The 72,089-nt window shown below is 40.4% G+C and overlaps 1 protein-coding gene across 3 annotated transcripts; it reads left to right on the plus strand.

Annotated features, from left to right (window-relative positions):
• Window positions 1-2,761: 2,761 nt before the first annotated feature.
• Window positions 2,762-52,422, plus strand: CXADR (CXADR Ig-like cell adhesion molecule). Of its 3 annotated transcripts, XM_065876352.1 has the most exons (7): window positions 2,762-2,906; window positions 34,403-34,569; window positions 39,931-40,135; window positions 46,899-47,054; window positions 48,010-48,132; window positions 48,697-48,835; window positions 51,291-52,422. In XM_065876352.1, the coding sequence occupies exons 1-7, from the start codon at window positions 2,864-2,866 to the stop codon at window positions 51,553-51,555; spliced, it is 1,098 nt and encodes a 365-aa protein (XP_065732424.1). In that variant the 5' UTR covers window positions 2,762-2,863; the 3' UTR covers window positions 51,556-52,422. The 3 variants fall into 3 exon arrangements, with proteins under 3 accessions (XP_065732424.1, XP_065732425.1, XP_065732427.1); XM_065876353.1 differs by lacking the exons at window positions 2,762-2,906; window positions 48,010-48,132; window positions 48,697-48,835 and adding an exon at window positions 32,630-32,633 and having other exon boundaries at window positions 51,291-51,457; XM_065876355.1 differs by lacking the exons at window positions 2,762-2,906; window positions 46,899-47,054; window positions 48,010-48,132; window positions 48,697-48,835 and adding an exon at window positions 32,630-32,633 and having other exon boundaries at window positions 51,291-51,457.
• The last annotated feature ends 19,667 nt before the right edge of the window (window positions 52,423-72,089 follow it).

Consider the following 72,089-nt stretch of genomic DNA (forward strand, 5'->3'; position numbering starts at 1 on the left):
AACAACAGCACAGCCATAAAGCAGGGTCCTGGTTCCTCCTCAAGGAATATACATAACAATATCTTTGAGTTCTTCTGCAGGAACTAAGGCCCCCCACCCAGGCGGAGGAAGGTAACTCCAGGCTGAGCACAAGAGTCCTGGAGTACCAAACTGTCACCTCATCACTAACCAATCAGAAGAAAGTCTGCACACAGTGGAAGATAACAAAGACTCTGACACCTTCCCCAAATGATTAACTGCAATTAACTCCCCCTTTTTCCCTTTAAAACTTTCATGGTCGAGCAGAGTCTTTGGAGTTGGTTCTTGAATAACTCCACCTGGGGGTCCACCTTCTCCCCAGGTTGCTGGCCTCCTGAATAAAGCAACCTTTCCTTTCCAACCAACACTTGTCTTGGAGTGCTTGGTCCCTAAGAAAGGGCAATTTATTTAATGGTTGCGTGCTATTTGTTACCTTGGTTTGAGGATACTAAACAATCCATAATTTGTACATTCCAGAATTAATGAGATTATCTCATTACAGATTCCAGGAGACATAATTTCCAAGCTGACAACAACAACAAAGACTATTTAAGGTGTCATTAAGAAGCTTCAGCTACTGTTTATATGAAATAAGGTACTCATAACCCAAAGTCTAAAGATGACTTCAATTCAAATAACTTTTTTCCCCAGTTTTAATGTAATTTGTAAAAGAAAAATAGTTCACTAAATAAGATAAACTGCTCCTTTCAAAGTTACTTAAATCTTAGAGATGATACATTTGAAAAATCTGTGTTCAGTAATCTAAAGAAGTAGAAAACATTAATTTTGTGAAATTTACCTTTACTTGCTAAAAAACTATATTAAGATGTAATGATTTGTGAGTTATATACAGATATTTACATACACTTTATTAATATATGAATTAAATATATTCAGTTCAACAAATACTAGAGAACCTACTATGGGCTGTGCTCCCAAGAGTAAAAAAGATGAATAATGTGCCTTTTGGCCTTCTAGGAATATTCAGGGTAAGAGAAGTGATTGATAGGTATGAAAATGCCTACCACAGAAGGAGGCAAAATGTAAGGAGTGTAAAACAAAGTACCAGAACGAAAAGGATTAAGATGAAAATCCTTTTGGGTAATTGCTAAAGATTTCCTCTAGATGACCCCTGAGATGACCCCTGAGGGTGGTGGCCTTCTACTGAAGGAGACACTCAAGGTAGCAACCTGATAACAAAATGTGTGCTGCTTGGAAGTGATTAATACTAGAAGAGTCCTCATAAACAGTCTGAAAGAGATATGAACTTTAATACTTAATCTCTTCTAATCTCATAAAATATAATGTGGTATGTAAAATCTCAATTCCAAATATTTTATACCTTCAATTATATCCAGTAGAATTCCTGTTTCCTCAACTAATAGGAAGTCCCTAACAGTTACTCTGGACTCTCCTTAGATCAGCCAGGATCCCGCTGGAGACAAGTTAAATCAGGATCACTGGAGTAGGGGTTCAGGTATTTGTATTTTACAAAAGTTCTCCAGATAATTTTAATGTGCAATCCGGGTTGCAAATCACCTGCCTAAATTGCAGTTGGGCAATTTTGGTCTTCCCGATAACTGGTTTACTTTCTTTGCTAGTTTAATAAATAACAAGAATTTTCCAATATTATTTTTTTTAACTTCCACTTTACTGACCACTTACTATGTGCCAGGCACGGTGCCAAGCATACTTTTGTGCATTGTCTCTAATTTTCATAGCTACCCTTGGAGTAGGTGCTGTTTCTAAGTTACTTGCCCAGTTACTACCCCATTCCGGAGCCCAAGAATTTACCCACTGCACAATACTGCTTCTCTCCTCACTAAGACACCAAAGTCTCTCAGCAGATATAAATAAACGTTATCTGGAAAGACCAACGAAGAACAAGTAATGGAGGGCACCAGGAGGCAGAAGCGACATTGCAGGGCTGACCGGGAGATTCTGCGAGATTCAAGATCTCTAATCCCCTGGTCTCCCAGCTACCGCCCGCGCCCCAAGCCTTTAACCGTCCCTACTGAGACCCGCTTTTCAACCTCACTGGTCCTTGTTGGCCAATTTCAGAGCTGGAATAACGTTTAAACACAAGGGAGGAAGCCCAATCCGGGTATATCCCAAATTAGCTTAGTCACTACTGGAGATGGGGAAAAGCCTTCTCTAGCCTTCTTCTACATCAGCCTGAAAGGACTCTACGAGAGGGGAGCAAATGCCAGGGCTGCCCACTTGTCTTCCTCTAGGGCCTTAGGTGGAAGAGCCCGCCGCAGCAGCAAACATCCAGAGATAGTAGGCGTGGCTGGAGGCTCCCACCCCTACTACCCTGAGGGGAGGGTGGGGTAAGTGCAGGCGGGGCTGACTGCTTTAGTTGCATTTCAGGGTCCGGGCGCAGGTGGGCGAGTTTTGTCCCGTGCCTTGCCTTTAAGCCAGGGTGCGATAGCCGTTTCAGTCGTCTGGGGAGAGGGGCTGGCCCGACCCACGTGCACAAACCCAATTTAACTGAAGGCATTGAGGGGGGGATCCGAGTTAAGGCTTGGGGCGAGTGGCTGCCGGCGCACGTCAACGCCCGAGCTCCGCTGGCAGGAGTTCCTTACTCGCGTGGGTCCCAGGGCAGACCGCCGGGGGGCTCCCGGTTGCCATAGCAACCCCACGCGCCTGGCAGGGACGGCGCGCGCCGCGGGGCTTCGCTACTACCGGAAGTGACGTGTTTCACCTGCCGAGCGAGGGCGGGGTGGGACCGGGCTGCGAGGTGCCGCCGCAGCCAGCGGGTCGGGAACGCGCGGGGAGCCGGGTGACTGAGACCCCGGGTGAGAGCCGCCTACCTGCAGTCGTCGCCCACAGCTGGGCCGCCACCATGGCGCTTCTGCTGCGCTTCGTGCTTCTGTGCGGAGTCGCGGGTGAGTGGGGGACAGATCGGTCCCTCGGGTCTTTATTGCCTGGCCAACCCTGGGGCGCTCGCTGCCTGCTGCCACCCGGGAACAATGAGGCTTGGGGGAGGGGGCGGGCGCGATTTGGGGGCGCTGCGGCAGTCGTGGCGGTGCGCGCGGAATTGCACCGGGGTGATTTTGCCGGACCGGGCGCGCGAGCTCCGAAGGTGGGTGGGGCCGCTGGGAGGGGAGCCCTGCGGGGCCGTGGGGTACCGGGGGGGCGTTGGAGTGGGGGACCGAGCCCCGGGATGTGGGGCGGCGGTGGAGAGGGCTCCCCGGGCGCGGGTGGGTGGGCGCGGCGTGCCGGCTGCGCCTGGCGTCTCTCCCAGAGTATTCTTTGCCGCGGGTGCGGGCTTTGCTTTATTTGCTCTTGCCCTTTCCCTTGTTAGCCGCGGTGTCGTTTCCATCGGGGTTACCCGGTTTCAAAAGCCTTGGGCGGCGAGTTTTCAGGTGTCGAGCAGTCCAAGCCAGGAGACCGAATTACAAACGCCATGATTAAATGGACACTGAGCTTTTCAGTGCCTCAGATCGTCCAAGCTACCTCTAGGAAAGAGGCACTGAACGAACTGTAGGCTGGGCATTCTTGGTCGAATGGAAGAGGCGAGCCCAGGCACGAGCTGTTAACTAGACGGTAACTCGACGAAGTGGACTGTGGAAAATCAGAAGTAGATTCCTGCAAAAATGCAGTATTGATTTCTGCAGTCGTGGGGCAAAGTGCAGAGGAGAAATTAGTAACCTTGGTTTTGAGTTTATAATGTTTTGATTCATTTTGATGATGACTTGTACAGGGAATTTCGAAAGGATTCGCCAAGTAATACATGTTCGACTGCGCCTTTCTCGGGAGGGTAAAAGGGCATTTAAAACTGCGTGGACATAAGGCATAATCGTTCGATATCTTTAAAAAACTGATTTGTTGCCATGTCTGTGCTTTAACCAACTGATACTGTCTTGTCAAAGTAAGCATTTTAGAACCAAAGGATTCATTAAACCAACCACAACAACAAAAAAATCCATCGGTGGGACCCTAGGAAGCACACTTTGTGTAGCCTCCGGAAGGATAATATTTTAAGCGCTCTAGAGCTGGATCGAGTGGTCCTTTCTGTTGGGATGGCTCTCTGCTTCCTGTTGAAATGTTAATTCCATTGTTGGATGCCCCAGCTGTGAGCATTACTCATGGGATCAACATTCTGTTAACAAATCTAATCTTCGATATGAGTCTATAGCATTACCTCCACCTTTTTAATACATATCATTTAGACATGGCTGAAATTTCCAAAGTAAAGCTTCCAGAAAAGCTAAGAGTCAGTAACCATTTTACATGATAACGTTACACCTTGTTTTGGTCAAGGACTAAACTGAAGTAGAAGTTGAGAACATTGTGATCTCTGTGGAAAAAAATGTTTTAGCCTATATCTAGAGCAGAGAAGTGGAAGAACATAAACCATATAGAGGATTCCCCCCCACCCCCACCCACAGGGATATCAGGATAATTGTCTGGATTTCATTTTTTTCTGGATGCCTCACTTTGGTAGGCACAATCTCATCCTAGGATATTTTGATACATATAGAGTCATTCTGCTCATAAACTGTACACTATGGTACAGTGAACATCTCTTTAAAGGACTGTTGGCTTCAACTAAACTATTTTACTTCAATTTTCCAGCTTAGGAAACAACTCAAAAACTGTAATTGATGTATGGCTTTGGGTATTTCTTCAGATACTTCTTGACATCTTAGAAATTTATTGCCATGAACTCAGTTTGGGTGGTAACATTATTGGATTCTACAATTGGCAAAACAAGGTGGAGGCTTACATATTAAAAATTGCAGTGCTATTAGTAGATCTTCCTCTAGAGCTGTCTCTATGTGGGTTGTAGAGTTTTCTGTTGTACTCTGGTTGCTGATGGAACACTTTTTGATGCGTTTTTATCTCCTACCTAGTAGCAAGTCGTACCACTAGTAATAGTAGTGTCAGTAGTGGTAGAGCAGTAGCAGTAGTAGTAAAAATAAAGCCTTGATTATGCAGTTATTTTCTTAAAAATAAATTTATTTATTTTTGGCTGCGTTGGGTCCTCGTTGCTGCGCGCGCGCTTTCTCTAGTTGTGGCGAGCAGGGGCTACTCTTCGTTGCGGTGGCTTCTCTTGTTGCGGGGCACGGGCTCTAGGCACGCGGGCTCAGTTGTTGTGGCACACGGGCCCTAGAATGCAGGCTCAGTAGTTGTGGCGCACGGGCTTAGTTGCTCCACGGCATATGGGATCTTCCTGGACCAAGGCTCGAACCTGTGTCCCCTGCATTGGCAGGCGGATTCTTAACCACTGTGCCAACAGGGATGTCCCTGATTACTCAGTTATTAAATGCCAGGCACTGTTCTAAGGGCTTTACATACACTCGTTTAATGTACCTTGCAGCCCTGGAGGATATATATATGTATTATAATGATCCCTACTGTACAAGTGGAGAAACTGAGGCATGAAGTGGTTGTATAACTTTACTCGCCAAGGTCACAACTTTCCTTCTGAACCCCTGCTCTTATCACTATGCTGCCACTTTCCTCTTTGATTACCTCTAATCGACATCTTAAATTTGTATCACTGGTTACTGTCATTTATTAAGAACCTGCTGTTGGTTTGACCCTGTGCCAAGTACTGAAGGCTTTTATTATTAGCCTTTTAATTTCTTGATCTTAGTTGAATATTTTCAGTCTCTCTGCGAGCACGAGGATCCAGGGCTTAGACTGGTGTTGTAAGCTTAAATGGCCCATGACCCAGCAGCAGCATCATTGTCACCTGGGGATGACAGTGTTAAAGTTTGGGGTGCTGTTGTGCTTTTCACAGTGTCAGTATGAGTGAAAGCAAAGTACTGGCCAGTGATTCTGGTCTCCAGACCACTTGTTAGCCATGCAGTGGCAGCAGGACCCTGTTCTCTGTGCTTCAGTTGCTGCTTGTGTCAAGAACGGGAATCCCACTGTATCAGTTGATATAGTGGGAAATGTTTATTGTTTTGCTTTACCTGGTGTTTTTTCCTTTACTTGAAAAAATGAAGATTATTAGATGTGAACTTTATCCCCTCATATGCCTCTCTCTTAATACATTCCTGTCATTATACCACCACCAGGGCAAAAGTTGCCCTTCTCCAAGGCAAGCCACCCAACATTGACTCATTACCCTATCTGTTGTGGGGCTTTCCATAAAATTCCCCAATATATCTCATTGCACTAGGTCAGAGGGCAGGGGCATTACCTGTGCTGCTGTTCATTGTTACAGTCCCGGTGTTAGCTTGTGGCACCTGGCAGACAGCAAGTGTTCGGCAAATGTTGCACGGTTGAACGTTTTCAGCCTCTTTGCCAATAGGCCTATGTATATGATATGGCTCTCATCAGTTATATCTCTTTCCCTTCTCATCCAATAAAGATGGTCCTCCACTAGTGATCATTCCACTAGCCTTACTTCATTCCATTGTTAGAAGTTAAGCCTCTGCTTTATCTCTGACCTCATTATTCTGTCTCAACTCACCTGCTTCAGTTGCCAAAGGTATCAATAACCACGTGCCAAATCCACTTATTTCTTTAGAGCTCCTTGACACCTACTAACCTGCCCTTCACTACCTTCTTCAATAGGTCCCTTAAATGCCAGCCTCCCCCATGATTTAACCCATAGCCCTCTTCTCAGTCTCCATCTTAAACCTGGGTGACTTCATCTGTCCATCACTGTACACTCAGAATTGTTGCTAGTGACTTAAAAATGTTGCCAACTCACCTCTCCTTTGAATTCTGGGCCACTATTTCCAGCTGCCTAACATTCAGCATCCAATCTGAATGCACTTGAGTACCTCAGACTCTGTAGGTCCTCAACTGAACTTACCATTAATTAACTGATTAAATGATCCAGTCATTCAGATATCTATGGCCTACTGTATACTGTGGCTGTGCTAGATGCCCCTACAATAGTGCAGGTGTTTGCAAGGTGCAAAAGGTTTGGTGGAACGTTCCCAGCAGATGGAGATCTGAAAGGGATAATGTGCCTTGGGTTCAGTGCGCATAAGGCATCTAACTAACACTTCTCTTTTTGATGTGCACCTGAGTCATTATGAGGGCATGTGGGGTGGAGCTTGAGAGTTTACATTTTAACACATGATGTCACTGCTGAGTACACTTTGGGTGGACAGAGACCCAGAGACTGTGCCGAGAGCTTAGGAGAGGATCCCCCAAGACTGGCGCTGAGAAGCTTGTGGAGGTGTTAAAGAAGTGAGGTTCTACACTGAGATTTATTCTCTTGAATGGTGTAGAACTCTGCAGCAGTTCTGGAGGCAGGTAGGACCAATAGATCTAACGCATTAATCCATCTGGGATGACCTGGACACAAGCAGTCCCTGTTGAAATACAGCAGAGTGGTGCTGGGCTTCTTGTTTCATCTGAAAATTGTTCTCAGGGAGATGCAGAGGAACCTGGTATCTGGTTGATTGAATGAGTGGCAAGAAAAAGTTGGAGGGAGCCAGTAAGATTTCTGGCTTGAGTGAATGATCATGTCACTAATCTATAGGGAGTAAAGAAAAGAGAAGCAAATTTTAGGGAGATGACAGTGAGCTTTGGACAAGTTGTATTTGTGGTGCCTGAGGGGAATGGAAGTGAAAGATACCCAGTAAGAAGACTTAAGCAAAGGACTGGATCTCAGGAGAGAGGCAAAGATGGGTGATACAGAATTGAGCATCACTGCTGATAGGTGGCATCTGTGTCTGGTTAACCAGGAAAAGGAGGTAGGACTAGAAAAGTAGGTGAAATGTGATGTTGGGGAACATCAACATCTAACAAGTAGTCAGGAGGTGAGGAACCGGGGACAGTAAGGAGTGATGGAGAGTGCAGGGGAACTAGAGGATGAGGGTGTCCCAGAAACTGATGAAGAAATGAGGCCAGTGGGTCTTACATTAGGAGATTATTGAGAACATTTTGGAAGTGATAGAATCCAGAGGGAGGACAGTACCTGTACTGAGAGTAAAGCTAGATTTTAAGAGATTGAGGAGAGGGCATCAGGTAAGTAGAGAATAAGAGATTACTTTGCACTTGCAGTTGGTTTAGTGCATGTTGCACGTATGGCCTTCATTCCTGGGGACAGGAGCAGACTCCATGGGAGAAGGTAGAAGCCAGAAGATAAGAACTCTAACCTCTGTGTGTGTGTGTGTTTATTGAAGTTTAGTTGATTAACAATGTTTCAGGTGTACAGCAAAGTGATTCAGTGTGTGTGTGTGTATATATATACACACACACACACACACTTTCTCAGATTCTTTTACATTATAGGTTATTACAAGGTACTAAATACAGTTCCCCGTGCCATACAGTAGGTCTTCATTGTTTATCTAGAACTCTTAACTTCCCAACCTCCCAGACATAGAACCTTGCTCACATGATCATTCTTTAAAACAGTGTATTCCTCTTTACACTCATTCCGGGACTCTGAACCCTTTGGCTTCCCAGGGGATGTCACTGTCTCATCCCATCTCTTATGTAGGGATCCCATCAACTTTAAAAAAGCTTAAATATCCCTCCGGACATGGCTTCAACCCTTATATCCCTCTTTCAGCACTGCCTGTCTCTCCTTTTCTCCACCGGATTTCTTGAAGGAGTGGATTTGTTGACTCCATTATTTTCCTTCATATGCATCAATTCTTCCACCCTTTGCAATCTGATTTTCACCCCACTCTACTCCTGTGAAACCGCAGTGGCCGCTGTGGCTGCATCCAGTGGACATGTCACACCTTCAACCTCTTAAACCTCTTAGCGAGAATGGCTCTATTGACTAATCTCTTTCCTCCTTGAGCTGTTCCTCATTCTCCTTTGTGGGCCCACTTTCCTCCCTCTACTTAAATGTCAGTTTCTGGCTTCAGTTACCATTTATGTCCTTACAGCCTCCAGTCTGTTTCCTGTCTCACTCTCCCAAAGCTTTGCCCATAATGTCAAACCACTCACTTGACAGCTCTGCTTAGACTTCCCACAGGTACCACCAGTTGAACCAGTCTCCAAACCACTGTTCTCTCTCACATTAAATGGCATTTTCAGCCACCAAAATGCCCAGGCAAAAATCTGGATACCTTACTTGACTTTTCGTATTCTCTCCCCAGCTTATACCCAGTTTCTAAGTCACTTGTATCCCTCCAGCCACTCCTGGAGGGATACAGCGTACCTCAGTGTATACCACCATCTCTTAAGATGGTTGAAGTAGCCTCATAATTGGTTTTTCATTGAGTGAGGAAATAAATGGGGAAAGATGTAATAGGCAGGAATTTCTGTTTGTTGGCTTGAGAAAAGACCTGGAAGGGAAAGAGTATCTGAAGATCAAGAAAAGGTATATCATTGAAGAGGTGAGCAGGGCTGGGCTCGGTGTCCTGCACAGGCCAGCTTTGTGTGTGTCAGCCCTGCCATGCGTTCAGTATTGGAGTGAATTTATGTTACCACTCCAGTCTCATTTTAATCCCCTGCTTGCAGCCTGTTCTCCCCTCTCCCTTCGTTTCCGCCTTTCCTCTGTCGTACTCAAATCATTATCACGTGTAACTAAGTAAAGGCAAGAATTGAGACTGGGAGCTTTTGATTTGCTTCATTTGGTGGGCAGCAAGTAATGGATGCGAACGTTAAAATAATTTTAAAATTATTTAATTATTAAGGTAACCTGGAAAATAATTAAAAATTATCTAACTGAAACGAGCTTATGGCTTTATCTTACTGTCATCTATGTAGCATTTTTATTTTATTTATGTATGTATTTCGGCTGCGCCAGTCTAAGTTGTGGCACGTGGGATCTTTAGTTGCGGCGCACATGCGGGATCTAGTTCCCCGGCCAGAGATGGAACCCAGGCCTGCTGCATTGGGAGCTCAGAGCCATAGCCACTGGACCATCAGGGAAGTGCCTTCCTTGCATTTTTTAAAGAAAACAAATCTAATGTTCTAGAATAATTGTTAGATTGGTTTTGGAATTAGGTTGGTTTCTATTAAGAATATGATGCTAAGTGGAAGTAAAGAGCAGTAACCTTTTTTGGCCCTGGCTCCTTTATTTTCTACTTAATTTCTTCAGTGGGGCTGAAATTACAAATGGTGGAGTGTGAGGGGGATGGGAGAACTTCACTTTGGCACAGTGAAGTGGTCTGTACAGGAGGCTGGTAGTTTATGGTTTGGTGATCTCTTGGGGCTCATTTATTGATATTCTTTGTAATTTGTTCACTTTGTTGAATCCATTACTGTCTCCAGGTAAAAGAAAATGGGAAGGAAGTTGAAAATGTTTCTGTATTCAGTGGCAAAATGGTGACTTAAAGGAACATTTACCTCTTTTGTGCTTTCCCACTGGTCTTTTCTGTAGGCTTTCCCTCCCCTCATTGACTCACCCTTTCTGGTTTCTAATAATGAGCTGGCCAATTAAAGTTTAAGCCTTAAAGGCCTTAGCTTGACTCAGCAGTATTTGCGGTTTATTTTAATTGGCAGGGTGCTGGTAGAAAAGGTTATTGCCTGCTCTGTTGACAAAGGGAAGGTAGGATAAGGGAAGGAGATAGTAACAGTCTATTTTTAGGGTAGGTGTGAGATCAATGGCAGGGTTCAGTTTGTCCTTTGATAGTTGGTGAGAAAAGGATTAATAGTCACATTAACCAATGTTTATACATACTGAGACAATGCAAATTTCTTTACAGACTATTAAATCACTTTCATTCTTTCAGAGATATTTTACAGGTTGGAATGGGAATGCTGTTTCATTTACTTCTAAGAAATGAAACTTTAGATTTCAGGAAGAAGCAACATAACTAATCATGATTACTTTTTCACTTCCCTATCATGTAACTGTATGTTCTGTGTGAGTATTTATTTATTTATTTATTTATTTATTTATTTATGGCTGCCTTGGGTCTTTGTTGCTGCACGCGGGCTTTCTCTAGTTGCTGCGAGCGGGGGCTACTCTTTTTTTTTTTTTTTTTTTTGCGGTACGCGGGCCTCTCACTGTTGTGGCCTCTCCCGTTGCGGAGCACAGGCTCCGGACGCGCAGGCTCAGCGGTCATGGCTCACGGGCGCAGCCGCTCCGCAGCATGTGTGATCTTACCGGACCGGGGCACGAACCCGTGTCCCCTGCATCGGCAGGCGGACTCTCAACCACTGCGCCACCAGGGTAGCCCCAGGGCTGCTCTAGGCACACGGGCTTCAGTAGTTGTGGCACACGGGCTTAGTTGCTCCGAGGCATGTGGGATCTTCCCAGACCAGGGCTTGAACCAATGTCCCCTGCATTCGCAGGTGGATTCTTAATCACTGCGCCACCAGGGGAGTCCCTGTGTGAGTTTTACAGGTTTCTCCAAAGGAAGTATGGTTTGGTTGCACAGATAAAAATGCTCTCAAGGAATCTCAAGGAATATGCAGATACGGTGAAATCAAACGTGTTGAGCCACATCTTTGTTGAATTGTTAGAGTGACTCTAGTTGACCCTCCTCAGTCTCTCAGATTCCCCAGTGAAGAGTGCTTTGAACTCTTGAATACCAGACTATTCCCATGGGGGTTTTCTTTAATGGACCAGACAGAAACTTCAAGTGTTTTGTGCCCTGGATAGTTCTACAGTAAGAATTGAGAAGACTCTTTAACCTACTTGGTTGTACACTGTGAAATCTGATACTTTTAGAATGAGCTGGTAACTCTGGGCTAGAAAAGTGATCTTACTGTGTTTTTAAAGACAGTTTCACATGCATCTCATTTGAATCCACTCTCCTGACAGCCTATGGGTAGGAAGGACACCTTTTTTTTTTTTTTTTAATAAGGAATCAAGTTGTAAAGCCAAGGCCTTAAGTTCAATAAATTATGGCATTGGTCCAAGACAATGCTGTCCTAGTAGAAACATATGTCATTTAAAATGTTCTGGTAGTCACATTTAAAAGTGAAAAGGAAAAGGTGAAATCAATTTGTATATATTTTGTTTAACCCAATATATACAAAATATTAATTCCATATGTAGTCAAGTTGAACATCAGTAAGATTTTTTTTTTTTATACTAAGCCTTCAAAATCTGGTATTTTACCTACAGCACATCTCAGTTTGCACTGGCCACATTTCACGTGCTCAGTAGCTGTGTGTGGCTAGCAGATACCCTTTTTGGTCAGCACAGGTCTAGAACTTGGAGCTTTAGTTCCCAGTCACCTTCCATCATACTTAGTTTCAGAACATTCCACTAACTAAAATAGCATGGGTGTGGTGTGCCATCAAAACAGCTTTGTCAAATGGAAAGTGTCTTTGGAACTGCTCTCATGAGATTTTATCTAAGATAATTATTTGTATCACAGTATTCCCGTTGACAGCAAGTTAAATAATGTCTCTTGTTAGTTTCTTGTAATCTTCAGAGCATTTGTTGCACACAAAATTATATCAGCTGTCCTTTTTTGGTAGTTATATGCATTTATATTTTAGGTATAAGGTAGAAAAAACAAATATATGGACAAAATAATATTTTTAGCTTGCCTATGGGGGGAATAAATGCATTTATGGAAAGATTGAAAGTAAGGATAGAGTGGTCCCTGGTGATGGTTGCTAGGAAATTTGAATTTATTTTGGGATATTAGAAAGGAAATCATGCCAAGATTGAGGCAATCTTACAACAGTTAGACACGCTTACAACAGGGTTTTTTTTTTTTTATTGTAACTAACCTTTTCTTTATTAACTTCAGTATTTTCCGTAAGTAGGTAACATTTGCTTGTTTTGCTGTTATGTCTGCTTTTTTTTCCTGTGATCTCATCTTTATAAGACACATCACCTGAGTTTCCTTGCTTTTTTTGTTGTTTTGGCCAGGTACTCACTTTTCCTGTTTCATGTTAATTAAAGGAAGAAAAGAGAGCCTGAGGTCGTTTTTGAACAAGGAGGCAAAGGCAGATTTCTTAAAATGAAGCAATACATGTTATTTTACGAAGGTGATGAAAATATTCACTATGGCAACGGATCTGCTTTACCCATAATGCAAAATACCCTATTTGCATTTGTTTTGCCAGAGACTTCTGAAATTAGCATCTCTGTATTAGAGAACATGGGGGAAATAATACACTACATAGACTGAAAACAGGCTGAGACTTAATTTTTTTTTTAAGGCTTAAAAAAACAAAACTTTTATTTAGAAAGGCTGAAATGATTGCATGCTAATTTGAACAGATAGGTTGTATAAGAAAATTCCATTTTTGATACCCTCGAACAGTTGGATTCCATTATGTGTGCTTTGCTCTTTCTTTAGACCTCTTAACTTCAGACTGGAGTTGAACAGAAATGTGGCGTACTCCTTTCCCCTCAATTCACTGAGAATTAATTTTATTTATTTATGGAAGGGTTTTCATTTTTTTAAATTAGTTATCTAGTTTATACATATTAGTGTATGTATGTCAATCCCAACCTCCCAATTAATTTCCCCCCAAACCCCCGCCCCGCTTTCCCCCCTTGGTGTCCATACGTTTGTTCTCTACATCTGTGTCTATTTCTGCCTTGCAAACTGGTTCATCTGTACCATTTTTCTAGATTCCATGTTAATGGAATATAGAAATTCCATTCTGACTTACTTCACTCTGTATGACAGACTCTAGGACCATCCACATCTCTACAGATGACCCAATTTCGTTTCTTTTTATGGCTGAGTAATATTCCATTGTATATATTTACCACATCTTTATCCATTCCATCTGTCGATGGGCATTTAGGTTGCTTCCATGACCTGGCTATTGTAAATAGTGCTGCAATGAACATTGGGGTGCATGTGTCTTTTTGAATTATGGTTTTCTCTGGGTATATGCCCAGTAGTGGGATTGCTGGGTCATATGGTAATTCTATTTTTAGTTTTTTAAAGCACCTCCATACTTTCTCCATAGTGGCTGTATCAATTTACATTCACACCTACAGTGTGAGAGGGTTCCCTTTTCTCTACACCCTCTCCAGCATTTGTTGTTTGTAGATTTTTTGATGATGGCCATTCTAACGAGTGTGAGGTGCTACCTCATTGTAGTTTTGATTTGCATTTCTCTAATAATGAGTGATGTTGAACAGCTTTTCATGTGCCCCTTGGCCATCTGTATGTATTCTTTGGCCCATTTTTTGACTGGGTGGTTTATTTTTTAAAAAATAAATTTATTTATTTTATTTATTTATCTTTGGCTGTGGTGGGTCTTCATTCTGCATGCAGGCTTTCTCTAGTTGCGGTGAGTGGGGGCTACTCTTCGTTGTGGTGCGTGGGCTTCTCATTGTGGTGGCTTCTCATTGCAGAGCACGGGCTCTAAGTGCATGGGCTTCAGTAGTTGTGGCACATGGGCTCAGTAGATGGGGCTCATGGTCTCTAGAGCACAGGCTCAGTAGTTGTGGCACACGGGCTAAGTTGCTCCGTGGCATGTGGGATCTTTCCGGACCAGGGCTCGAATCCATGCCCCCTGCATCGGCAGGCGGATTCTTAACCACTGCACCATCAGGGAAGCCCTATGCAAAGGTCCAATTTGTTTGTTTTTATTTCCATTACTGTAGGAGGTGAGTCAAAAAAGATCTTGCTGTGATTTATGTCAAAGTGTGTTCTTCCTATGTTTTCTATATGAGTTTTATAGTGTCTGGCTTTACATTTAGGTCTTTAATCCATTTTGAGTTTATTTTTGTGTCTGGTGTTAGGGGAATGTTCTAATTTCATTCTTTTACATGTAGCTGTCCAGTTTTCCCAGCACCACTTTTTGAACAGACTGTCTTTTCTCCATTGTATATCCTTGCCTCCTTTGTCATAGATTACTTGACCATAGGTGCGTGGGTTTATCTCTGGGCTTTCTATCTTGTTCCATTGATCTATGTTTCTGTTTATGTGCCAGTACCATATTGTCGATTACTGTAGCTTTGTAGTGTAGTCTGAAGTCAGGGAGTCTGATTCCTCCAGCTCTGTTTTTTTCCCTCAAGACTGCTTAGGCTATTTGGGGTCTTTTGTGTCTCCATATAAATTTTAAGATTTTTTGTTCTAGTTCTGTAAAAAATGCCATTGGAAATTTGATAGGGATTGCATTGAATCTGTTGATTGCTTTGGGTAGTATAGTCATCTTCCAATCCAAGAACATGGTATATCTCCATCTGTTTCTGTCATCTTTGATTTCTTTCACCAGTGTCTTACAGTTTTCTGAGTCCAGGTCTTTTACCTCCTTAGGTAGGTTTATTCCTAGGTATTTTATTCTTTTTGTTGCAATGGTGAATGGGATTGTTTCCTTAATTTCTCTTTCTGATGTTTCATTGTTAGTGTATAGGAATGCAAGAGATTTCTGTGCATTAATTTTGTATCCTGAAACTTTATGAAATGCATTGATTAGCTCTAGTAGTTTTCTGGTGGCATCTTTAGGATTCTCTACGTATAGTATTGTGTCATCTGCAAACAGTGACAGTTTTAATTCTTCTTTTCCAATTTGTATTCCTTTTATTTCTTTTTCTTCTCTGATTGCCATGGCTAGGACTTCCAAAACTATGTTGACTAATAGTGGTGAGAGTGGACATCCTTGTCTTGTTCCTAATGTTAGAGGAAATGCTTTCAGTTTTTCACCATTGAGAATGATGTTTGCTGTGGGTTTGTCATACATATGGCCTTTATTAGGTTCCCTCTATGCCCACTTTCTGGAGAGTTTTTATCATAAATGGGTGTTGAATTTTGTCAGAAGCTTTTTCTGCATCTATTGAGATATCATACGGTTTTTCTTCTTCAATTTGTTAATATGGTGTATCACATTGATTGATTTGTGTATTTTGAAGAGTCCTTGCACCCCTGGGATAAATCCCACTTGATCATGGTGTATGAACTTTTTAATGTGCTGTTGGATTCTGTTTGCTAGTATTTTGTTGAGGATTTTTGCATCTATATTCATCAATGATATTGGTCTGTACGTTTCTTTTTTTTGTAGCATCTCTGTCTGGTTTTGGTATCAGGGTGATGGTGGCCTCATAGAATGAGTTCGGGAGTGTTCCTTCCTCTGCAATTTTTGGAAGAGTTTGAGAAGGATGGGTGTTAGCTCCTCTCTAAATGTTTGCTAGAATTTGCCTGTGAAGCCATGTAGTCCTGGACTTTTGTTTGTTGGAAGATTTTAAATCGCAGTTTCAATTTCATTACTTGTGATCGGTCTGTTCATATTTTCTATTTCTTCCAGTTTCAGTCTTGGAAGGTTATACCTTTCTAAGAATCTGTCTGTTTCTTACAGGTGTCCATTTTATTGGCATAGAGTTGCTTGTAGTAGTAGTAAGATGCTTGTAGTAGTAAGATGCTTTGTATTTCTGCAGTGCCCATTGTAACTTATCCTTTTTCATTTCTAATTTTATTTTATTTTATTTTTTTATTTTATTTTATTTTTTTTTGCGGTATGTGGGCCTCTCACTGTTGTGGCCTCTCCCGTTGCGGAGCACAGGCTCCGGACGCGCAGGCTCAGCGGCCATGACTCACAGGCCCAGCCGCTCCGCGGCATGTGGGATCTTCCCGGACCGGGGCACGATCCCGTGTCCCCTGCATCGGCAGGCGGACTCTCAACCACTGCGCCACCAGGGAAGCCCTCATTTCTAATTTTATTGATTTGAGTCCTTTCTCTCTTTTTCTTGATTAGTCTGGCTAAAGATTTATCAATTTTGTTTATATTCTCAAAGAACCAACTTTTAGTTTTATTGATCTTTGCTATTGTTTTCTTTGTTTCTCTTTCATTTATTTATGCTCTGATCTTTATGATTTCTTTCCTTCTGCTAACTTTGAGTTTTGCTTATTCTTCTTTCTCTAGTTCCTTTAGGTGTAAGTTTAGATTGTTTATTTGAGATTTTTCTTGTTTCTTGAGGTAGGCTTGTATTGCTATAAACTTCCCTCTTAGAACTGCTTTTCCTGCATCCCATAGGTTTTGGATCATCGTGTTTTCATTTTCATTTGTCTCTCCATATTTTTTGATTTCCTCTTTGATTTCTTCAGTGATCTCTTGGTTATTTAGTGATGTATTGTTTAGCCTTCATGTATTTGTGGTTTTTACGGTTCTTTCCCAGTAAATGATTTTTTTTTTTTTGCGGTACGTGGGCCTCTCACTGTTGTGGCCTCTCCCCTTGTGGAGCACAGGCTCCAGAAGCGCAGGCTCAGCAGCCGTGACTCACGGGCCCAGCTGCTCCACAGCATGTGGGATCTTCCTGGACCGGGTCACGAACCCGTGTCCCGTGTATCGGCAGGCGGACTCTCAACAACTGCGCCACCAGGGAAGCCCCTTTTTTTTTTTTTTTTTAGGTACGTGAGCCTCTCACTGCCGTGGCCTCTCCCGTCGCAGAGACAGTCCCTGGACGTGCAGGCTCAGCGGCCATGGCTCACGGGCCCAGCCACTCTGCGACATGTGCAACCCTCCCAGACTGGGGCACGAACCCGTGTCCCCTGCATTGGCAGGCGGACTCCCAACCACTTCACCACCAGGGAAGCCCCCTGTAAATGATTTATAATCTCATAGTGTTGTAGTCGGAAAAGATGCTTGATATTTGTTTTCTTAAATTTACCAAGGCTTGATTTGTGACCCAAGATGTGATCTATCCTCGAGAATGTTCTGTGTGCACTTGAGAAGAAAGTGTAGTCTGCTCTTTTCGGATGGAATGTCCTATAAATGTCAATTAAATCTATCTGGTCTATTGTGTCATTTAAAGCATGTGTTTCCTTATTAATTTTCTGTCGATGATCTGTCCATTGGTGTTAGTGAGGTGTTAAAGTCCCCCACTGTTATTGTGTTACTGTCAATTTCCTCTTTTATAGCTGTTAGCAGTTGCCTTATGTATTGAGGTCCTCCTATGCTGGGTGCATATGTATGTATAATTGTTATATCTTCTTGGATTGATCCCTTGATCATTATGTAGTGTCCTTCTTTGTCTCTTGTAATAGTCTTTGTTTTAAAGTCTATATTGTCTGATATGAGAATTGCTACTCCAGCTTTCTTTTGATTTCCATTTGCATGGAATATCTTTTTCCATACCCCCACTTTCAGTCTGTATGTGTCCCTAGGTCTGAAATGGGTCTCTTGTATACGGCATATATATGGGTCTTGTTTTTGTATCCATTCAGAGAGCCTGTGTCTTTTGGTTGGAGCATTTAATCTATTCACATTTAAGGTAATTACCGACATATATGTTCCTATTACCATTTTCTTAATTGTTTTGGGTTTGTTATTGTAGGTCTTTTCCTTCTCTTGTGTTTCCTGCCTAGAAAAGTTCCTTTAGCATTTGTTGTAGAGCTGGTTTTGTGGTCCTCAGTTCTCCTCGTTTTTGCTTGTCTGTAAAGCTTTTGATTTTCCCCTTGAATCTGAATGAGATCCTTGCCTGGGAGAGTAGCCTTGGTTGTACGTTCTTCCCTTAACATAAGCTGTTAACCTTATGGGAGTCCCCTTTTATGTTATTTGTCATTTTTCCCTTGTTGCTTTTAATAATTTTTCTTTGTCTGTAATTTTTGGCAGTTTGATTACTGTGTGTCCTGGCGTGTTTCTCCTTGTGTTTACGCTGCCTGGGACTCTGTGCTTCCTGGACTTGGGTGGCTATTTCCTTTCACATGTTAGGGAAGTTTTCCACTATAATTTCTTCAGCTATTTTCTCGGGTCCTTTCTCTGTCTCTTCTCCTTCTGGGACCCCTATAATGCGAATGTTGTTGCGTTTAATTTTGTCCCAGAGGTCTCTTATGCTGTCTTCATTTCATTCTTTTTTCTTTATTCTGTTCCACGGCAGTGATTTCCACCGTTCTGTCTTCCAAGTCTCTTATCCGTTCTTCTGTCTCAGTTATTCTGCTATTGATTCCTTCTAGTGTATTTTTCATTTCAGTTATTGTATTGTTCATCTCTGTTTGTTCTTTAATTCTTCTAGGTCTTTGTTAAACATTTCTTGCATCTTCTCGATCTTTGCCTCCATTCTTTTTCCGAGGTCCTGGATCATCTTCACTATCATTATTCTGAAGTCTTTTTCTGGAAGGTTGCCTATCTCCATTTCCTTTAGTTGTTTTTCTGGGGTTTTATCTTGTTCCTTCATCTGGTACATAGCCCTCTGCCTTTTCATCTTGTCTATCTTTCTGTGATTGTGGTTTCGTTCCACAGCCTGCAGGATTGTAGTTCTTTTTGCTTCTGCTGTCTGCCCTGTGGTTGAGAATTAATTTTAATCAGAAATGAAAGCTGAATGCTTTCCTGAGCCGAGTGTGTCTGTGTGTTTGTGAGGGGCAAGGGGGAATGGGTGGGTCACAATCCAATTCAACAGATACTTACAGAAAATCTATCTGTGTGTTCACATTCTTAACTCCCCCGTTTGGTTTTACATTATAATTTACACTTTCCCTGGTCCTGATTAAGTTATATGTTAAATTTCTCGTACAGAATCTCAATCCCTGTGGAAGAAGTTTGGGGGGTAAATACATAATCCGTACACGTGGGTGAGACATTGTAATAGGTGCTTCAGGAGGTATGAGGAAGATGCCATTCCAGTACTGTTGGCACATTTCAATCTGGACGAGGGAGACTGACACTTATTCTCGAGTAAATTAAAACATAAATAAGGCAGAGCAGATGTGTTATGTGATGTAAAACCATGTTTTTCTCATTATTCTCTTGGGGACCCACTGACTTCTGCAGATCATTTTCCCCCTTCACCTTGTGTACCAACCCTTCAGCCCACTGTTTATGCCAAACTTCTGGTTTCTTCCTCACACTGACCATGAAATGCCCTGCCTTATACTCACCCCCCCCCCCCACCCCCATCATAGCCATATCTTGGTATTTTAGGATTTTGGTCCTACAGTTTGCTTTTCAAACATCTCTACATCACAGTTCCTTGATCCCTCAATCACAGTGATTTTCTGTGCATTTCACTTAGGCAGTCAGTCCTCTCCTTACACTTAGTTCTTCCTTTGAAATCTTGAACTCTATTGTCACTATTTCCCAGCTTTGTCAAATTTTCATCACACCTTGCTGTCATTGAGATCTCCAGGCCCTTACCCCCTCCCACCCTGCTTCTAGTCTTCCGGTTACTTTAAAACCAGAATTTCTATCCTAATCCTGCATCCCATAGTCAGATTTCAGCTCGCATTCCTGGTGTGGATCAATGCTACAGGCCAGTTTCTTTGCTCCTGCTCATGGACTGGGGTGCACATCTGGAGAAAAAGTGCACATGCATAGCTGCATACATTAGGGAGACTGTTGGCTAGACGTTTTGGCTAGCCATTTGGCTAGACTTTTTCAATTACATTTATAAAACATCAGAACGTTTTTTATATATATATATATATTATACTCACACACATATATTTATACACACACACATATATTTATTTATTTACTTTTTGGCTGCACAGCGCAGCTTCCAGGGTCTTAGTTCCCTGACCAGGGATTGAACCCAGATCCCGGAGTGGGAGTGCCGAGTCCTAACCACTGGACCACCAGGGAATTCCCAGCACATCATATTTTTAACAAAGACAAAATAAAAATAACTTTTCTGCCTTTAACTCCTTCAGTTCTTTTTAAATTGATTTTAAAATAGATCTTCTGGGCTTCCCTGGTGGTGCAGTGGTTGAGAGTCCACCTGCTGATGCAGGGGACGTGGGTTCGTGCCCCGGTCCGGGAGGATCCCTCGTGCCGCGGAGCGGCTGGGCCCGTGAGCCATGGCCGCTTGGCCTGCGCTTCCGGAGCCTGTGCTCCACAGCGAGAGAGGCCACAACAGTGAGAGGCCCGCGTACCGCCAAAAAAATAATAATAATAAAATAAAATAGACCTTCTATTTGAAGTATGACATTCATACATAGAATAGCATGCAGTTTAAAACATTATTTACCAGTTTACAGGTTAGAACATTATTACAAAGCAGACCCATCTATACAGTTATCACCCAGATCAAGGTATATTACATAACCTGCAACTCAGAAGTCCCCTCATGCCCCCTGCAGTCACTTCCTTCACTGTCTTCTGATTTCTAACAGCATAGATTAGTGTTGGCACTTTATATAAATGTTATATAAGTTTTTCTTATAAGTTTTTCTCCCTAAGCTTCCTATCATGCTTGTACAATTATTCCCATTGTGTAGCTCTAGTTTATTCATTTGCTTTGCTGTATGTTATCGCATTGTGTGACTGTACCACAGTTGACTTACCCATTCTACTGTTGAATGAAATTTTTTCCCTCCAGTTTTCTGCTGTTGTGAAAAATGCGGCTGTGACATCCTCAGGCATTTGTTTTAGTGCACACGTACATACAGTTTTCTAACTATGACTGGCTTTCTGGGGTCTTATAGATCATACATCTGTGTAGCTTTAGTTGATGCTGCCAAACATTTTCAAAAGTTAATTGTAGGACTTCGCTGGTGGCGCAGTGGTTAAGAATACGCCCGCCAGTGCAGGGAACACGGGTTTGAGCCCTGGTCTGGGAAGATCCCACATGCCACGGAGCAACTAAGCCTGTGCGCCGCAACTACTGCGCCCACGCGCCTAGAGTGCGCATGCCGCAACGAAGAGTAGCCCCCACTTGCCATAACTAGAGAAAGCCTGGGCGCAGCAACGACGACCCAACACAGCCAAAAAAATAAACAAAAAATAAACAAACAAAAAAGCAAAACAGAAAAAAACAAAACAAACAAAAAAGGAAATAGACACACACACACACACACACACACACACACACACACACACACACGAGAGTTAATTGTACCAGTTGACACTCCCATCAATAGAGATGAGAGTTGGTCCACATGCTCAACATAGCCTTTTCTCGTTTTGTCTGCTCTGGTGGGTGTGTAGTGCCACATCATTGTAGTTTTCTTTTTCAAACATTTTTATTATGGAAAATCTCAAGTAAATATAAAACTAGAAAAAAAAAGGGATGATAAACCATATATCTTTGCTCAGCTTCATCAGCTGTTAGCTCATCTCTGTTGGACTCGTCGTGCCATTCGTGGTCCTTCGATTTTTCTCCCATTCCTCTTCACATAGTTCAGACTCGAACCAGTCTCCAAAAACCCCCCATCCACATTTTTTTCTGCCTCTTTTATTCTAAGTAAATACTCTGTGCCTCCTTTGTTACAGAGGAAATGTCCTTCCCTCGAATCTTATTTAAAGTTGTCTTATCCCGTTTTCTAGGTCTCGTTGTCTCCTGGGGTCTTGATCCTTCACTCTCTGAGTGTTCTGTTCTATGTATTTTAACCTCCCATTCTATTTGCTCTTTCCTCTTGAGTTATAAACATGCTCTACATTTCTCATTTCGAAACAGCCTTTCCTTGACCACACAGCACACTGCTATCTCCTACCCTTGGGAGCCATGTTCCTCAAAAGAGCAGTCATTTTCTGTCTCTGCTCACATATTTCCACCTCTGTAGTTAGAAATATCCCATTGCACCCTCCCCAGACCCCGAGCCGTCAATAAATCAGATTTGGCCTAGGTCACCAATGAGGTTCTGATTGCCAAAGCTAGTAGATACATGTCAGTGTCCTTTATTTACATAACAGATTTTGAGTTCTTCCTATATGAAAGGCTCTGCTTAGTGTGAGGGATAAAAGATTAAATGACACCTTCCCAACGCTCCACGAATTTATTTCCTAGTAGGAATGATAGGCTTGGAAGATGACAGTTAGTTGTCATACTGGATACTGTCTATTTTACTTATTTATTTTTGGTTGAAGTAGAAAAGAATAGCTTTATTGCTTTGCCGGGCAAAAGGGGCCACAGCGGACTAATGCCCTCAAAACTATGTATCACCACCTGGAGGAGGTAATGAGTTTTATAGTAACGGTTCAAAGAGGAGGGCATGGTCAGCTCATGGACATTCTTCTGATTGGTTGGTAGTGAGGTAATTGGGAGTCAGCATCATCGACCCGGTTCTAACTGGTCTGCTTGTATGCAGCACACAGTTAACTTCTTCTACCTGGTAGGGGTTTCAGTATCTGGTCTCAGGACTTAATGAACCTCAGGTTCTTGATGTCTCATCGCAGAAAGAATTCAGTGAGAGACAAAGTGACAGGTAAGAAGTGGATTTATTTAGAGAGAAGCACACTCCATAGACAGAGTGTGGGCCATCTCAGAAGGCCAGAGGGTCCTGGATACTGCGTATTGAAAGGATGATACCAAGTTGTGCTGGAACTGTTCTAAGAGCTTTACATGCATTATTTTATTTAAACCCTATAAAGAAGTAAGCATTGTTACTACTAATTCCCATTTTACAGAAAAAAAGTTAAGACTTTATTTATTTTTGGCTGTGTTGGGTCTTCGTTGCTTCGTGTGGGCTTTCTCTAGTTGTGAGCAGTGGCTACCCTTCGTTGCAGTGCGCGGGCTTCTCATTGCCGTGGCTTCTCATTGTGGAGCATGGGCTCTAGGAGCACGGGCTTCAGTAGTTGTGGCTCGCAGGCTCTAAGAGCGCAGGCTCGGTAGTTGTGGCACACGGGTTTAGTTGCTCCGTGGCATGTGGGATCTTCCCAGACCAGGGCTTCAAACCCGTGTCTCCCGCATTGGCAGGCGGATTCTCAACCGCTGCGCCACCAGGGAAGCCCCGATGTTAATACTTTAAAAGGCTAGAAACTTGCCCTGGCTAAGCATTTGGTAAGCTCAGTTTGAATTTGAATGCAGATCCGACTTCAGAGCCGATACTATTTGTGGGCAGAACTGCTTGCATAATTCAGTCTGCTCATATGTCAGAAATGTCTGCACTTGCTGTGAGGTGAACTCAGAGAACTGTCGCTACTGCCTTTGAGTTGTGCAAGGAGGGGAGGGGATGGATGTTGAGGGAAGGCTTCTTGTTGGTTGCTTGATTGATGGGCATATTTAGATCTGAAACATAATTTACTAACACTGTTTATTTATGTTTGAGCCCTAGAGAGACAACATGTCCAAAGTGATAGAGCTTTTTTGTGACAAACTTGACAACAGATCCTGGTCTGGTATTTATTTCTCTGTTTAAAAAAAAGGGTCCACCCAAACTCCTGAACCATGTGCTACCTAAACTGCTGTCTTCTTGGAAGTCTAGTATAGGAGAGGAATAGTGTAAATCCTGAACCCTCCTTCCACCAAGGTGATTGCAATGGGGTCTAATAACTTACTCACTGTGTTACTTTGTAGTGACTTTTAAAAGGAAATGTCTTATGTCCGGGGGTGTTGACTGGTGGACTTCTTGCAGGACGAGTGTGGCTTGGGAGCCAATCTGCCTAGCTTTGTATCTTGCTCCCATAGTAGCTTAGATACCTCTCAGTGTCTCTGTTTCTTCACTGTAAAATCGGGATGATATTAGTACCTCTCTCAGAGTGGTTATGAGGCTTGAAAGAGTTAATATGTGTAAAATATTTTGAAACGTGCCTGACACATAATAGGTACTCAGTCACTGTTAGTTACTATTTATGGTTAAGATGATGGTTTCCTCATTTCCGTCTCAGTTTATTTCCTGGGCACTTGCTTTTTGATTTCTCATTCGGGGTGGCGAGCTGAAAATTGATATTTAAAAAAACAGCATAGGGCTTCCCTGGTGGCGCAGTGGTTGAGAGTCCGCCTGCCGATGCAGGGGACACGGGTTCGTGCCCCGGTCCAGGAAGATCCCACATGCCGTGGAGCGGCTGGGCCCGTGAGCCATGGCCGCTGAGCCTGCGCGTCCGGAGCCTGTGCTCCGCAACGGGAGAGGCCACAACAATGAGAGGCCCGCGTACCGCAAAAAAAAAAAAAAAAAAAAACAGCATAGAAAAAACCAGCATTAAATAAGTATACTTAATGTCATTTCTCATTGTTATTATCTGACTGTATTATTTTCTTAGCTCTAAGTACATATTAACATCCTGTATTGAGTAACACATGGGAATTAAACAAAAACTCCTAGACAGCAAAGAGCGTAATTTCTGTCTACCTTCTGGTATCTTCTTTTCTTCCCCAGCAATATTTAAAGGCCTAGTTGGGGTAGTTAACTAGTGTTAACATACTTAAAGTGTTTTTCTTTTTCCTTTCTAGAAAGAAACACTATTTAGGTGAATTTTTTTTTTTTTTTTTTTTTTTTTGCGGTACGCGGGCCTCTCACTGTTGTGGCCTCTCCCGTTGCGGAGCACAGGCTCCAGACGCACAGGCTCAGCAGCCATGGCTCACGGGCCCAGCTGCTTCGTAGCATGTGGGATATTCCCGGACCTGGGCACAAACCCGAGGCGGACTCTCAACCACTGCGCCACCAGGGAAGCCCTATTTAGGTGAATTTTAAACATTGCTAATCCCAAAACAACTCCCTGGTGAGAAGGAAATTGGCAGATTGGCATTAGGATCAAGGAAATGGTCTAAATAGCTTGGCAGTTGCATTTTTGCAACATTTAAAACAGGGTTTAAAGTATCCCAGTTACTTACTTGCTAACCCAGACATCTGATGTGTAGTATTTGTTACCAAACACACACAAAATTATACTTGTCATGATCAGTCCCTTAAACATACCACTTCCTGATTTTCCCAGTTTATTTTTTAACATTGTTCTCATGAATTATTATTGAATGTTACTGTATTTTTATGTAAGTTTCCTGAATTCTGAATTAAGCAGCACAATTGAACATCTTCTCTATTTAAAACAGTAACCTCTGACATACTTTGACATTTCTCACAAAAGTCAATATCAAATACGTTCTTTGTAATAATTGACATGAAGGCCATCATAACATACCCCTTTTCAAGAAACCAAAGAAATATGCAAGACTTCTGGAATGTGAAGTTAAATTATTCTTATTTTTATTCCTAGCTTTTCTTTTTTGTTAATATCTTTGGGATGACTCCAGATTTTCTTTCTTTCTTTCTTTCTTTTTTTTAATTTTTGGCTGTGTTGGGGCTACTTTTCATTGCGGTTCATGAGCTTCTCATTGTGGTGGCTTCTCTTGTTGCGGAGCACGGGCTCTAGACACGCGGGCTTCAGTAGTTGTGGTGTGTGGGCTCAGTACATGTGGTGCACAGGCTTAGCTGCTCTGCGGCGTGTGGAATCTTCCCGGATCAGGGATCGAACCCATGTCCCCTGAATTGGCAGACGGATTCTTAACCACTGCACCACCAGGGAAGTCCAACTCCACATATTCTGAGAAACCACACATTGTTGTGTAACATTTTTCTCATTTTATTTCATGCTGTTCTAGAGACAGATAGACAAGCAACTTTTCTTCATTCCTAGTTGTGATTTTAGAATATTCATGAATAAAAGTTTTTCTTAATGTCGTATTTCTTTCATGTTAATATAACTATACTTAGGGATTTCCCTGATGGTCCAGTGGCTAAGACTCCATGCTCCCAATGCATGGGGCCTGGGTTCGGATCCGTGGTCGGGGAACTAGATCCCATGTGCTGCAACTAAGAGTTTGCATGCTGCAACTAAGACCTGGTGCAGCCAAATAAATAAATAGGTAAATATTTTAAAAAATGAGTGACTGATCAGGTAGGCTGCTTTAATATATATATATATAACTAAACATAAAGTTGTGTACACATTAATTTCTTACCACATTTGCTAACATTTCTTGTAATGTGAATATTAAAGTAATAAGCATCTGTCTTTGCTCCTGTTAGCATACGACCAGGCTTGTTCAGCTCCCTCTGAGCTCCATGTATCTCCAGTGACTTCACTGTTCCTTTCCTTTACTCCCCTGGATGCACAGTCTTCCCGTGGCTCTCCTTCCCATACTTTTCCCCGAAAGGTTTCATGGTCCTCTCTCCCATCACCACTCCTCTTTCAAATAGCTCCTTCACCTTCCCTCTGCTCTGAGCTCCCGCCCTCCACTGGAACTGAGCAGTTTCATCCAAGGCAGGTCTGGGGTCTTGTTGAATTAAGGCTTGGAACATGCCCTCCAGAGATGAAACCCTGGCCCTCTGTTAAGCAAGTGAAAGTATGTGCTTAAGGATAGGGACATGTGAACAACTACCTTCAGTAGAGGTGCGGGTTGTGTAATTGAGACTAGGAAGCAATTAACACTGCCTGTGGGGATCTGGGAAAACGTCAGAGGAGGTCACAGGTGAGAGGTACTTTGAATGGCTACAGGTGCTTTCAGTGGGAGAAACTGGGCCTTTCAGACGAGGGAAACGTGCACAAACACAGGTGCTCCGCAAGTGTGCGCTTAACTCATCTTTTTCCCCTTGGTGCTTCCTCTGATTTCTTTGCTTTCCTTCTGTGATTGGCTACAGACCAGGATACTTTCATTGTTGTGGTTCCATCTTTAATAGAGAAAAGTCTTAACGTATTTTCACCTACTTTTAGCCACATTACATCTTGTTAATTTTTCCCCACTATTTTGAAATGAAACATCTTTCATTTCTGGTAGATCCTCAGTTTCCCTTCTCTTACACAAAGGTACTACTTGTGCCTGTGAGTTTTCCTTTTTTTTTTTTTTTTAAGCTGAGCACCAGAAATTTTGCTAGGCAATCAATGATAATCAAGAAGATTTGGCTTCTAAATCAAATGCGAAATATTCACTGTGGGTACAGGGTAGGAAGGACACACAGTGAAGAAGCAACCTCAGTAAAACAGGGTAAGTACTTGTGATGGAGGCCTTATCAGCTGGCTGAGGAGTCCATTGGATTCAGTCCGTATTTGGGCACAAAGAAAGAATGCTTTCTGGGGAAGTGCCTGAGCCGAGACCAAAGTAATAGAAGTGAGTCCAAAAGGTGGGATGGAGCAAGGGAGGCAGTGTTATAAAGCGTGTGGGTGCTCAGTGCTGAGGCCCGCGGGGAGAGTGTGGGTGCTGAGCAGCCAGAGGTGGGGAGGCGCCAGCTCACCAAGGGCCTTGAGGAGGATAAAGGTGTCTGAACCAGGGAGGGGCTGCCAGGGGTGTTCAGACATGGCAGTGGTATAGTTTCAGAAACAGCTGTTCAGAGCACATAGGTGAAGCATGGAGGTGATCAGAATGAGGTAGAGTGGGTGCAGGGAAAACAGCAGGCTCAGCCTGTGGGAGAGATGGTAGTGGCCTGGATATAGAGAAAAATGGTTGCATCTGGGATATTTTAATTTGACACCAATTCTGCTGTCTGTGGGGGGGGGGCCCTCTCCCCACATCCACCAAGGAATACTTTGACACCAGCTGGGTGTTCTGACATCATCCACCCGGAGGTAGCGTCAGACCCACAGGTTCATAAGGGCTCGGTCCTGCGAGCTTGCCACCCCCCCTCACGCGCACACACACTTCAGACGCCAGTTGCGCGTTCAGGTTGTCAGCTATGCTTCTGACCAGCCCGCTATAGATCTGGGGTTCCCACCACCCTCTCCTTAGCTCAATTTACTAGAGCGGCTCACAGAACTCAGAGAAATTTTTACTTACTAGATCATCAGTTTATTATAAAAAGGATATACAGCCAAATGGAAGATGCCTAGGGCAGGGTATGGGGAGAGTCTTGGCGCTTCCCTGCTCTCTGAGCATCTCCATGTGTTTAACAACCCAGTTCTATCCTAATACTGTCCTCTTGGGTTTTTATAGTCTTCATTACAGAGGCATGATGGATCAAATCATTGGCTGCTGGTGAATGAACTTAATCTCCAGCCCCTCCCCCCTCCCCCCCAGGGTTGGGGGTGGGATTGGTAGTTCTAATCCTCTCATCACATGATCACCTCCCCTGGCAACGAGCCCATCCTTACGTTCCTTAGGCATTCTCTAAAAGTCCCGTTATCATAACAAAAGACACCTTGATCGCTCCTAGGAGCTCTGTGCCAGGCACTGGGACACAGACCAAATATATATGTATTATAAATCAGAACATCAAAGTTACATTAAGGAGGTACCAATTCTTATCGAATTAGGGCTCCGCCCTTCGACCGAATGTAACATAATCACCTCCTGTCCCCAACACAGTCACATGGGGGATTCGTTAAGGCTTCCCAAAGAACTATGATGGGACACGATTCAGTCGCTGGCACACTCCCCCCAGAGTATTATTATACTTGTATATTTATTATTAAACGTGTATGTTAAAGGTCATATTCTTTTTGAAAGATCTAATTTGATTAGATAACTACCTTTGCTGTCAGGTAAGTGGAATTAAACCTGGTGGTGGCAGTGTTTAGTCGAACTTCCATTAATATAAGTGGGAGTCGATTTTACTACCTGAAAGCCATATTTTAGTCAGGTCCTTTGGCTGGAGCGGGCTCGTTCTGGCCTAGTGTGTTTGCTCTAGTTCTTTGTCTCAGGTAGGAGGGCTTGGATTTTTTACCCTAATTCTGCTGCCTGTTATTAGGCATCTAGGTTGTTTTCGGATGCTGCCTTTTTTGTTGGACATTGGGGTTGTTTTCAGATACATGCTTGCACGTATTAGGTCTTGTGAGTTCAGCCTCAATTCCTCAAAGTGGGTTTGCGTGTTTGTATTTCACAGGCCTCCTGTAGTGTTGGTCCAGTAAGTTGGACTCGCCCTCCATGGGTGCTGCAATATTTCCAACACTTTTGCCTAGCTTGGCTCTTTCTGTTTCCATTGTCTTATACAAAGGTACTTGGGCCTGTGAGTTTGCTTTCCTGTGCTGTCCCCAGTGTATTGTGACCTGCTTACCTTGGGCATCCAGAATTTCTTGAATGCCATTTGATTCTGTTGTAATGAAGCATTTCATTGATTGCTTAGATCTCTAGACAGCTTATGTAGGAGCCCCTCTCTCCACCCAGGTGAAAACACCTCACTCGTCACTGCTTGAAAGATCCCTGTGCATATGCCATCTTTGGTCAGACTCCACATTTAGTGTCTTGCTTGTATAGATAAATATGTGGAAAACATGTTTCAGATCCTTCCTTTTGTCTCATTTCCTCAGTGATAGAATAGCAGAAAACCATCCTTTGTTCAGCAAGTTTTGTTGAAAGCTAAATGGTGATTTTTTTAACCTAAGATTTATAATATAGTTAAATTTATGTGTTTTTCTTCATAGCTTTTGTGTTCTCTGTTTTGTGTTCTCTAGTTTTCTTTAAGACTTTCTTCAGTCAAAACATTATCGAAAATTCTCACACATTTACTTCATTTTTTTTTTTAATCAACTGTAAAGTTTCATGAGCACGTTCCAACTTCCTATGATTTTAAGATTGACAGAAGGAAAAGATAGCTGAAGACATCCAGGTTAACATGTACCTTAAACTTGAAAAGAAATGAAAGAAATAAGGCGGGTTTTCAGTTGCAAACGTTGCCTGTCTTCTAGAGGAGTACTGCCTGCCATGCTCTCCAGTTCTGCTCCTTTCTGATGGTGGAAACAGATCGAAGTCCTTGGCAGAAGATGACAACATCAAAGCTGAAAAATACTCTGATGAATTCATGTCATTTTGATGCTCAGATAGAAGTCAGACTGGGCAGAAGAGAGGTTCCACAGACTCAAGTGATTTGGAATTTGGAGATTAGAAAAAGCAAGCAGAAAACTGGGAGATGTTATTTCAGTCACTGCCAAAAAGGGACATGATTCAGTCTGTTTATTTACATAATCCAGTGCTGAGCACTTATTAACAGGACCCTCCAAGTACTTGTAGTTGATCATGTGCTGCGTATTTCATCACATTCCGAATATGTTTGAATAAAATTATAAGAAGATTTGTTATTTGACTTAGTTTTGAGACCATGTTTGAACTTACAAGTAGTTTGCAAGTTAAATTATCACTCAATTTGCTGCATAAATAGAATTGGGCAGTGTTAAGAATATCCAGAGACACTGCCTGAGACCAATTGTCTGCCTTTTGTCTTCTACAATTTGTGACTGATGCATACATCAGTGCTTGAAAAACTATGCCCTCGTGCAGAGAGGCCCCTTCAGTGTTGCTAGGAAACCCAATAACTGTTTTCTACCATCTTGAGATTTTAATTCATTTCTAGTGCAACACAATGAAGAGCAGTTGAATGTTTTAAACATTTTTTTGGAAAAAGAAATGCTGAAAGCCATTTAAGAGTCTGTTTAAAATTTCTTTTAGCAGTATACATATTAAGGAAATCTCATTATACAGCTCACCTTTCTTAAAATCTCAGTTGTGAAAAATAACTAACAGTTTGATATCTATCCAGATCATTTTTATACACATGTAACTGTTTTCTAAGATACTCTTTAAAAGAAAAGTAATTTTTATGTATCAAAGAAGAAAGAATGGATGATACTATCATGAAAACGAAGTTACATTTCATTCTAATGAACTGTAGTATAAGTATGGAGAACATGAATTAGGAGAATTTAAACTTTTACTCATTTAGATATCTAATTGATGCCTCTAAACTTTTCATTTGATTTTTTTATAAAATAAAAGCTCTAGAAGCACAGAGTAACCAGGAAGTTTTAATTGTTTTTTTTAATAGCAAATTTTCATTCTTTTTTTTTTTTTTAAATAAATTTATTTATTCATTTATTTATTTTTGGCTGTGTTGGGTCTTCGTTTCTGTGCGAGGGCTTTCTCTAGTTGTGGCAAGCGGGGGCCACTCTTCATCGCGGTGCGCGGGCCTCTCACTGTCGCGGCCTCTCTTGCTGTGGAGCACAGGCTCCAGACGCGCAGAGCTCAGTATTTGTAGCTCACGGGCCCAGCTGCTCCGTGGCACGTGGGATCTTCCCAGACCAGGGCTTGAACCCGTGTCCCCTGCCTTGGCAGGCAGACTCTCAACCACTGTGCCACCAGGGAAGCCCTCATTCTTACTTATATATTTTTGCCTCCGTATTTTTGAGCTCCATGATTTGTTTGAAATGGAATTCTTATCCTGGACTGTACTTAGATTGTTCTTATCTTACATCATACATATGGTATTCATACCCAGACAAATGCAGACAATTGTAGGAGCTGTAGACAGGAGATCTTCAAGTATTAGGACCTTCTGGCAGATTAATGCTATTTTTCAACATCTCTAAAATTCATCAAACTTATAATCCAGTCACCAGTTATTTTCTACTAATGTGCAAGGAACGCAACAGAGGATAAAGGTACCCACAATTTCTGCTGACCCTGATGGAGCTAATGGTGAATCAGGGCATGCATTTAAAAAATTCACTTAAAATTACAAGGTAGTATGGGAAGATAAGCTCATTGATATCTAGAAGATGGGACAAAAACCATGGAGCCTGAGTTTATAAAAGGAAAAAGAAAAAGAAAGAAGATAGTATTCGCTGAGTGCCAAATGGGTGATAATGGATAGCAGAAAGTAAAGTACTGTGAGCATTACTAGGAAGACAGAGGAAAAATCATTGTAGGCTGGAGAGGTAGCGGAGTGCCTGAGTGAATGAGGTGGGAATGGAATTGAGTTTATTAGAAATGATAGAAAGTATTTATTCAGAGGATTGAATATTAATCAGGAGAAATAGTTGTGATTATACAGATACCTATCAAATCATACCATCTAAAATAGAAATGTGCACGTGAAATGGAGAATGGAGTAGTGTGGACTTCTGGGGGGATGGTAAGTGGTCCATTTGGGCTGAATCAGTGGTTTTGGATGGCATATCAATCTTTGGTGTTTAACAAACCAACCCAAACTTTAGAGGCTTTAAAAGAACAATCGTGTATTAGTTCATGATCCTGTCTAGGGTCACTCCTGGAGCTGCAGGCAGCTGGTGTGGACTGGGCTGGTGTTTTAGGATGGCTGCAGGTTGGGTACTTACAGCTGTTGGTCTGACACCTCGGTTCTCTCTATGTGGAGCAGCAACGCCTCTTGAAGCCTAGCCTTGGGACTGGCTCAGCAGTACTCAGGCTACTTTCTATTGGCCAAAACAAGGCCACCTCTGATTGAGGGGAGGGCCTGCAGAGAGTCTGTGTCCAATTTTAATTTGCTGTTTGATGAGTGCACTTAAATGTGATAAAAGCCTAGGATGGTGCCTGAATATAAATGGTCTTGAATGTAACCTGACTTTTCTTTCCTTCTCAATCTATTGGCTGCAACCTTACTAACATTTCATTACAACTGATAGTCCGTGTGTATTAAGCCTCTTCTACGAGCTAATGGAAAGCTTCATGTGATGGATAATAATATAATTCTTCATTTTGGTTTGTTTTGTTGGAATGCGTCATTTGAAAACCAGCAACAAAAACATCATTATGGAGAATTAGGACTTGGATTTACTTTTAATTCTGCACCGTGTTTATTTTTATGGTGTGAGCAGGGGTATGGGAAGTGGGGGAGAGAGGAAAGCCCCATGTATCATAATCTTTGTGCTTGGGGCCTCTTCCAGGTCATCATCCAGCCCGGAAAGTCAGGCCCACGTTGTAGAGCTGCTGAATGGAAACCAGTGTATTCATTTGAAACTTCAGATCTGCATACGTTACACATTTGACTTTACCTATAAGAAAATGTTAGGTTATCACAAGAATAACATACAGTGACAGACTAGTGTGGTTCAAACTTTTATAGTGTAAATAGTAAAAAAAAGAAAAAAAAAAGTTTTGTGTGATAGTTCATTTACAGACTAAATTTGCATTTTATATTAAGTTGTTGGTTGCTCAAACTGTAATCTTTATTGTAAGACATAAGTAGTGAACAGATCTATGTGTGAATGAAACTTGGTATTTTTTCCCTTATTGGTAAGAAATAGCATCATTTTGCTTGTAGTTAATTTCCATCTATTTTGCATGTAAAAGATACTGATTTTGTTACAGTAAGTCATTAGCCACAAGGAGGAGACTTTTTTTTCAATTCTTACGGGGTTACAGTGGGTTTTAGCCATCTCTCACAAACTCAGTTGGAAGAAACTATGTTGGAATTTTTGTTTGGGGCTCAGGACATCTATTTTTGCTTTTACAGAGTTTTCAAATATTGCCATCCAACATTAGTGTGATCTAAGTGGAAGTTTCATAGAATACAAATTTGAGGATAGGTTATGGAATTTTATGATGTCTTTTAAAAAATGATATAATAAATATGTCTGACTTTTTCAGAAGGGAAATAAGAAGGGACAAACAGTAAGAAATGTCTTAAAGATAATATTGAGGTCAATTATTTGGTACATTTAAAAATATATAAATTGACAGTTTCTTCTCTTTTTGAATTGTCATCAAAATTTATTACTTAGAAATATTTTTAAGCATTCGATAAAAGTTACTGAATCAAATTTAATAAAAATTTGGAATTACAGAAGCCTTGGCAGGAAACGTGTCAAAATTCATCAGCATGTGCCCCAGTGATGGGAGTTCCAGGTGTGTCGCTGGCACCATGGAAGCGTGAATTAGTATGGCCTTGAATTAGTATGACATAATTGCCCTTTCAGAGACTCTAGCCAGGTTCAGTTTTAAACATCTGCTTGGATAATAGAAATCCTTTACTAGGTTCTTATGATTCATATGAGAATGCTGGTATTCCATATAATGTTGGGAACGTCCCAGTGTTCTGAAAGGAAATTGTATTGAATAAGATGGATATTAATATTTGTCATTCTATTTCTACAGAAGCACAGACTTAAAAACTGGGGACCGCTGAGTTGGAATTTCATTACTGTGGTCCCAAATAAAATCCTGTTTCACCCACATCCTGTGCTCCCTCTGAAGAGCTGAGGTGTGCTGAGTGTGCTGCCAGCCTGAGAGCAGATGCTCAGTCGATATACATGTTTCATATTCTAGATTTCGCCAGAAGTTTGAGTATCACTACTCCTGAACAGATGATTGAAAAGGCCAAAGGGGAAACTGCCTATTTGCCATGCAAATTTACCCTCGGTCCAGAAGACCAGGGACCTCTGGACATCGAGTGGCTGCTATCACCAGCGGATAATCAGAAGGTGGATCAAGTGGTATGTGTTGCTTACTCGGCAGATGCTGGGGAACTGGTCTTCGGTGTCTGTCACTGTGCTGATAACGTGTGGGGGGACCTGGGGAGCTATGAAGAAAGTCATAGCTTATGGTGTAGGTGAGGAAGGCACATGCTGTGGAAATTGAGGACACTTATGTAATGGAGTGAAGTGAATAAGTGACCTCCGATTTCAAGAGGAAGAAAAGGTCACCAGACTTCTTAGAGAAGGCTGCAAGGAAGGAGAGGAACTTGAGAACGTTCTGAAAATCTGGACTTGGAAGTATATGTGAGCCAGGGAGCAGGGGAGGCGTATATGGAGCGGGTATGACGGTGCAGCAGGAATGTGCATAACGTGTTAGGGGATGCCTGGTAAACTAGGCTTTGTGAAAGGTTAGGTAGAATTGAATTTTTACATTTCACACAAGGATTCCACTACCAGTATAAGGGTCAAGTCTAACAGTGTAATGAAGGTACGTATTATTACAGTCTGCTTTCCATATTTTTGCAAGTTAAATATCCTATACATTGAATTCCTTAAAAATCAAAACAGCAGTTGGCCCTTCATATCTGTGGGTTCCCCATCTGTGGATTCAACCATTCATGGATTGAAAATATTCGGGGAAAAAAAATCTAGAAAGTTCCAGAAAGCAAAACTTGAATTTCCCACATGTCAGCAACAATTTACATAGCATTTACATTGTATTAGGTATTGTAGGTAATCTAGAGATGAGTTAAAGTATATGGGAGGGTGCATATACTTTAAATCATCTCATAAGTACGCTATCTTGTATGAGGGGCCTGAGCATCTGCGGATTTTGGCATCTGAGGAGGGGAGGGGGAAGGAGGTCCTGGACCACCCCCATCCCCACCGGGGGTACGGAGGGATGTCTGTATTATTATTTTTTTATTTTAATTTTTTTTATAATTAAGATCTAGTTTCTTTTTCTTTAATTTATTCATTTTAATTTATTTTTGGCTGTATTGGGTCTTTGTTGCTGCGCGCGGGCTTTCTCTAGTTGCAGCGAGCGGGGGCTACTCTTCGTTGTGGCGTGCGGGCTTCTCATTGCGGTGGCTTCTCTTGTTGTGGAGCACGGGCTCCAGGCACGCGGGCTTCAGTAGTTGTGGCTCGCGGGCTCTAGAGCTCAGGCTTAGCAGTTGTGGTGCGCGGGCTTAGTTGCTCCGCGGCATGTGGGATCTTCCCGGACCAGGGCTCGAACCCGTGTCCCCTGCTTTGGCAGGCGGATTCTTAACCACTGTGCCACCAGGGAAGCCCCGGGATGACTGTATTATTATAGAATTTTTTCTAATTACAAATTAATAAGAGCCTAATGTAGAAAACTTGAAAAGCCAAAAGTAGCACAAAGGAGAAAAATTGCCCTATAACCTTGTTATTAAACCAGGTTCCTTTGCCTGACTTGCAGCAAGACAAATGCTGAAAGACAAGAGCTGAGATGCCAGAGTTTGCAGCTGAGAAAGAGTTACTCACAAGGCAGCCAAGTGAGGAGACAACAAATCTCAGATCTGCCTCCCTGAAGGCAAGGGGCTTGACATATTTATGAGATAAAGAAGCAGGGTGGTCTTAGGCATGGGGAAAGGTGTTTGGAGTTAGGAAAAGGTGAGGTCATCAGTGTTCTGAGCAGATATATCTTAGTTACATGCTTTTTCTTGAGATTCATGTTCAGAAATGGAGACACTTAGCATGATTGAGGGTGGAGTTTTCAGCCCTCTGACGTCAAAAGGCCATTCAATGGACACCTGCCCAGACTCATTTTTAGGGTCGGTGGTCCCAACCAACCTTAGCTGGCTTGAACTGGACAGAAGCCAACTCCCAGTTCCTGGAAAACAACTTAAGCCCCCCCATCACTGTGTGACCCATACATCAGCATTGTCTATAAAGGTGGTTAAGGAGTTAAAAAATAATTAAGGCGAGCTGGGTCAGAGAAGGTAGGGTACAAGTGGAGGGGTTTTGAACAAGCCATGCTTTTACTTGCTGTTCTCTAAGACAAGCTCAAGAATTCCTGTTAGTCACCAGTTTCTGTTAACCCTTTGGGGGCACGATTTCAACCTCATCTCCAAATACACATATCACGCTTTGCCTTTTAATGGTACCAGAATATTCCACTAATTTAGAGTGCCTCATATTAGCTTTGCCTGATATATTTAATTTTAAAAAATCAGTGTTAATAAATTGTATTAAACCAGGGAGAGAAAAAGAAGTTCGAGTATTTGGAGGAATATTATATATAATATATTTGGAAGGGAAATTTTTACTTATGGTCCATATTAAAGAAGGGATTATCCAGCCGTTTAATGGCTGAATCGGTGCAGTTAGGTAATTAACTATTTTTGGCAAATACAAGCAGTCTGTCCATGATGTATTTGTGAAGAAAAAACTTAAGGTGCTTTCCCAAGTTGTAAATGTCTAGGGCCACCCCCTCCAAGGATATATCTCTGCCCTGATTCTGGTACTAGAACTTCCTTCTCTCCCCCTAAGCAAAATAGGTTGAGCCTGACTCATCCTGTATACTCAGCCCAGATACCCTGTCCCCTCTCATCTTGCTCTTCATCCCCTCTCTCTTTTTTTTTTTTTTTGCGGTACGCGGGCCTCTCACTGTTGTGGCCTCTCCCGTTGCGGAGCACAGGCTACGGACGTGCAGGCTCAGTGGCCATGGCTCACGGGCCCAGCCGCTCCGCGGCATGTGGGATCTTCCCGGACCGGGGCACGAACCCATGTCCCCTGCATTGGCAGGCGGACTCTCAACCACTGCGCCACCAGGGGAGCCCCATCCCCTCTCCGCTTTCCATGGCAGTGCCAGCACCCTGAGTGCAGGCTTCTACCTGAGGTCCTACACACCCCGGACTCCCTTGCCAGTGCAGTGCCCATCCCCCTTTAGAGTCCAGGACTCTGGTTCCGTGGTTAAGATGCATGAATGGAGAGCACAGGTCATAAATGCTTCTGGCTTAAGACTCACGGGTGAAGCCCTGTGACCAGGTACGTCTCAAGACCAAGAAGTCCAGCGTGCCCTATAGCCGTGCGTTTCTGTTCATGTAAGGAGACAAGGACTTCTGTGTTGAGTGGGAGGCCCAACCTTGCTGCCTGCAGGACTTGTGAGACACGTGTGAAACTAGGAACTGGGTTCAAGTGTCCATTTCTGGGCAATTCTGGCAAATTTGGCAAAGCCTAGCCTCTAACCTAAAACACAGTAAAGGAAGACCAAAAGGAAGAAGGGCCTAGGGAGAGATTGATGCAGAAGAGGATGCCTACATAGAATCTCAGCTACATTATAATGCTCGCCAAATCCTTATTTTAATATTTTTAAGCTAGCAGGCAGTGCGGTGGGGGACTGGGCTGGAGGAATTTCCATCATTCCCTGTGTGATCTCTTTAGTCAGCAAACAGTTACCATGTACTGTGCACTTACTGTGTGCTGGGCAGAGTTTTATATACTTTAATTATATATACTTATTTTTAAGCCTTAAAACAGCATCCCGGAATGAGGATCATTTCCTGTGAGGAGGAGGAAAGTGAGGCCCAGGGATTTGAAGGAACATGCCCAGGGTCACGGCGCTGGCAACAGACACAGCTGGGGGTCTGAACCCCAGTCTCTCTGACCCTGCCCTGCCCGCCACCTCCAGCCCGCACTTGATTATCCTCTGCACTAATGTGTACTACCTCCTCTGTTTCCTCCTGTGTAAAATAGGACCAAGTACACCTGCCTCGGGGTTGTGGTAAGAATTCTCTGAAATACAATATGCATTAGCATTTCGTAAGCCTGTAAGTCATAAAGAAATGTTTATAAAGTCAGTCAGTATACAGTGGCAGGCCAAATGGATCTGGTTTGCATGTCAGCTGTGTGACTTTGGGAGAGTAGGTCTGTGACAGCCCCTGCTTTCCTCATAGTGTCTCCATCGCTGCTGGGTTGTAAAGAGGAATCAAAATTGCCTGGTAAATGTTACTTCCCGGTTTCTTAACTACTGTTTATAAGACTGTTTTCATGGGAAAACATTAAGTTAGTTTACAAAAATGACTGACAGTTGGAGACACTTTTTATTTGTCAGGCCCTCCTTGAAAGACTACTGAGGCGTGTGTGTAGCAAAATGAGGCACTGAACTTTGTGGCTCTGGAGAGTCCACAGTTTAATATAGAGGAAGAGACACTATCTCATTTGAGGAGTTCTTAGTGTTGCTGTTGTCAATTGGGTGTGGGGAGAAGATGGAACAAACAAAGTGATGGCTTGTTTTATAGAGTAAGTCAGCTGTGGACCCTTCGACTGCGTCTTTTATTTACTTAGCAAACCGGTATTGAGTGCGTCTGCAGTGCAGACACTTTATACAAGCAAAAGATCTTTAGTGAATTGGGGGTGGGGTCATCATGGTAGGGGAGGTGATAATAGAAGAACCCAAGTCCGTGTCCTGGAGAAATTCCTACAGATGGCACTGATTCTGATCTTATTGTTCATAATAAACATCTCAGATAAAAAATTATTTGCAGGATGTAGACTGTAGTTGTCTCTTCTGATTATTATTTGACTTTGGTACCACTGCTCTTTGGCTCTTGGGTCTCAGATGGCCAGAATGAAGGATTTTATTAGCGAATGAAAAATTATAAAGTGTGTTCAATTAATTTTAGTGATAGTTAGAGATGACTGTTATAAGTTATTTTCCAAGTCAAGTTTAGCAGAATTTATTTTCCCTCTAAATCTAGCCTTTAGTTATTTCCATCAATGCCTATAACAGTGGTTCAGAAAACTTAGTGGAATTAGGAAAGGTCTTTGATCTTAGTCACAGATTAATTGGAAGGTCCTGTTAACCTGGCTGGGCACACACATCTTAACAGGTTTATTTTATTATTTTATCTATTAGAGTCTGGAACCTTCGAGTGCCTCCAACTTAGTATATTAAGACAAAAAATGTTGTCTTTTTTTGTTTTTAAGTTCCACGGGTAAATTATCATAAGCCCCTTTTGGGCAGTAGTGGTGGTTTGTACCTGATTTTATACAGTTGATCGGCATACTGCATCCTCTGAGGCAGCTGAAAATAGAGTGTATCAGAATTCACAAATCCATGCTCTTGTGGAGTCTCCCCGAATGGCTCTCTGATAGAGGGCTACATTACTTAATCATGTGGCGGTCTTGGTTTCCCCATTTACAATGACAGTGTGGGACCATACTTAGGGATCGTATTGTGGTTTCTTTCCATTTTCTTAACCTGTGATTTGAATACTTGTAGATTCCTCATGATACCGTGTTCTTATTCTTTTTTTGGATCCTACAGTACCATGGTGTATCCAGAGCTCCTTTAATGAGACAGAGAGTTTGCTTGCTTGTTTGTTTCTTCCTTGTCTTATCTTGGCTTTCTTTTAGATTATTTTATATTCTGGAGACAAAATTTATGACGACTACTATCAAGATCTCAAGGGACGAGTACATTTTACAAGTACTGATCTCAAATCTGGTGATGCATCAATAAATGTAACAAATTTACAGTTGTCAGATATTGGCACATACCAGTGCAAAGTGAAAAAAGCTCCCGGTGTTGGAAATAAGAAGATTCAGCTGACAGTTCTTGGTAAGTTATTTGTAATAATGTTACTTACTAACAGGGTGAGTGGTCACAATACTATAGTAGCAGCATTTATGTGAGACAAAGCTTAGGTTTTTAGAGTAATAATTTAAAATACTTGACATAATTCTAATGTCCTCTAATAGCATAAAGCTACCTTTTTGTTTTTCCTTTGGATAGGAAAAATAAGCGACCAACTTCTTTGTGAAGTTCATGAAAGCATTTGAAAGTAAACGAAGGAGTTCTGTGATATGGGGGAAGAACCCTAAAGCAGGAGTTAGGGGATCCAGGCTTTTCCATTGTTCTCAGGTTTGCCCTGAGAATTAAATAGAACCTCTTCATTTCCTGGGCCTCAGCCTATATTTTCGAAACATAAAAATAATTATCATTAAATCTCTTTGCAGTCTTATTCAGCTCACGATTGTGACGTGTGCCTTAAGCTTTTTCGAACTGCATTTCCCAAAGAATAAATGAGGTTTCTATGATGAATAATTGGAGTATTTAGAACAGAGGAGATGGAACATGGTAGCTGGAATATTGAATTGGTGTAAGGCCTTTAGACCTTAGATAGTCCTTTAACCTCCATGAGCATCACTGTTTTTCATCCTTAAAGTGAGGAGATTAGACAGGTGGCCACTAAGATGCAGCTCTCCAGGATAGTTTAGAAGGAGATATGTATAAACTGCTTTATAAACAGTCAAGGCCCACAGAGTTTGTTATCCTCCTCTAGATTCTGTGGTCATGCGCAAGCACTCTTTACCGCTGCAAATTGAGAAACTCTGAAAGGTACCATTCATAAATATACTTCTAAAATCTTATCATGGTAGGCTTTACCCAAAAGTACAATGGCTGCCATGTAGAAAATCTCAACTGTCTATCACTATTCAGTGACAGTAAATTCCCCTGCGACCTAAGGTGCCAGGTTTGGGGGACACTTGGGCACCCACTTTATGTAGGAAATGCTGGTTGCTGGAATCACCTGCCATACCCCTGGAAATAACTAATCTGGACAACTCCCCCACCGTCCCACCCCCCCACCTCAACTTCTACCTTTCGTTCCTTTTGTTTTAGAAACTGAGCAGAGAGCTTAAGTCCATTGGGTTCCAGACTCATCCTGAGTAGCATACTTTTCTAAAGAATGAATATCAGAGCAGGTAGAGATTAGGAATAAGAATGCAGATTTCTTTGCACCCCAATGGCAACTCCAGGGGTTGTCTTGGTTGGTAAGGCAGTCTTCTGGCAACATCACTGAAGGGAGCACACAAGGGGGTCCTGGTAAAGGGCACTCCATGCTAAATGGAGCTCATTCAGAATATGTCTGTGGTATGAAAGCAAGTGAACCTGAACAAGGAACCAGAAAAAGGAATATGGTAACATTGGAAATTCTAGCCTTTTGTGTCTACATTCAGCGAACATGGAGTTGCCTTTCTTTTTTATAAATATGAAAGCAAGTAAAGTTTAATAATTTGTCTGAACTCTTAGCCCAGGCATACCTGGAATTATAACCCTGAGTATATCTTCTATAAGTACTGCTCTTCAGGAAGCACTGAGTTAGGATATATATGAAAATTTAACTAGTTCATGCTGTACCAAGCAGACTATACATATTTATCAGAATTATTTATTGTGAAATCCCTGTCTGAGGGGGACAGGTACGCTGGGAGGAATGCGATTGGCACATGTTCCCAGAAGAGGTGTGGACAGGCACTGTGTGTGTGAGTGTGTGTGAGAGGGAAAGAGAGAGAGAGGTCCCTTAGGAACAGGCTCTGGCCGGGCACACTGAGGCAGCAGCCATGGCTGTCGGGCAGGAGGGATGGCCTTTTACATTAAACCTCACACCCCTCACATCTTATTCCTCAGCCTAGATCTGTGGGAAGCATTGAGACAGTAGCTCCTTTTGTTAGCTCCGTGGGGCATCACCATGGCCAAGCAAACCCTGAAGTCAAATCAGGGATGGAGAGAGGGATTAAAATGAGGGGTAGGGGAGAATGGGGGCAGTGCTTGCTGAAGGGAAGTGGGGATGACTAATCCTCTGGCCTGGCGAGGCTGTCTCAGAGCCAGAGGAGAATTTCTTTGTCTCTTCCATGTTTCCAGGTGAGTCATGACCACTGTGGGAGAAAACATTAGAAGTTTCTCTTGAAAGTGAGAGCTGGACAGAAGCCTAATTTGCTCACTTTTTTCTGAAAATCCTGCTTAGACAATCTGGAGGAAAGATTAAATAAAGTGCCCTCTAGGGACCAGACTGAATGGCAGTCCAGTGGAGCTCTTGCTTGGTTCACTGTCAGAGGCTCTCCCTGATACTTTGATTCGTTTGTGGGAAACCTGAAGATGCCACCATGGTGTTCACGGAGTAATGAAAGCTCGTTTGGTGAGCCGTGGGCGCTGTGTGGACCGTTAGCTGCCTCGGTGTGAGGGGTGGTATGTTGCTATCCCTCGCTCCATTGCTGAGGCCCACCCTGCTCTTTCAGACACACCAGACGTATATGTGGATGCAACTCAGGCAAGAAACTGGACAGGGGTGATGATAACAAAGGGAATTGACAGAGGGTTAATATGGTGGCCACACATTACCAGCACCTTCCCTGAGAACTCTGAAAAAGCCTATTATTGAGACCTTTCGGTATAAATAGACTGGGTTGTTTTGCAGAGGAGAGCACGCACAGGTTAACTTTCCCTCGTGTGTGTATATGGTGCGCTCAGACTGCACCCACATCACAAGAACACGTGGCAACAGCATGTGTGGGGACTCAGTCAACACTGGTATTTTTTTTTTCAACTTTTTATTCTGAAATAATTTTAGTTTTACAGAAAAGTTGCAAAAATACCAGAAAGTTCCTGAGAGTATACCCATAACCTAATTTTTCCTAATGTTAACATTTTATAAAATCATAGTACAACTACCAAAAGCAAGAGATTAATGTTGGGACAATAATATTAACTACAGGCCTAATTTGAATTCCACAGCCTCCTGTTAATGCCTTTTTGTGCTGGGGTCAAATCTAAGATCCCTGCTGCATTGACGTCTGTAGTCTCCAGTTAATGTCAGGGGGCACATGATGTCCTGTCTTATTGTTAACCATGATCACTTGGTTTCAGTTTTATCTGATAGGTTTCTCTGCTATAAAATTACTACTTTAAAAAAAAATTACTACTTTTCCCTCTGGGATTAAAAAATTATCGCATGTTGGTGGGAATGTAAATTGATACAACCACTATGGAGAACAGTATGGAGGTTCCTTAAAAAACTAAAAATAGAACCACCATACGACCCAGCAATCCCACTACTGGGCATATATATACCCCGAGAAAACCATAATTCAAAAAGAGTCATGTACCACAGGGTTCATTGCAGCACTATTTACAATAGCCAGGACATGGAAGCAACCTAAGTGTCCATCAACAGATGAATGGATAAAGAAGATGTGGCACATATATACAGTGGAATATTACTTGGCCATAAAAAGAAACGAAATTGAGTTATTTGTATGAGGTGGATGGACCTAGAGTCTGTCATACAGAGTGAAGTAAGTCAGAAAGAGAAAAACAAATACCGTATGCTAACACATATATATGGAATCTAAAAAAAAAAGAAATGGTTCTGATGAACCTAGGGATAGGACAGGAATAAAGACGCATAGAGAATGGACTTGAGGACACGGGGAGGGGGAAGGGTGAGCTGGGACGAAGTGAGAGAGTAACATGGACATATATACACTACCAAATGTAAAATAGCTAGTGGGAAGCAGCCGCATAGCACAGGGAGATCAGCTCGGTACTTTGTGACTACCTAGAGCGGTGAGATAGGGAGGGTGGGAGGGAGACGCAAGAGGGAAGAGATATGGGGATATATGTATACATATAGCTGATTCACTTTGTTCTACCACAGAAACCAACACAACATTGTAAAGCAATTATACTCCAGTAAAGATGTTTAAAAAAAAAAAAAAAAAATCACAGTGGGGGAACCACTTTGAGACTATGCAAATATCTTATTTCTCCTCAAACTTTTGCCCATTGATTTTTACCATCTATGCACGGATTTTGCCAGGAGTCAAGGTATTTTGAACTAAGCAAAAATATTCCTATATGGATGACATGATGATCAAAGCATATTCTGTCCCAAGTAGAGATTTAGAGTGTTTCCTATAGACTGAGGCAGTGAGCCACTAGCATGGAGGGATGATGATACAATACACAGATGGAGCACAGCATTGCTAAATCGGTGGGACGCTGACCGAATACAAGTTGACAGCCATGTACCCTTAACTGAGAAGGACTTTTTATTAGCTCTGCTAATGATCATGGTGGTACATGTTCTGAGGACAATAGCTAGATATCCTGGAGCCCCAGACCAAAGAAACCTTAGCGGGTAAGACTTTATTTTTGTTCCTTTTGTGGTTTCATCTTTCTTTCAATTCAGCTAAGTGCCGTGGATTAGGAGTTTGTCTTCCTGGCTTTGTAATGCTGGGCTGGCATATAAAAGACTTGCACTTTCTCCACCCAGCGGAAAGCAGGCAGCCGGTCCTAAGCACCGCTCAGAACCAGTGCTGGTAAAAATCTCGTTCTGCTGTGCATAGAGTATGTTGAAATCTCAAACTCAGTGGGACGCTGATTTCCTGAGCAGCCACTTTAAACAACTGCCTGTTATTGGAGATGTTTGGGGAGGGGACATTTTTCAGTAGAAGAGAAGAAGGGTTAGGGTTAGAACGCTGTATTACCAATAGAAGTTTGATGTCCAAAGCATTGCTTCAGTATCTCACCTACTGCTAGTTTGTGTAATAAAGGATTTATTGGTAGGTTGAAGAAATGGAGAACAAGGCTCATTTTGTTGAAGACTCAGAGGATGAGATAATGCGCAAAACTGATTCAAAAGTCCAGTTGATGTAATGTCCAGGGCAACTGATAAGTCTGAAAAAGAAAGAGATTTGCTTAGGAAAGTCAACAACGCAGTTAAATGCATCTGTTGATCCTTACTAAAAAGTATAAGTAGTAACAAAGGGGAGAAATCCAATTAAGTTTAAGAATTACCAGGAAATGTGTGAAGTGAGATCATGATTGACAACCCACTGCGTATGACAGACCGTGTCAGCCAGATTTGGAAAACAGTTTGACACTTTCTTATAGAGATAAACATTTACTTACCTGGTATGAAAAAGGAAAACATATACCACTATTTACAAGCAGTGTTGTTCAAACTGTTCACGTAGTGCCAAACTGTAAAACCCATTCACATTTATTCTTAGTAGTGAAAGAATAAAAGCCCACCCAGGACTTGAAAGAATGAAAATCAGAAAAACAGAAGAAAAGCAGTCCTGCCATTTATCAGGTTGGGAAGAGAGATGCAAATAGAGCCAGGTACAGGGTTTATGGGGAATGTTGCTCTCCAAGGTCGTGGGATGCTGGGAAACTATAGCCTACTGCTGTCTCCTCATTGCTGCCCCCAGACCCACTTTGCACTACTCATCCTTTACTGGGGGTACTCAGGTTGCTAAATGACCCTCGTCTCCAGTTTAATCCCCGCTTCTCCTAATCCTGCCTCAGAAATGGCATCAGATTCAGAACTGATCTCTGCTTTTAGAAGACTCTTCTCAGAACCTTCAGAATCCCTCTCTCCCTTGTCCCAGCTCCTCATAGCACCTCCTCGCCAGTCAGTCTGATTTCCACAGACTTCACACCTGCTCCTGGCCAGTTTAGCTAATTAGGCTTTAACAGTAGCCCCAAGACAGGAAACAGTGTGCATCAATACCTGAATGAACAAGCGATGGGATACAACTCGGTAGTAAGAAAGAACGGACCACTGATATATATATACAACAACATAGATCAATTGGATCAGTCTTAAAAAAGCCTGACGATGAATAAAAGAAGTAAAAGCGCATAATGTATTTTTCCATTTATAGGACTCATGAAGCAGCAGAAGTAATCTATAGCAATAGAAATCTGATCAGCGGCTGTCTGGGACCCGTTTGTGCAGTGAGATCAACTGCAGTCAACTTGAGGGAAATTGCTTGGGAGAGGATTGGAGTGGTGCTTAGTGTTGAAAGTGATCAGCTTGCATGATTAAAATGTGTTAATTTTATTGTATGTGTATTATGCCTTAATGCAGTTCAGCAAGAGAGTCTGAACTGCCAGGGTGTTAACCTAGTGTTCAGGTGGGTTTCACGTAATGGAGTTAGACCTGGAATATAACCTCAGATCTGCCTTTTTATAACACTGCTCTCTGGGTGTTTTTGGATTGCTGTAAATGTGGAAAATAATTGGTCCTTCCTGTACTAAGTGAATTGTCCCTCCTATCAGCATAATTTATCGTCAACCCCCTGATTGTTGGGTTAACAGCACACAGAGAGGGTTGTGACAATGCATATACTCCCAGAGGACTACATGTCACCCTCCAAGTAGAAGAATAGGTTGGGAATGGGGGGGTGGGGGGGAAGAAGCTTCCTTGGGTCTGAAGTAGCCCAGCCCGCATCATCCTTGCTTTTTTCACATGTGCCCCATGGGATGGAGGGGCACAGAGCCGCACCTGAGATGCTGCCTGGCCTTGTGCAGTGGCTGCTTGCCTGAGCTCATTCTTGCCTGTTTTGTGCTGGATCAAGCTGAGTAAACTGGCGTTGGCAACCTATTGTAGTCTTTCAGTCTTGTCCACTCTGAACCCAGGACCCCCTGCTATTGAGTTAGTGGTTGTGTGACATGCTGTGTGTTTAAGTAATCATTAGAAACACACATTCTGTTCTCTTGTATAAAGTTATAACTTATTTTCTTTTCTCAGTTAAGCCTTCGGGTATAAGATGTTACATTGATGGATCAGAAGAAATTGGAAGTGACTTTAAACTAAAATGTGAACCGAAAGAAGGTTCACTCCCATTACGATATGAATGGCAAAAATTGTCCAACTCACAGAAACTGCCAACCTCATGGTTACCAGGTACTGCTGCTGATGCACTTTGAATCGTGTGCCATTGATTTAGACTTAAGTCTAGTAGGGTTTGTGCATGTAAGTGTATATTTTTTAATCCCCAGATACCTTCCCTTTTCTAGACAGAGCAATCAGGATTCTGTGGGAATTAGTCAGTGTTTTATAATGACAACTTGGTGTCATGTATTATAAGTGAAGAGATATTTTTATAATGATCACCATTTAGGATATTATAATTGGTTTCTTTGTTGTATATTTTTTAATTGATGGTAATATTGATGGAAACTGTTCATTATCATAAATTAGTGGTTAAGTTACAGCAAGAGTTGGATCTTGAGTGTTTTGCCTGGGTTCGTGTTGAAGATACGGTTATTTAACCATGGCATGTCTGTTAAAACAACAAAACAACAGCTGTGACTAACCAACAAGATTCAAATTGGTTAAATCTGATTACTCATCTGTATGTTATAATTAACCTGTTACTCAAACTGGTTACCATGCTCCACCCTCCTCCCTCCCACCCCACCCCGCTTTTAAGCAGGATCTCTCTCCACCTCTGTTTTTCAAACCAAGAGGCTGAACAATACGACCCCCTCTCACTTTCTTTCATGTTTCTTCTGTCTGGGGGGATGACATACATTTTGTAAATCTTACTGCTGCACCTAAGAGCCTTTGTGGCACAGAATGTTTTTTATAGTCAATGTGGCTCTGCTTCAGCAGAGACTCTCTGTGCCTGGCTGAAGGGGTCATGATTACCTTGGCTTTGACATAAATGAACTAGAGGCACAGTCGTTTGCATCCCGGAGACATGCACGTGTCTTGCCAAGTTTGTTCTGTATGTAGCTTCAGTTTGTCTCACTTTTACCTGGAATTGTCAACCAAGTAGAGTTTGCTTTTACTAAAAACTCAGCAATATGTTACTATAAGAATGGGTTTTGCTCCCTTACCCCCTTTCTTCTCACAGAAATGACTTCACCTGTTATATCTGTAAAAAATGCCACTACCGAATACTCCGGGACATACAGTTGTACAGTCAAAAACAGAGTGGGCTCTGATCAATGCCTGCTACGCCTGGATGTTGTTCCTCGTAAGTTATCTTCTTTCTGCTGTGATAGTGTTATCTTTATACAGCCTCCTTTGGTGCCATCAGTGAGTGTGGGTATTAAGGGCAAGGGGATGCTAACTTTGAGCAAAGCACCCTGTGGCTTGTTTGCTAGCTTTTCTAAGTCATGGAAAGAAAAAAAGTACTACACTTTATTAATAAAACCTTCTTTTTTATTGTAGTGACATTAAAGAGGCAAGAGTTGTCAAATTGACTCTTGTACCATATTTAGCCAATGTCAGTGACGACAAGCTTTTTAGAACATTCTTATATGCCAACCAAGATAGCTGTGAATATTAAAATCTTTTAGAGTGGTTTCATTCTTTTATCCTTGAAATAGCTTACACAGTTCAGAAGAAAGTTCTTTTAGTGGATTTTCCCACAGACCAGAAAAAAAGCTAACTAATTTGTCTCTTAACGTTAGTATATGCGATGAAATCAGTGTCATTATGTATCCTTACTTTCAAAATGACTAGATGGAAGTTTTTTTTGTTTTTTTGTTTTGCTTTTTTTAATATTAATTATTTTCTTATTAACATTTTATTCTAGCTTCAAATAGAGCTGGGACAATTGCAGGAGCTGTTATAGGAACTTTGCTTGCGCTAGTGCTCATTGGTCTTATCATCTTTTGCTGTCATAAAAAGCGCAGAGAAGAAAAATACGAAAAGGAAGTTCATCATGATATCAGGTAATTAAGTGACACAGGAGTTGACTGACGTATACTCTATTATGTCACTAAAGCATTAATTCTCTTAACCATCTGAAGCATTTGCCCCTATGAGAATTGGATGAAAGCTATAGCTCTTCCCCTCAACATATTTGAAAGCTTTTACTTATTTCAAGTGTGTGGAGCCAACCAACCTACACTGTGCCCTCCTCCCCGTTTTGGGCTCTACGTTAAGAACCATTGCAAAATGCTTTTCTCAAGCCTGTCTACCTTCTCCCAATAAAGTACAGGCATGAAACAGCAAAGGAAACCATAAACAAGATGAAAAGAGAACCCTCAGTATGGTAGAAAATATTTGCAAATGAAGCAACTGACAAAAGATTAATCTCCAAAATATACAAACAGCTTATGCAGCTTAATATCAAAAAAACAAACAGCCCAATCCAGAAATAGGCGGAAGACCTAAATAGACATTTTTCCAAAGACATACAGATGGCCAAGAAACACATGAAAAGATGCTCAACATCACAAATCATTAGAGAAATGCAAATCAAAACCACAATGAGGTATCACCTCATGGTCAGAATGGCCATCATCAAAAAAATCTATAAGCAATAAATGCTGGAGAGAGTGTGGAGAAAAGGGAACCCTCATGCACTGCTGGTGGGAATGTAAATAGATATAGCCAGTATGGAGAACAGTATGGAGGTTCCTTAAAAAACTAAAAATAGAACTACCATATGACCCAACAATCCCACTACTGGGCATATACCCTGAGAAAACCGTAATTCAAAAGGAGTCATGTACCAAAATAATAATTGCAGCTCTCTTTACAATAGCCAGGACATGGAAGCAACCTAAGTGTCCATTAACAGATGGATGGATAAAGAAGATGTGGCACATGTATACAATGGAATATTAGCCATAAAAAGAAACGAAACTGAGTTATTTATAGTGAGGTGGATGGACCTAGAGTCTGTCATACAGAGTGAAGTAAGTCAGAAAGAGAAAAACAAATACTGTATGCTAACACATATATGTGGAACAACAAAAACAACAACAACAAAAGGTTCTGAAGAACCTAGGGGCAGGACAGGAATAAAGACGCAGATGTAGAGAATGGACTTGAGGACACAGAGGGGGAAGGGTAAGCTGAGAGGAAGTGAGAGAGTAGCATGGGCATATATACACTACCAAATACAAGACACCTAGTAAGAAGCAGCTGCATGGCACAGGGAGATCAGCTGAAAGCTTTGTGACGACCTAGAGGGGTGTGACAGGGAGGGTGGGAGGGAGGCTCAAGAGGGAGAGGATATGGGAATATATGTATACATATAGCTGATTCCCTTTGTTGTACAGCAGAAACTAACATAACGTTATAAAACAATTATACTCCAATAAAGATGTGAAAGAAAAAAAAAGTACAGGCATAAAGTTTTCAAAAAATGGAGATGTTGGGCTTCCCTGGTGGCGCAGTGGTTGAGAGTCCGCCTGCCGATCAGGGGACGCGGGTTCGTGCCCCGGTCCGGGAAGATCCCACATGCCGTGGAGCGGCTGGGCCCGTGAGCCATGGCCGCTGAGCCTGCACGTCCGGAGCCTGTGCTCCGCAATGGGAGAGGCCACAACGGTGAGAGGCCCGCATACCGCAAGAAAATAAAATAAATAACAATTCCATGCTCTGTAGATTAGCTGTATAGAGAAATCAAACCTTAACATCTCCATTTTCTTTTTTTTTTTTAAAGATCTGATTGTATCAAGTGACATAGGTAGTTAATAGAACTATGGGTAATGTGATTTTATTTTATTTTTTAAATATTCTAAACCAGTAGATCTTAACTAGAAGTACACATTGGATTATAGGACTTGTAAAAATAACATATGACCAAAGTAACACCCAGAAAATTGACATTTGGTGGGTCTGGGCACTTTTATTTTTTAAATGCACAGAAGTAACTCAGATATATATTCTATGTCAGTGCTTAGTGTGAAAATTCTTATGCCTAATTCTCAGTTTTTGCAAACTTCAGTCTGCTAAGTTTTCAGCTAAAGTCTTAGATGAGTAACTTTCATAATAAAAAGGATATTTTGTCTTGTTCTTTTTTTGGTAGAAATATCTGCAAGTGTTAGTGCTTTATTGACTATAGAGTGTTACATGACTGTAACCAGGTTATCTTGATCAGTGATACTAGAATATGAAAATATTTGAAGTTTGTTCTTTGCAAGACAGCATTATAGAATAGCACATTTTTGTAAAAAACACATTTCATTGTGAAGATAGAAACTGTAAATGATAAATTTGGTACAGATACACAGTTATGACATTAGGCCTTACTGTGCTTGTTTTTTGTGTGTCACACACGATTTTATGTACTTAATGCTTAAATAGAGGCTCTTCCCTACCCATGATTCATAGCTTACATATTGTAGGTTTTTAGAAATTTGTTCTTTGAACGTGTATTGGGATCTTTATTTCTAGGGAAGACGTGCCTCCTCCAAAGAGCCGTACGTCCACTGCCAGAAGCTACCTCGGCAGCAATCATTCATCCCTGGGATCCATGTCCCCTTCCAACATGGAAGGGTATTCCAAGACTCAGTATAACCAAGTGCCAAGCGAAGACTTCGAGCGTGATCCTCAGAGTGTGACGCTCCCAACTGCTAAGGTAGCTGCCCCTAATCTCAGTAGGATGGGAGCGGTGCCCGTGATGATTCCAGCACAGAGCAAGGACGGGTCCATAGTATAGAGCCTCTGTACCCTTCATCTGTGCTCTCCTCTTGAGATGTGAACACCTGTTTTAATTTTTGCTACCAGCCTCAAAAAAACCATATGTATATATGGTTAACCAAAAACTAAGAATAATACTTCAAAAAGTTTTGTTTGGTTATATTGAAATAGTAAAGGCATTAAAGTTCTAAGGACAAATTCACCATCTAAATAATATTTCCTTTAAGAGCTTGACTTTATAGGTTTCTGACTATCAATACTTAAGTCAGCTGTGGCACTTTGAATATGAAATCATAGGTGAAGAAATAAATTGGTGAACTTACATGCATACCAAGTTGATACTTGAATCATCTGAAAGTGGTACTTTATAATTTCTGTTATTTTTATATTGCTTTTTTCAATTAATTTATGACCCCCACCCCCTGCCAAAATTGGTAAAGAAAGATTCATGGCAAAAATACTTACGTAGATTTATGTTTGTTTTTGTTTTTGCTTCTTTGAAAACTCTAAATGTGTTTGACGAGTCTCTAATAACTAGAAAACACTACTAGAAGTCACTAGTTCTGAGTAATTCATAAACCTTGTATATGAAATGACTTAAGTATTTAATTGCTAGATTGCTGTGGGCAGCAGGGACGTAGTAAGCTCTTTTGTATGCTAAAATAAAGGAGCATTTATCTGATTCATTGAGAAAATTTGCTGTCAGCTACATATATCGATGACACTAGTTGGTGCAGTTGTGAGGATGAATTTTGTTGATTAATGTTCCAATGCCCTGAGGCCTGTGGTGGTCTTCAGAACAGTGACGTGCTATCAAGGAAGTGTAGTATTCTGCAATTCCCAAGTAAATGCTTGTCCTCAACTTTAGGTGATATTTTTCTAAAAAGAAAAAATTATAACTCATTTATTATTTGACAGTTACAGATTGTAATTCCGTAATTATTGGTTCTAAATTTTTATTTTTATTTTCCTGGTTCAGTGTTTTGTTTTTGTGATGGTGTTGTACATTATATGTTCTAGAAATGTAGTCTTAAATTACCCTCTTGAATGCAATTCCTGCAGGATACTTTCTTCACAGACTTAGAATGATGAAATACACTTTAAACTAGTAAGTGTCCTCTATCAATTCTGTGTTTCAGATTTGGGAGGATGTACAGTTGCTATTGTATGGCCAGCATGTCTTGTGTAGTTGCAGAAAATCAAGCTGAGCTTTGAAAAGTTTGTCTTAGTTTTGTGGAAGTGACTTAATCTTAAAAAAAAAAGAAAAAAAAAAGAAATGAAAAGGAATAAAAGGAATACTCCTACCTGCCAAATGTGTTAAGTACTGTTTTAGTAGATGAAAGTGAATTTATTGTACTTTCCTTAAGATTGTGAGGGAGTGTGGATTGAGTAGAATGAGCCACCAGTTTCTTCATAGTAATACGGTCTGCAGTAAATTATTTCACTAGCTCTGATACCTTTTCCCTAGATTTTAGTAGGGAGTTGGTTTCTTTTCATCTCTTTGGGTGCTGTGGTGGTAAATGCTACATTATAAATTAATGTTGGCATGACTTTATGATTAGGCAGAGTATTGTATACACTTTTTAATGGTAAATTGAAGCTGAATGTGTAATGGATTCGTGTATAGTTTTACATATTTGGAAGCATTTTAAAAATAGGTTTTTAACATTACATAATATTGCTTTTACTCTTGTGTTAACGTTTTCATCTGTGCCTTTTGGGTAATTTAGTTTTTATTATGAATTTCTGGTGCCTATGAGCTAGCTATCGCCTGAAAGGTGCTTAGAGGTGAAGGTACTGTTCCTAAAAATGCATCACTGTGATACCGTTCTATCCTCATACTTTCAGTCTTGCCTCTTTTCTGATCTTTCTGGATGCAAGTTAACTGATTGTGTTACTCATAAAGTTTTTAAAATTTCAACATCCCCTACACTCTTTTGACTGTGTTTCTGATTTTATAATAACTGTTTTTGAATACTAGGCCTCTGGTCTGTTTCATATGAATAAAATTTACGATATTATAAAAATAAATAGCAGAGCACAGACATTACTAATAAAAATTTTGGTCCTTTCTAGTCCCAGTTTTCATATAATGAAAATTATGCTATCAATCTAAGTAGAAATTACTACAAAAGGTGGACATATGTAAGGCTTTCCTTTCCTTAGACTTCATAGTTAGTCTAGGATTTGGTTATAAGTAAATCGGAATCTCTTCCAGAAATGCTTCCTTCCAGGTCAGGGTCATTAACAGCTACAGCCTGAGAAACAAGCTTGGAAAAAAAAACCTACTGTTGTGACCTGAAGAGACCTACTGGGTGTGGTTGAGTTTAGAGGACAGAACTCAGTTTTAGGTTTATGTCTCCAGCTACTCATTGTAAATTTCAGTGAATCCAAAAGTCAAATAGTACTGATAACTTCCTAAATAATTCTCAGTGGTAGTTTCTGGTGGACTAGAGATCAAGTATTTGTTCTAGAATTACTATTGGTAATCATCAAGCAAGTCAACAAAAAATTGTTATTCAAGCATTTCCACTAGTAGCCAAACATCAGTCAAGGACGGCACTGAACCTCCAAAGCAAAACTCTTCCATTCTACTTTATACCTAAGAGACTTGACACCATCTTTCTGAGTTATGCAGGATAACTTCAAAAGAAATATCATAGAGGACGTAATTCTGTGCTTTGCATATGTAGATTACAGGTTTCTTTTTCTTATGGCAACCTTACTAATATTTCCCTGTTAGAAGGCCAAAAACAAAAACCTTATTGATAAACGGGCCAGATTACTTTTTTAAATTTGGGCTATCTGCCGGGAAGTTGTTACAATGGAAACACAGACTGTGTCTTAGGGGGAGGTTAATTCAAGAAACACAATTAGATTATCGGTATGAATTAATACCTGGTTTTTATTGAAAAGATAATTTTTAGGATTGAGTTCTGGAAATTTGGAGCAAGTGAAGGGGCAAATAAACATTTTGATTAAATATGAAAAGAACTCATTGCATGAAGTTGGATGTCAAATTCTGTAATGTTTGGCTTCTTAACTATTCTCTGTCTTTCTGTGTGCGTGCAGCATGTAAATCTGAAGTTATATGAACGTTTAAAGTTTTTTTTTCTAATCTTGTTTCATCTCCACAGTGTTTAGGGCTTTCAGATGCCTTATTCCAGTGTGAACAGAAAAGTCCTTATTTTTTGTGGTTACTGCTTTGATGTGTCATGTGAGGAGTAGTTTGTAGAAAATGTTGGCATACTTTTAACTTTTTAGTGGCTTGTGACATTATATATTATATATATGTATATATATAGCTTTATAATATTCATGTGTTTAGTAGTATAAATGTTCTGGGCAAGTTTTCATATTTCAAATGCCTTTGGATATTCTTGCAATACAGGCAACGTGTTCTGTAGTTAGATTTTTTTTACTCATTTGACACTAAAATGGTCTATAACCGAGCACAAATTCTACCTAATAGAAGCAGGAAAGAATAATAAATAAACTGATGAATTGTGGTTCTGTTTATCTTATGGATGGTAACACCAGCGAATATTGGCTGCATCTGGCTTCTCACTGTTTATTAAAATCCAGTTTTATAAAATACCCTATTTTGTAATTTCAGAGTGTGGTGTGAATATCAGTTGGATTTGGTTTTGACCCTGAACACTAAAAGCTCCAAAGAACTCTGTTTTCTACTAACTTAATGACACAAGTGTTAAGAGAACCACAATTCACTGATTTTCATCCCTAACTGTGGATTTCTGTGACAAATACACTTATACTACTGAGAAGTAATATTTTGACACTTCATATATGCAAGTAGAGAATTGATAGTGTCAGTTTCAAAAATGATTTTTTGTATTTCAAGTTTCTGGCTTAAATATCCAATGGTGCAGATTTTGACATTTGTAAGAACAAAATTTGGTTTAAAAAAAAGCCAAAAACTTGCTCTGGTTTTGTGACCTTGTGTACCTTTAAAAAAAATAAAATCAAGAAAGTAGTTTTCTGCCTCATGGTGTGGCTTCATAAGCTTCATTATACTCTTCCTCCCTGCTTCTCTGAGCCAGGGTTTCCTTCTCCCCTCTCCTTTGCATCTTTTATTAAACAAAGTAAAGATCAGAACAATAACATCAATGAAAACATATCAAACATATTTATAGAAATTTCTCCAGTCCTGTGCATCTATATGACAGTAAATAACATAATGTATTTGGGGTTGAAACCTCCAAAGTTCTGTTATCGTGTCACAATTTACAGCGTAAATTCAAGAGTTTTTCAGATGAATTAAAAATGCGCGTACATATATGTATTAAATACATCTAGTTATACTTTAAAGCTATTTTCATTGACTCAATGTTGATTTCAGAAAAAAAACAGGATGGGGTTAGCAGTGCTTTTGTAAGAAGGTATTTTGAGAAATATTTTGTTTATACTACAGTTTCTCAACCTTGGCACTTTTAACATTTTGGGATGGATGATTCTTGGTTGTGGGAGACATCCTGTGCATTGCAGGATGTTTAGTAGCATCGCTGGCCTTTACCTACTAGGTGCCAGTAGCTCTTGCCCTCCTTCCTCCAGATGTGACAACCAAAAATGTCTCCAGTGTTGCCAAATAGCCACTGGGGTGGGGGGCAAAACTGCCCCTAGTTGAGAACCAGTGGTTTATACTAATGTGAAGTTTTCTACTCGGAGGTTAAAAGAAGAGCATAGGCTTTGGAGTCAGACATATCTGAATACCACTTATTACTAGATGCTTTACTTAGCTTCGGTTTCCTGGTGCTTAAAATGGGGATAAAAATACCTACATCACAGGGGATGTTGGAGGATTTTAAAGAGATAGAATTGATATAATGAAAATTCTTTGCATTTGTCCCTGTTTGCTGGGATGCTGATAGTGGTACACAGATTTTCAAAGAAGCAAGATTACAATAAAATATGCTAACAAACTACTAAGTATAATTTAATGCCTTTAATTTAGATCATATTTTAATCATGAAGTTCTAAAGGCCAGATCATATTTCTGGTTAATTAAGTACCAAATGGCAAAACTGTTGAAATTGAGTCAAAATTGAATATGAAACAATCTGTTGTTAAATATTGATAAAAAATGGTTTTAAGTCTATGTCATAAACAAATGTAGTTTCTAAATGCAGTAGAGGCAGCTGAAAAGATCAGGAAGCCAGTGCTAAGAATTCAGTTCAGTGTTTCTTGCTGATATTTCTGCAGTATAAATCAAATGGGATTTGTTGTTTTGTTACTTAAATGATGTTTCTAAATTTTATAACTATTTATAGGAGAAAAAATTGTCCTAAGGTAACTGCAGAAAAAGTAGAATTTCTGAAGTTAATGAAGAACTGAGAAATAAATTTCAGTCTAGTTAATCAAGGGCTTGATCAGTATGCTTCTCGTTTCACTGCTGAGCTAGGAAATTCTAACTCTAATGGAGAATGAGAGAGGTGGGAGGAGATACAGGAAATTACAGAGGGAAAAACCTGATGTCAGCCCTCAACAAAGTGCTAGAAGCAGTCGTGATCTTGTCTTTCCCCACGTCATTCATTGTACACAGTCCTAGTGGGTTAGTTGTTTTAAAATGTAAATCTGGTCATATTAAAAACCAGATCATCTTAACCTGACACAGAAGGTCTCTGATGACCATTCTATTTCTCTGTGGTTTATTTTTTACACACCTCTAGGTGCACCTTTGTGATAGCCATACTCCATAGCTAAGAGGCAGTGGTCTCATACCTTTGTGAACATGCAATTTCCTCAGCCAGAGAGGAACCCATCCTTGTTTACCTGACCAGTGCCCTGCAAGTGTCAGTCCAAACTCTGTCTCCTTGGAATCATTTTTCCTATTCTCACCCCTGCCCCTCACTCAAGTTAAATTAGGGGTGCATTTGGGCCCTCTACATTGTATGGGTCTTTATGGCAGAAAAACTTTTTGCATTCTAATTATTTAACATTCTTAATTGACCTCCTTGATGAGTTTGAAGCTGGTTCATTCACCTTTATCCCCAGTTCCTAACTCTGACTTGCATATTGCTCAGTAAATGCTGAATGAATTTTTAGAAGGGAAGTTAGGGGCATCAGGAGCAAGTGTGCATTTATCAAGTGTGTGTCATGTGTTCTGCAAGACAACGGGCCTGCTTTCTTCCAAGAAGGCAGTATCAAGAGAAAAAGGGTGAGTGTGTACGGGTGTTAAGGGAAAATTCTGCACAGGGCTTAAAAAGTTAACTTGCGCAAATAAAGACTGGGTGACCTGACTCAATAGGACCCAACACAGAAACAAACCTAATTATCATGCAACCCTAGAGGAGTGGAGAAGCATTGGAGAAATAAGCTTCTAAAATCCTCCTCAGAGATTCTGGGTAGGTTTGGGGTAAGATCAGTGGCTGTTTCTCTCCCAGGTTATTTCAATAATCATCTAAACTTGGGAACCTCTGAATTGTTTAGGAAACCCTGTGTAGACGACGGGTGTCCATGCTAAGTCACTAGTAGGTAGAATGTTTTTTCTTGGACCTCACAAACTTTCAGAAATATTTGAGTACACCTTTAGTGAGGCCAAAAAACTTACATGCTTAGATATCATTGCCTAATTTGAATATAGTAATATTTCAGAATTTTTAGGGAGACCTACTTTGATAGATAAAACACCATATCTTGGAAGATTTTAATTTTTAAAAAATAACATAATGTCAGTTGTTTTCAAGTCTTTTAAAACGATTAGTCTCCTGAAGAGACTAGTCATTTATAATTAATTCTGTGTATAATTGTATTAGTTTGCTAGGGCTACCATAACAAAGTACCACAAATTGGGTGGTTTAAAAAACAAATTTAGGGCTTCTTTGGTGGTGCAGTGGTTGAGAGTCCACCTGCCGATGCAGGGGAGACGGGTTTGTACCCCGGTCCGGGAAGATCCCGCATGCTGCGGAGCGGCTGGGCCCGTGAGCCATCGCTGCTGAGCCTGCACGTCTGGAGCCTGTGCTTCGCAACGGGAGAGGCCACAACAGTGAGAGGCCCGCATACCGCAAAAAAAAAAAAAAAAAAAAAAATTTACTGGGTCTGAGATCAAGGTGATGGTAGGGTTGGTTCCTTTTTTTTTTTTTTTAATTGAAGTGTAGTCAGTTGGTTTACAATATTAGTTTCAGGTGTACAACATAGTGATTCATAATTTTATAGATTACACTCCATTTAAAGTTGTTATAAAATAATGGCTATATTTCCCTGTGCTGTGCAATATATACTCGTAGCTTATTTTGTACATAGTATAGTTGGTACCTCTCAATCCTATACCCCTATCTTCCTGCTGTCCCTCTCTCCACTGGTAACCACAAGTTTGCTTTCTATATTTGTGAGTCTGTTTTTGTTTTGCATATACATTCATTTGTATTATTTTTTGATTCCACATATAAGTGATATCATGCAGTGTTTGTCTTTCTCTGACTTACCTCACCAAGCATAATATTCTCTAGGTCCATCCACTTTGCTGCAAATGGCAGAATTTCACTCTTTTTTGTGGATGAGCAGTATTCCATTATATATGTGTGTGTGTGTGTGTGTGTGTGTGTGTGTTATATAGATGCTATATATATATATATGTATGTATATCACATCTTAATCCAATCATCTGTTGATGGGCACTTGGGTTGCTTCCATGTCTTGGCTATTGTAATAGTGCTACTATGAACTTTGGAGTACATTTATCTTTTCAAATTAGTGTTTTCATTTTTTCTGGCTGTATACCCAGGAGTAGAATTGCTGGATCATATGGTAATTCTATTTTTAGTTTTTTTAAGGAACCTCCATACTGTTCTCCATAGTAGCTGCATCAATTTACACTCCCACCAACAGTGCAAGAGGGCTCCCTCTTCTCCACATCCTCCCCAACATTAATTTGTAGACTTTTCAATGATAGCCGTTCTGACAGGTGTGAAGAGATGTTGTGGTTTTGATTTGCATTTCTGATGATTGGGGATGTCCATTTTTTCATGCGCACTTTTGGCCATTCCTATGTCTTTGGAAAAGTGCCTATTCAGGTTTTCTGCCTATTTTTTAATCAGGTTGTTTGTCTTTTTGATATTGAGTTGTATGAACTATTTATATATTTTGGATATTAACCCCTTATTCTTCTTACTGTTTGCAAGTGTTTCTCCCATTTAGTAGGACGTCTTTTTGTTTTGTCAATGGTTTTCTTTGCTGTGCAAAAGCTTTTAAGTTTAATTAGGTCCCATTTGTTTATTTTTATTTTTGTTTCCTTTGCCTTAGGTGATAGATCCAACAAAATACTGCTACAATTTGTGTCAAAGAGTGTTCTGCCTATGTTTAGGAATTTAATGGTTTCTGGTCTTATATTTAGGTCTCTAATCCATTTTTAGTTTAGTTTTGTATATGGTGTGAGAAAATGTTCTAGTTTCCTTCTTTTACATGTAGCTGTCCAGTTTTCCCAGCACCACTTCTGGAAGAGACTGTCTTTTCTCCATTGTGTATTCTTGCCTCCTTTGTCACAGAATAATTGACCATAGGTGTGTGTGTGTTTATTTCTGGGCTTTCTATCCTGTTCATTGATCTATGTATCTGTTTTTATGCCAGTGCCATACTGTTTTGATTACTGTAGCTTTGTAGTATAGTCTAAAATCAGTGAGCATGATTCCTGCAGCTTTGTTCCTTTCCCTCAAGGTTGCTTTGGCTATTGGGGATCTTTTGTGGTTCCATATAAATTTTCAGATTATTTGTTCTAGTTCTGTAAAAAAATATCTTGGGTATTTTGATAGGTATTGCACTGAACTGGTAGATTGCCTTGGGTAGTATGGACATTTTAACAATATTAATTTTTCCAATCCATGAACATGGAATTTCTTTTCATTTAATTGTATTATTTTCAGTTTCCTTCATCATTGTCTTACAGTTTTCAGAGTATAGGTCTTTCATCTCCTTGGTTAAGTTTATTTCCAGGTATCTTATTCTTTTTGATGCAGTTGTAAATGGAATTGTTTTCTTGAATTCTCTTTGTGATAGTTCATTGTTAGTGTATAGAAAAACAACAGATTTCTGATATTAATCTTGTATCCTGCAACTTTAGTGAATTTATTTATTAATTCTAGTAGTTTTTTTGGTGGAGGTTGGTTCCTTCTGAGCGTTGTGAGGGAAGTTCTCTCTCCTTGGCTTGTAGATGGCTGTCTTCTCTCTGTGTCACTTCATGTCACCTTCCCTCGGTGTGTGTCTATCTCTGTGTCCTAATTTTCCCTTTTTATAAGGACACCAGTCATATTGGACGAGGACCCACCCTAATGACCTCATTTTAACTAATTGTATCTTCAACAACCCTATTTCCAAATAAGGTTACGTTCTCAGGTACTGGAGATTAGAACTGCAGCATAGGAATTTGGGTACACACAATTCAATCCATAACAGAAATGATGATTGGAAACTGTGAAGCAGGACTAATAAATAAAATAGAGAAAGTTGGTATGGAATACATTCCCAAAGAGGTTTTTTTGCTTAGTTGGTACAATAAAAATAGCAGCACCTGAGTAACTATGCCAATATAGTTATTTCATGGTCCTCACTCTCCCCCATCCTTACCCTCAGGAGTATACTATTGTTATTTCAAATATGCAGTGACCATAATACACTATTAACCTCACATCTGCTTGTCAAGTGAAAAAGTAGTTGATGAAATGATTATGGATTGTCTTCTTAAGAATCTTGCTGACAAGATGAAACTACTTTTCCAGGGAAACAGTTTTTAAAGTTCTGTATTTCAAATTGTTTATATAATATTTGTGAAATGAATGTTTTTTTTTAATGTTTCAAATATTAACCTCTATACTCCTCCTCCGTAACAGTAAAATGAGGATAATAGCATCTATCTCATGGAATGGTTCTGGGAATGATAAAGTAATACATATCAAGAACTTAGGCTGGCACATGTCAGTGCTCTGTAAGCACCGGTTGCTGTCATCATCATCATTGTTATTGTGTTATAATAGCAATATTTGCCTCATATCTTACAGGATTAGGGGACTATATCCCAGTTTTCCCAAGACAGTTCTGTCTTATGCCTGTTATCTCACTGTAATTACAACAGCAATAGACCTTTTGCTCTAGAGTGGCTCAGATTGGACAGTATAATCTGTGGTTACCCTACCTTTGGGGTTTATAGAGTCATAGTGATCTAGTACTTGGCATGAAGAAAGTAAAATATTTCACACAAATGACATCACTACCAAAAACCTTTCTGTTTTGTTTCTCTTCTAGTATATTTAAGTATACATATTATTTTTAAAGCGAATGTCCTCTGTTAGCTTCTTTTATCAACTTGGTGTTGAATCATACTTGTATGTGTATCTTAGCTATTGTTAGAAGTATTTGTATATATCCATTTTAATAGCTGCAAGATGTTTTATTAAGTTGATGTTCCATAATTCATTTTTTTCTTATTTGTGGACCTAGAGGCTTCCAATTTTCTCTTATATGGTAATATTGCTTCCTAGAGTTTTTTTCGCATTCTGTTGAGGTATTTCAGAGCACAGGTATTAAAGCAGTGGGTTGTTAGGGCAGATTAAGTTGTGGGATTTAAGTGAAAGCACTATGAAGTTGTTTCTTACAGATCATTTCACAAGCTACTTTTTGTGGATGCAGTGATCTCTAAACTACAATTTGAGGAGACTGGTAAAGAGAAAAAGTGAAGTTCTGGCCTTTTTAAGCCAAAGGCATGTGTATTAATATGGTAAATCTACAAAAGAGGGTGCGATCACTCAGGAAAGAGTGTTTAGAATGAGAAGAGCACCCGAGTCAGCCCTCTGGGGCACAAAAGACTGAGAAAGAAACCATTCTGGGAATGAAGTCACTCATGATGCAGACCAGTTCTGGTGGAACAGTTGTGCCAGTCCTTAGTTCCATAGATTGAAGCGCGGATGAGAGCTAAGGAAGATCTAGAAACATAGTATGCAAAACATGCCTCGCTGAGATTAAATCCTACAGAGTCCAAATTATATAAAAGATGAAATGGCTATTGTTTGTCTCCCCATAAGATCCCCACCAGCTCTTGAGACGTCTGATTCACAAGACACAATTTGAAAACTATACTAGACTATTCTTTCAATATTCTTGGCCATGAAGGGAAGGAGGAAGCCAGAGGAAACAGCAACTAGAGTAGGGCAAAGGTTAGCTTGTTTGTGAGGATGGGAGAGACTTGAGGCTGTGGAGAAGGGGCCTGGAAAGAGGAAGGAGCCAAAACGGAATGTGGGCGGGATTAACTTGAAGAGGGCAAGGAGAACATCTTCCCCAGAGGTTGAGGGGGAAAGTCAGTGAGGTTGGGGGCAGATTTAATAGGTTTGTGGTTGTGTGGATGGGATATAATTAAATCATCTCACTTTCCTCCAGGAAGTAGAGGTGAGGTCATACTCTAGGAACATGGGGGGCAGGTAGCTAGGTAGTAAGAGGACTGAGGGAAGAGGTGAAACTAGGAAATTTTGGGTGCAGCATGGGAGAGAGAAGAGGCTAACACACAGAAAAGGAACCCTGAATGGTCCTGAGAGGGCAGATGAGGTTTGGATCATGACTGTATGCCTGGCCTGTTTAGCATCTGGTACTGTAGCTGACTAAAATTAAGTATTCAGTGAAAGCGTGCTTGTATGAATTCATGATTCGTTTCAGTTCTGCTGCTTTTATAAAAAGAAACATTATTTCCCATTCATTTACTACTGCTTGGAGAGGACTTGGAAGCATCTAGATATCTCAGGAAGACATGAAGAGGTGATGGACCACTTCAGAAAGAAATGACCTACCTGACAATAGAAGCAAGTAGATGACCATTTCTCTACAGTTATCTTTTTCCTAGACAAGAGTTGATTAAAACTCTCCAATTCGAAGTTAATTTTCTTAAAACTTTAGGTTCACTCCCTTGCTTGAAAGCTTTCCTGGACCTCTAACTTAAAAGTCTAAACTCTAGCCTAGCTTTTGACTTTCATGGCTAGCCCTCCATTACAACACTGACTCTGTGCTTAAACTTGCATATATATACGTGTATATATATATATATTTTTTTTTTTTTTAAATAAGGTTTTATACACACTTGTTTTTTTAATTTAGCAAATCCTCAGATCATTCTGTATATATGTATTATCTATCATTTATATATCTACCTATCTAAAACAACCTTATTGTTTTCAAAACTGTATAATACATCAACTTGCTACACTGTAACTTATTTAGCCAGTCTCCAATTGGCCATTTAAGTTGATCCCATCTTTTTGATATAATGAATTATAAGTAGTATATTTGTATATACATCATTTTTCATATGTGCAAACATATCCTTAAATTTCTAGAAGGGGAGGTACTGAGTAAAGAGTATTTTGACAGCTATTATTACAATATCTTCTTAATAAGTGTAGCAGCTTATGCTTGCAGTGGATAAGAGTGCTTATCTCCACCCAAATCCTCACCAATACTCTTATCTGACTTTTTTATCTTTCCTGATCTCTGAGAAGAGAATTTTGTCATGGTTTAAAAGTCTATTTCTGTTTGGTCAGTTGAGCATCTTTTCCTATGTTTAAAAACCATTTGTGTTTTTGAGAACTATGTTCATATGCTTTGTCCATTTTTCTTTATATTACAATTCTGCTAATTTGGAGGAGATCTTAAATGTTAATAAAATTAGCCCTTTGTGATATGAAATACACCCCCCCTTTTTTTTTTCTTTTGCCAGGTTATCCTTTTTCTTTGACTCTGTCTACGGGCTTACCCTTTTCTGACCACGTAATCCTAATCCTTTCTAAGCTGTTCTCCTGACTTCTCCCTTCTTGAGATTGTAACCTCAGAGGAAGCTGAGGGTCACCTGTCTTCATGTATCTGTCTCCTCTCCCTAAGCAGATGCCAGACTTCTCAAAGGCGGAACATGTTTACATCTAAATGATCAACATATAATAGATTCTCAGTGTACTTTGTTGATGATGATAATGCAGCAGTTCTGGCTATGTTCGTATCAAGTCATTGCCTCAAGTGTTCCCATCACGGTGTATTTCTTCATCATTTATCGTTGGTTTCTTTCTTCAAGTTTCTGGAGTTTTTGCCCAGAGCAGTTTTATTGAATCAGCACAAACTATTAATGGAGAAAATGAGTTATCTTTCACTTGAAAAAGAAGATGTGTTGGTCACATGTTTAGGTGAGCTGTCACACACTGTTCCAATTTGAATGTTGGCTACTGGCACTGTACTCTTTTCATGTTGCTAAGTAGGAAATTTTTCCTCATGGAGTCCCAGAACTGTCAACAGTGAGAACATTTCTAGAGAACAGTAGAATGACCTTGCAATTCTGAGAGGAGACACTGTGATAGCAAAGATACAGTAGTTCCCCCCCTTGTTCCTGGGGGGGTACAATCCAAGATCCCCCAGTGGATGCCTGAATCTGCAGGTTGTACCAAACCCTAGGTATACTGTGTTTTTCCTACACATACATACCTATGATAAAGTTTCATTTATAAATTAGGCACAGTAAGAGATTAATAACAATAATAATAAAGTAGAACAATTATAACAATATGCTATAATAAAATTTATGTGAATGTGGTCTCTCTCAAAATATCTTATTGTACAAACTTAATACATTTTCCATTTAACTAAGTACTTAACCACACACTGTGGCTATAACTTTTTCAATTTGAAGTGTGACAGCAAAACCAACACATTTTTTTCCTTCACAATTTCCCGGATAGAAGATTTATTCTTACTGTAGATCTTAGCAACCTCGGCATTTTTTTTCTTTCCCTATTAAGTAAAGAACTCTTACCTTTTCATTGAAAGGAAGCACTTTACGGCTTCTTTGGGGCATACTAGGATTACCAACATCACTGTCCTTGCACTGTAAGGCCGTTATTAAGTAAAATAAGGGTTACCTGGACAGGAGTGTCCATCTGATGACTGAGAGGGCCACTAAGTAACTAACAGGTTGGGTACACTGGACAAAAGGATGCTTCACATCCCAGGCGGGACGGAACAGGATGGTGCAATATTTTATCACAGTGAACAGTGTGTAGTTTAAAACTTATGAATTGTTTATTCATAGCAATAATATTAAATGGAAAATTGTTTGGACCTTGGTTGGCTGCAAGTAAATGAAACCGTAGAAAGTGAAACCATGCATAAGGGAGGAACTACTGTGCCAATGATGTGCAACCTTTTGGAAAATCACAGTCCTCCAATGTTCAGCCTCCACCAGGCTTTTGATCTCCTGACAAGGGGAAGACATTTTATATGTTCACAAAAACAAGAGAACACAAAGTAAAATAATTACGTGAAATGAAATGTAATCTCTGCCTTGCCAACTAAAAGATACAATCTTAGGTCCAGGACAAGGTAAAGATGCACTGTATAGTAGCCAACAGGACTTTATAAACACATGTTTATGTAGGTTTTATTTTTTTGTGTGTGTAATTTTGTAGCATTTTTGTTTTTGTAATATGGGCAAAAGATTTGTAATATAGTTAAGTGAAGAAAATTTACATAGCAGTTCAAATTTGGTAAAAACCAAGCAAAACCCCCCAGATATCTATGGGCTATGTTATCTAGTTCAATATCATTTTATGAAAATATCAAGATTCAGAAAGGTTTTGATTTCCCAAGGCCAGTAGTTAGGAATGAAATCCAGGTGTCCTGATTCCTGGTCTAGTGTTTTTCTAGGAACCTTGAGTCCTTGGCAGTCCTGCCCTGAGAGAACTATATGAAAGGAAAGAAGAAGGGGGGAGGAGGTGGGAGGTGTGGCTCTCCCTCACCTCTGATCCCCCTTCCCGGCAATACCAGCCCAGGAGAAGGCCCGTGAAAGGAGAGGAGACTGGCCTAAGCACACCCTCTGCTCCCTCCAAACGGGGTCCCCACGCAGGGCACACTGACTCTTGTTGACGATACCCATAGAGGCCCCAGTGGGCTGTATGATTGACGAGAGTCTGCTTTGTTTGGTACCAAGCCTGTTTATGCTTGTTGTATTGCTGATGACATAATTAAAGCAAATCGTATATATCAACTGTACTAGATATAGTGAAGACATGATAATCAGAGGGAATGATTCTGCTGGCACATTGCTTCAAAAATATGTTGCTTTCACTTGACTGCAAAGAAACCAAACTTTAAATTAGTATCAATATATTGTGGATGTAGGTTATGGAGAAAAGAAAACAGCTCCTAGAAATAGACCCATATTCTAAGAAAAATTCTTAACTCTACATCAAAAATTTGGTGCCTGAATGTATATTGATACATTTTAAACATTTAAAATATTTAAGGGATGTATCATTTTTAATGGTTTCCCACGTAAGCGTTTTTGATTGGCACTCCTAATTGTGCTAGGGAGAGGGATTTTACAGTAAATCTGCATGCCAAATCCCTATATCAGATCTTGCATCTTGGCTTTTTGTGTATTCCTTTCCAGATTTTACAGTGACTGTCAAGCATCACAAATGATCTTTTCAAAATTATTTACTCAAGGATCTCATTAGCTATCAATATCAGATTTTAAATATAGTCTAACATTGGCAATATTAGGAAACATGAAATAGATTTCACTTTAACTCAGATAAAAACTAAAAATTTTAAATACAAAGTTTTTTCCGTTGAATTTAGTGAAACAGTCAATCTATTCTTCTGTTGAAATTTCACAGCTTTACTTATTAATTTGACTAAGAAATTTATCATCTATAGATTTTTTGTATGTAAATTAAATGGGCAGTTCTAAAATCAATTGGCCCATTTATTTCTGAACTTCAAAGGAATACCCCCCACCCTCAACCCACTCGCAACAAAGGAGTTATATATTTAGATATATGACTGAAAAAACATTTCCAAAAGAGATCGGTAGCTTAATAGCTAATGATAAAGATTGGTTAAATCAATTAAGGCAATATCTATGAATACTATGAAACTATTAAAAATCATGTTTTAGGAAAAAATCAATGGCATAAGATGTTCCACATTTCCAAATTGTGAGACCATAAAATGATTATATTTCATAACGCAACAAAACAGGAGTCTAAAAAAGAGGGAGCTAAAGTAAAAGCTCCCTCTTTTAAACATGCCCCCATCCACTAAAATATTAACAGTGGTTCTCTTTGCTGGAAGGATTATAGGTAATTTTAATGATCTTTTTGTGCTTTTAGGTAATTTTATTCTCCCAAATGAACTATACATTTTTTTTAACAAAAATAATTCTAATAAAAAAAGTTGTATATAATAACTATGGCATACTTAATTAACATTCTCCATTAGCAATGGCAATTTCTGTATGCAGATGCATAGGAAAAGCAGTGATTTAAACTATAACCACTAATACTTTTCATGGAGAAGGGAGATTATTTACAACCTTTAGCTTGAAAGTTGGAAAAAGAACATCTGATGCCCTCTTGTGGCCAATAATTTTTATAAAGTGATTTATTCTTTTTCATTGAAATCCAGTCTAAGCTAAGAGAATAATACCAAAATATCTATTCTATTGCTTTCTAAAAAATATTGCTTACACACTATTATAAACAGTTTAAGGCTAACTATTAGAAACAGTTTAGTGTATCTTTCCAACTCCCTATCTTGCTCTTAAAAAGCATGTGTCCTTTAGTCATACTGCTTGGGTTTGAAGCCCTGCTCGTTTAGGTTACTGGGACAACTTAACTTGAATACTCTGAGACTCAGTTTCCTTGTGTGTAAGGTGAGGATAATACTAGAACACATAAACGTTTATCATCAAATGGAAAGCACTTAAGTACCTGTCAAATGGAATTTCATTTTGCTTGATGAAATGCTTTATAAACATGCATGCAGGGCTTCCCTGGTGGCACAGTGGTTAAGAATCCACCTGCCAATGCAGGGGACATGGGTTCAGGCCCTGGTCCAGAAAGATCCCACATGCCGTGGAGCAACTAAGCCCGTGCACCACGACTACTGACCCTGCGCTCTAGAGCCCATGAGCCACAACTATTGGAGCCCGTGAACCTAGAGCCCATGCTCCGCAACAAAAGAAGCCACCACAATGAGAAGCCCATGCACCTCAATGAAGAGTAGCCCCCGCTCACTGCAACTAGAGAAAGCCCACACGTGCACACAGCAACAAAGACCCAACACAGCCATACATAAATAAATAAGTAAATAAAATCTATTAAAAAAACAAGTATGCATATGTATGAACTATTAATGGTTAACATTATCCTGTGATAACCTACCTAGATTCTATTGTCCTCACTTTTTGTACCTGTTTTCATCCTTCATACATCTTATGTAAACAATAAAATTTATTGAGCATTTGATATTTGCCATGTATTGGAGTGTTTTATATTAATCATCTTATTTCATTCCATGATAAACCTATCAAGTTCTATTACTATCCTCACTTTTTGTACCATTTTTACCCCTCACACAATATCTTTCCACAACAGATACAGATCATTCTTTTATTGGCCTCATACTCTTACATAGTATAAATGAATTATAATCTTTTATTATATAAAAAAAGGCTGCACCCATTGTACATTAATTTTTATACATTTGTGAAAGTATTTCCATAGGCTATCTTCTATATATAGAGCATTTGAATTACTGGGTAAGAGAATACACACATTAAAAAAATTTTTTGACATTGTTAAATTGGCTTCCACAAAGAATGCAAGCCACTGTCTTTTCAATGTCAATTTGTTAGGTGAAAAATGGTATTTCGTGGTTTCAACTTATACTTCCTTTGTCATTAGTGTGCCATTAGCACCTCTTTTAATTTTTTAGCCATTTGTATTTCTTTATATATATTTGGCTCTGCTAAATAACTTAATTATATGTAGAAGCTCTTTGTATATTAAGAATACTAACTCATTTTCTTTTAAACATTCTGTAGAAAATTTCTCCCTCTTTGGAGTTTGTCTTTTTTTTTTTTTTTTTAACTTTTCTGAAGATTTAAATTTACTTATTTATTTATGGCTGCGTTGGGTCTTCATTGCTGCGTGCAGGCTTTCTCTGGTTGCGGTGAGCAGGGGCTACTGTTCGTTGCGGTACACAGGCTTCTCATTGCAGTGGCTTTTCTTGTTGCAGAGCATGGGCTCTAGGCACACAGGCTCAGTAGTTGCGGCACACAGGCTCTAGAGCGCAGGCTCAGTAGTTGTGGTGTACAGGCTTAGTTGCTCTGTGGCATGTGTGATCTTCCCGGACCAGGGCTCGAACCCGTGTCCCCTGCATTGGCAGGTAGATTCTTAACCACTGTGCCACCAGGGAAGTCCCAGAGTTTGTCTTTTTAAGTGTATTTATGTCTTTTAATATGCAATTAAAAATTTTTTTCAATTCCAAAATGCCAATTTTTCTATCTTCATGGGGAAATTTTTCCTAAGCTAAAAGTTTATGAATATCTCCTTCCATATTTCCTCTCAGTACTTTTATAGTTTCATATTTCACATTTTGTCTTTAATCTATCTGGAATTTATTTTTATGGTTTGAAGTAGGAATTTAACTTTAAAAATGGCATAGCCAGGGCTTCCCTGGTGGCGCTGTGGTTGAGAGTCCTCCTGCCGATGCAGGGGACGTGGGTTCATGCCCTGGTCCAGGAAGATCTCACATGCCGCGGAGCGGCTGGGCCAGTGAGGCATGGCCGCTGAGCCTGCATGTCCGGAGCCTGTGCTCCGCAACGGGAGAGGCCACAACAATGAGAGGCCCGCGTACCGCAGGAAAAAAATAATAATAAAAATTGCATAGCCAAATATAGTTCACAATTAATTTTATTAGTGAATTATTTTCAGTTTGAAAAGCCACATTCACCATACAGTAAACTTCTGTATCTAAATGTTTCTGGTTCTGCACTTGTATTGTTTCATTGGTATATTCACTCCTATGTTATATTGGGTTGTCCAAAAAGTGCCTTCGGTTTTTAAGTAAAAATAAAAGACACATTTTTCATTTTCACTAAGAACTTTATTGAACAACGTAGTCACCCTTTTGTTTCACTACCTTCTGCCATTTTTCAGGCGACTGCATAATTCCATCTTCCCAAAACTTTTTATCTTTTCGAGCAAAGAACTGTTCCAGGTGCCTTTTACACTCTTCCAGGGAATTGAATTTTTTTTTCTATTAAGAGAATTTTGTAAAGACCTAAATAAATGGAAATCTGAAGGTTCAGTGTCTGGTGAATACGGTGGATGAATCAGAACTTCCCAGCCAAGCTGTAACAGTTTTTGCCTGGTCATCAAAGAAACATGCAGTCTTGCGTTATCCTGATGGAAGATTATGCGTTTTCTGTTGACTAATTCTGTACGCTTTTCGTCAAGTGCCGCTTTCAGTTGGTGTAACTGGGAGCAGTACTTGTTGGAGTTAATTGTTCGGTTTTCCGAAAGGAGCTCGTAATAGAGAACTTCCTTCCAATCCTACCATATACACAATATCACCTTATTTGCAAGAAGACCGACCAGCCTTTAATGTGGTTGGTGGTGGTTCATTTCACTTGCCCCATGGTGTCTTCTGTTCCACATTCATTGCACAGTATCCACTTCCCATCACCCGTCACAATTTGTTTTAAAAATCGGACGTTTTCATTACGTTTAACTAGAGAATAGCATGCTGACATATGGTCAAGGTTTTTTTCATTTAACTTATGTGGAACCCAAACATCAAAGTGATTAACATAACCAAGCTGGTGCAAATGATTTTCAACGCTTGATTTAGATACTTTGAATATGTTGGCTATCTCCTGCCTGGTATAACGTTGATCGTTCTCAATTAATGTATCGATTGCTATCGACTTCAACTGGTCAACCTGACTGTGGAGCATTGTCCAATGAGGAATCTCCAGCATGAAACTTCACAAACCACTTTTGACAGGTTCAGTCAGTCACAACACCTTCTCCATACGCTGCACAAATCTTCTTTTGCGTTTCAGTTGTGTTTTTACCTTTCTTGAAATAATAAAGCATAATAGGCCGAAAATGTTGTTTTTCTTCCACCTTCAATATTAAAATGGTTACACAAAAATTAACCAATTTTGATGTCTTTTTTTAAATGCATGCTGATATGACAGCTGTCACATATAATCTAACAATTGTTTCGAATGAAATTAAAAACAACTAAGTGCTACTAGAGCCATCTTATGGAAAAAAACGAACGAACCTTTTGGCCAACCCAATACTTTAGAGTATATATTGATAAATTACTTAAAAGAACACTCCCTGTCCATTGTTCTTTTTTAAAAAAAAAATTCCTGGTTATTGAGAATTATTCTTCTATGTAAACTTAAAATCAGGCTTTCAAGTTCCACCAAAATTTCAGTGGGATTTTAATTGATTTATATTGGCTTTACATATTAATTTGAAAAGTTTTTTTTTATAGCATTGTATCCATTTAAATATGGCATATTCTTCTAGTCAGTTATTTTTGACTTTAGGCAAATTCTTATAAATTTTTCTCCTCTGTGGGACGCACTCCTTTCTGTTGTTAAAGTTTATTTCCAGGTATTTAATACCCTTGCTTAGTAACAGGGATTTTTCTCCCACAAAGTACTATTTAAAATTTTTCTCATGAAATTAATATATATCATTGGGAACATTGGAG

This window comes from Phocoena phocoena, chromosome 4 (assembly GCF_963924675.1).
Source record: "Phocoena phocoena chromosome 4, mPhoPho1.1, whole genome shotgun sequence".
NCBI lineage: Eukaryota > Metazoa > Chordata > Mammalia > Artiodactyla > Phocoenidae > Phocoena > Phocoena phocoena.

Coding starts and splice junctions, on each gene's coding strand:
- CXADR (XM_065876352.1), top strand. CDS start 2,864: ATGGCGCTTCTGCTGCGCTTCGTGCTTCTGTGCGGAGTCGCGG. Junction 2,907..34,402: donor GCTTCTGTGCGGAGTCGCGG/GTGAGTGGGGGA, acceptor TTCATATTCTAG/ATTTCGCCAGAAGTTTGAGT. Junction 48,133..48,696: donor ACGCCTGGATGTTGTTCCTC/GTAAGTTATCTT, acceptor ATTTTATTCTAG/CTTCAAATAGAGCTGGGACA.